This window comes from Momordica charantia (genome assembly GCF_013281855.1).
Source record: "Momordica charantia cultivar OHB3-1 chromosome 7 unlocalized genomic scaffold, Mcharantia_2.0 BLBB01000007.1, whole genome shotgun sequence".
NCBI classification, from domain to species: Eukaryota; Viridiplantae; Streptophyta; class Magnoliopsida; order Cucurbitales; family Cucurbitaceae; genus Momordica; species Momordica charantia.
Genome location: NW_028275165.1, coordinates 17224663 through 17277163, shown reverse-complemented (window position 1 = coordinate 17277163; position 52501 = coordinate 17224663). Strand labels below are relative to the sequence as shown.

General features: G+C 32.8%; 5 protein-coding genes and 1 long non-coding RNA gene across 7 annotated transcripts; 3 read left to right on the top strand and 3 right to left on the bottom strand.

Moving 5' to 3' along the window:
- Nucleotides 1-722: 722 nt before the first annotated feature.
- LOC148210472 (uncharacterized) lies at nucleotides 723-3568 on the bottom strand. Its single transcript, XR_015792147.1, has 2 exons — nucleotides 2022-3568; nucleotides 723-1879 (listed from the first exon to the last, which is right to left on the bottom strand). It is a non-coding gene; the product is annotated as an uncharacterized LOC148210472 (long non-coding RNA).
- Nucleotides 3569-5836: 2268 nt separating this feature from the next.
- LOC111022765 (RING-H2 finger protein ATL51) lies at nucleotides 5837-7700 on the bottom strand. Its single transcript, XM_022300009.2, has one exon. The coding sequence runs from the start codon at nucleotides 7366-7368 to the stop codon at nucleotides 6244-6246; it is 1125 nt and encodes a 374-aa protein (XP_022155701.1). The 5' UTR covers nucleotides 7369-7700; the 3' UTR covers nucleotides 5837-6243.
- Nucleotides 7701-12342: 4642 nt separating this feature from the next.
- LOC111022810 (signal transducer, putative (DUF3550/UPF0682)) lies at nucleotides 12343-17822 on the top strand. Its single transcript, XM_022300073.2, has 10 exons — nucleotides 12343-12746; nucleotides 13072-13459; nucleotides 14153-14359; nucleotides 14510-14731; nucleotides 14908-14974; nucleotides 15063-15230; nucleotides 16334-16425; nucleotides 16583-16765; nucleotides 16846-16982; nucleotides 17477-17822. Exons 1-10 carry the CDS (start codon nucleotides 12607-12609, stop codon nucleotides 17679-17681), a joined length of 1809 nt encoding a protein of 602 aa, XP_022155765.1. The 5' UTR covers nucleotides 12343-12606; the 3' UTR covers nucleotides 17682-17822.
- An 11042-nt stretch (nucleotides 17823-28864) lies between these two features.
- LOC111022770 (mechanosensitive ion channel protein 10) lies at nucleotides 28865-37935 on the top strand. The gene is made up of 5 exons (XM_022300014.2): nucleotides 28865-30202; nucleotides 35112-35235; nucleotides 35323-35616; nucleotides 36340-36542; nucleotides 37252-37935. Exons 1-5 carry the CDS (start codon nucleotides 28938-28940, stop codon nucleotides 37523-37525), a joined length of 2160 nt encoding a protein of 719 aa, XP_022155706.2. The 5' UTR covers nucleotides 28865-28937; the 3' UTR covers nucleotides 37526-37935.
- A 1317-nt stretch (nucleotides 37936-39252) lies between these two features.
- Nucleotides 39253-41773, top strand: LOC111022769 (Prefoldin chaperone subunit family protein). Its single transcript, XM_022300013.2, has 3 exons — nucleotides 39253-39436; nucleotides 40795-40864; nucleotides 41320-41773. Exons 1-3 carry the CDS (start codon nucleotides 39293-39295, stop codon nucleotides 41364-41366), a joined length of 261 nt encoding a protein of 86 aa, XP_022155705.1. The 5' UTR covers nucleotides 39253-39292; the 3' UTR covers nucleotides 41367-41773.
- Nucleotides 41774-43294: 1521 nt separating this feature from the next.
- On the bottom strand, nucleotides 43295-52024 carry EIF4G (eukaryotic translation initiation factor 4G). 2 transcript variants are annotated; one of them, XM_022300038.2, is made up of 10 exons: nucleotides 51843-52024; nucleotides 51462-51699; nucleotides 51147-51280; nucleotides 50790-50939; nucleotides 50621-50694; nucleotides 50446-50502; nucleotides 48578-50044; nucleotides 45345-48472; nucleotides 44080-44274; nucleotides 43295-43991 (listed from the first exon to the last, which is right to left on the bottom strand). In XM_022300038.2, the coding sequence occupies exons 2-10, from the start codon at nucleotides 51626-51628 to the stop codon at nucleotides 43661-43663; spliced, it is 5703 nt and encodes a 1900-aa protein (XP_022155730.1). In that variant the 5' UTR covers nucleotides 51629-51699; nucleotides 51843-52024; the 3' UTR covers nucleotides 43295-43660. The 2 variants fall into 2 exon arrangements, with proteins under 2 accessions (XP_022155730.1, XP_022155731.1); XM_022300039.2 differs by having other exon boundaries at nucleotides 50790-50909.
- Between the last annotated feature and the right edge of the window lie 477 nt (nucleotides 52025-52501).

The window sequence follows — 52501 nt, the reverse complement described above, 5'->3', positions numbered from 1 at the left end:
ATCAAGTGAAGAGAAAAATAGGATAGTAGAAGTAGCAAAATTTTAATTTAAAATAAGTAATTTCGTGTAATAAATATAGACTTACTTCTTAATTTTTAGTTAAAAAATTTTTCACCTATAGTATTATGAAATTGAAATTGTTTTTTGGAATTTAATTAAATTTGTAAAAAATTAATTAACTGTTCCCACCAACAAAGTTACTAAATTTATAAATTAGGTCAAGTTTTAAAATTTTAAGATTGAATTAACCTTATTCAAATTATCACAGTTATCTAATTATTATAAACTTTTCTTTTTATTATTTTGAATATGCTAAATATCATCTTTAGTGCGTGTATTCTTTTTATAATATTGATTGCAATTCCTGTCTTGTTAGATTCGCACTTTATTTTCAGTTTTTATCTTTTTAGATTCTTTTTTTTTTCCATTGTTTATTTATTTTATTTTTAGATTCTCTCCCTCTTTGTTATACATTATTTTAAAGTACATGATATATAAATATAAAAATTTATAAAATATAAATAAAGAAATTTAGGTCAAATTGCTTTAAACCCTCGTTGTACTTTCAACTTTATTCGGTTTGAGTGGTCAGATTTTCAAACGTTTTTATTTAGTCCCTCATTCTATTAAAGTTTTATGATGAAGAGACCTATTTTTCAACCACATCATTGTTAATTATTATTTTTTTATTACAAACAGAAAAAGACGGAACAAAAAAAATTAAAGGAAAATTGTATCCATTGGAGCATCAATAATTCATAGTGGGGGTCTTCCAATCATATCTGTGAATGTCTGTTTCTTCAAGTCTGACACGCTAGCTTATAAGTAGTAGATTACAAACACGTGGAGTGAAGAGAAAGCTAACGACAAAACTTCGCCTCTAATGGTGATCTTTGAGTTCACCACGATGTCGAACCCCTTGTCAGCAAGGTGTCGCACCAGGTCATCGAAGTCAGGAAGCTTCTTCATCACTGATTCCAAGAACTCGAAGTTCTTCATCTTCGCCTGATGATCAGCCTTTTCTACAGCACACTCAACCGCTTTTCTGTCAGCACGTTCCTCAGCAGCCTTGGCTCTTGACTCCATCGTTTGGATGTCGACCCGAGCCTGACTCAGAAGGTGCTCCTGGGAAGTGATTGTCTTGTTCAGCTCGTCCATCTCCTTACAAAGCTTCATCATTTCTGCCTTCAACTCCTGTCTGGTCACCTTGCCTGGTTTTCCTGAGTAAAGTTGGTCTTCTTAACAGTAAGCTCTTGGCTAACGATCTTGCCAGTGTGGGAGGCTGTGAAGTGAAGCCGAGCCAGGTCGTCGATGAGACATTGCGCTCGATTTCTCCAGGAAGGCTTCATAGCTCGTCTGCAACATCTGAGCTGAACTAGCTTTATACACTGTCAGAGCGGCGTCACGAACAGTTTCCCCAGCGAAGCTACTCTTGAAGGGGTACGAGAAGTCCATCACTGACAAAGACTGAGATCTGATCTCATCCTCCAAGTGAATGCTGATCGGCCTCGGAGGAGAGCGAGACGAGGCTTCATAAGAGCGCTTCCCCTTCGAGTCAGAAGACTGACCCTTCCGTCCAAACGACTAGAAGGGTAGCACAGTCTGTAGTGGATCAGCTCGGATGGCGTGAGAAGAACCCTCTAACACTAATGCAGTCCCTTCCGACCTCCAGCGGTTCTGAGGGGCATCGCCTACAGCAGGTCGGTTAGTGGAACGCTTGCGGTTCATTGAGTTGCACAGCTTAGACACCATTCGAGACGATTTGATCGGTCAGGTTTGAGCTGAGCAAGTGCACACTGATGAAGGTTCACGTCGTCAAGAAGGCCCTTGTACTAGATCTTGTCGCACACGATTCGACTCTTGATTTCCTCTGAGTGCTCTTTAATCCGAGGTGCGAGTTGAGGTACAGTTATACAAATAGAGTGTTAGATCACTATATATATATATAAGAAAGCACGATGCAAAACATCAACAACGCATGAGCTGAACTCCCTATGATGATCGACTCGACATATACGTACCTAACTCTCCGAACTCACTAGGGACCTGACAGAATGGCTCTTCGTCCCTGGTGATGAGCCTTCACCCGAGACGAGGAACCACTTATCCCGCTAGTGATTATTGGCTGAGGGAGAGTCCACTATCTTGCTGAAGCTATTCCGAGCCGATATGTAATACCGACCCGGATACTCTTTGTAGGGTTTGATGATGTGGGTGGGGAAGAATTATCGTACATCTAAGAGTAAACCATCCTCGCCTGCACTAAAGCTCCACCAAGTGAACCACAGACCGAGCAGAGTGGCCCACCCGTTCGGTGCTAGCTGAGCTAGGGTTAGGTTGGTGGCCGAGAGGAATTTTTGGATAAAAGGGTGCAGGGGGAAACGAAGCCCACGGTCGAATATTTGAGGATAAAGACCTACCCACCTTGACCGAGGGTCATCTAAACTCTCGTCAACCCGAGATAATCACATATTTTTACTGTCAGGGATCCTATAAGCTTCCGTAAGTTTGGATAGGCCTGCCTCGGTATAGATTGAGGGAGGAAGTTCGGGACAAGGCTCGACTCGACCAGAGGTTGAAGCACCTATATTCCCCTCCATAGTTTGGTTCGGCTCTATCCTAAATGCTGGCTCTACCATAAGCCGTGAGGTACCCTCACCTAGATTACTACAGATCTTGAAGATTATTCTACTTGATTCCGAGGAAGAGTCACTCATAAAGAAATAAATGAGAAGATTGACCAAAATGGATTTTTGAAGCTGAAGAAAGCTTGGGAATGAGAGAAAAGTTGAGAGAATTCACGGATTAAAGTGTGGACAAATGAAGAAGTGAATCTCCCTATTTATAGAAAATTGGAACTTCATCTCAGCCGTCCGTCGATTTCGAAATCAATGGCCAGGATTCAATCCCGTCAAAAGACAGTTGGTAGTGACATCACCCTACATCAGCTCAACCCTTCATATTACATCTGATTGGTCAGATGCCTCGCGGATCATCTTCTCTAACAGTAACACTAAACTGACCTGAGCGCCTCAGTATAGTGGGGGCCAATGTTGGAAGGCATTCTCACCCTTACACGTGACCTACGTTGGTTGGATCACGAACAGTACGCATGACAGATGTTATTAATCTCCAAGTTTCATCAACTTCGATCACATGAATGTGCCCAAACGGACGCCTTGCGTGGCCGAGCCAATCTAAGCTCATTCAGGTTCACTCTGATCAATTTAGCTGAACGATCTAGGTTCACCTCGACTCAGCCCCAGACTCCGACAGACTCCACGACAACACTCCGTGATTCACGACAACCTTAAAAAATCGTTGAGGCGCTGTCGGGATGGTTGTTGGGGAAGTCGCCTATAAACAAAATCATTTCGCTTCATTTCGAGGTACGCGAACAACTCAATTCTCTCTCCTGAGTTGATTTGGAAATTTGGTGACTTTATAGCATCGGAGTGCTTACTCTGTTTTGTAGAAAACGACAACTAAAATTAATCTAATAACCATTAAATCAACTATCTTAGAATATATTGGGAATTAAATATTACAAAGCCTATGTCTCTTTACTACTCTCCCTCTCAGGTTAATATTCACTTGTTTTTTTCTTTTGTCTTATTCCTTTTTAAAACTTTGACAAAGACTTATTTATTTATTTATTTCTATGTATTTATCTTTTTTGGATTCTTTTTATTTAACTTTATTTGATTGTTTGTTGAGATTCTCTTCTTTTATTTTTAAAACTTTACTTTTTCTTGTTCCAATCTACGTGTATTCTTTTTGCTTTTTGTTTGAGTTTTATTTCTATTCTAAATTTATTCCTTATAAGAAAAAAAAAAGAGAAAATCCTTAGCCTTTTTTTTCTTTGACGATGTCTTTTTACTTTACCTAATATTACACTATTATACAAAGGGCTTACGCTGACTCAGAATATACACAGAACTCCCTTTTCTGAAAATTATTTCATATCACAAAAAAATAATAAAATTAAGAAATTAAATGGTAACAAATTTAATTTTATCCCCAAGTATATTGAATTTTTTCCAATTAAGTTCTTGTATCACAAAAGTAATAAGTTTATAGTTCAAAAATTCCAAAATTTAGAGATGGAATTCTTATCGTTTGAGATGGTATTAAATGTCTTATTCTTTCAACTTGATTCATTTTAAACTATATCAAAATTGATTTTTAGTTCATATGAGATAAATTATCAATTTTATAGGTGGACATGTCTACTTCATCAAACCAAAAACATAGGTTTTTTTCTCTAGTTCGATAAATTGTGGAGGTGGCAAATTGAACTGTTGACCTTTGAAATGATAATAAGTATCTTATCAATGAAATTTGTTCGAATTGACAACTAAAAACATAGAGTTAACAACCAATCATCTCATCTGGTGGATTGATAATATTTCGCAGCAACAACAAGAACTTGTTTTAAAAAAATCAATACAAGTAAACAATAACCTAAAGTTGAAAAATAACACAAACATTTAACCTTAAATTATAAATATTTAGCCTATAATTTGAATTAAAAAATTGCAAATTATTTTAGTCTAATTTTAAAATTAGAAATATAATGAGGTAAATGATTCTATTGAGTTTATTTATTAGCTAAGAAGCAAGGCCAATGATGTGGGTTTAGTAAAGCTTACATAAAGTACCAAGGTCACACACACCAACCAATCCAAATCCCCAATAATGGGGAAACTTTTTTTCTATTTTTTATTTTTATTATTATTATTTTTTTTAGCAAAAGTAATGTGACCTACCAACTACTTGGAGCAATTATCTTCTTTTTTAAGGGCAAACCTTGCAAATATCAAATTTTATTTATTTCTATTATTATAATTCAAGAATTTCTACTTTTTAACCTTTGGGATTCTTCTAGTTTTATTTGTAACATTGCTACAAAATGGTTAAAATGTTATACCCCACTACTAAGTTTTTAATTACTAAAAAATTCTACTTAAAAAATTACTAATAAATTCTACTATTTATATGAGGGATAACATCCTCATTAGTATAAAACTTTTTGGGTGAAACCAAAAGCAAAGTCGTAAGGATTATGTCTAAATGAGACAATATCATATCATTGTGAGGACGTAAATAATCTCTGGTCTGAATGGACTCACAACAATTATATGTAACTTTATATATACTTTCATTTAATTAAATTATTAACTTGCATTTCATCAACAAATATTTAGTGTTATATTTTATATACTAGTATTGAACATTAAAAAGTTATTATTCATACAATGATCAATATAGCATTCATTTATTCGCCTGATAAGATATATATCTCGACTAAAAAGTCAATTATGTTTAAATATTTGTATCTCATTCGTAGGCCATAAATTCGAACTTTTACTCTTTATCCATGATGCAATAATCTAATTTGATTTATATAAAATATTAGGAACACTAGACTAGATATTACTTATGGAACTTTGTTTCCGTAATAATTGAAATGAGAGTTCTTTATTGAAAAATGTCACATTCCAAATAAAGATTAAAATGTTTGACCCATTGTTTACCTTGACAAAAATAACTTTATAGTAAGCATAAGAGTAAACTCGTTGACAAATATTTGACCACTAAAAACTATAAAAAAAAGTTTAAATTATATTTTGTCGATGTATTTTCAAATTTTGCTATTTTCTTCCCCATAATTTTTTGGTTATCTGTTTTGATTTTGGTACTTTTTTAAAAATGATCATTTTAGTTCTTGCTTGCAAAATTTAGACACAATTTCGATACACATCAAAAATTGTCGTGCTAAAATTTTAAGAAATTAAAAAATATAATAAATAGTAAAAAATATCCATGTTAAGAGTATAAAAATCAAAATAAACACTTTAAAAGTATATATTAACTAGAACGAACAAAAACTACAAATATATGGATAAAATAAACATTTTGATGGTACAGAGATCACCTGACAAGTAGAGAAGTGATCAAAATAGTTGTTATACCAAAAATGATATATATATAATTGATCAATTTTAAAATTTATAGAATTGATCAAAAGGGCCTTAATTACAAATAGGCTCTAAGTTTGGGACCTGATTTATCAATAACTATAAGTTTGGAAATTACCAGAAAGGCCAAAAATCAGAACCGTCCAAACCGACAATCTTGACTGTGGAAATTTTGTTGCAGTTTTTGCAGTCTGATCTGAACAGATTCAATAAGGCTTTCAGATGATTTTTCTTCAAGCTTTGATTCTGAAAATTTCGGACGTCAATTCGGTAAATTCGAGCTCTTCCCTTTCGCATGCTTTGCAAACGAAAAAATTCCAGACGGAATCGACATTCTCATGGCGGAATTCAAAACGCCGTTTCTGATTCTGGATTTTCCGGTTTCTTTCCCGTCGTCGTTCGATGGACCAATTCCAGCCGCCATGGATGAATCCACAGCTTCGACCTCTTCGTCTTCGTCATGGCTGATGCTCAATATGTCTGCAACAGAGAGATTTCGGCCTAGACATGGAGAATCAGAAGACTGTTGATCCTCTGAAACTGACCTAATCGACCGGACGGTTTCTTCTCTTCTCTCTGTTCCGCCGTCTCCTTGCTCTGAACTCGGCGGATTGGAATTCGAACCTCCTTGATCTTGATTCGATGGATTTGAAATTGAATGGCCGATGATTTCGACTACGACGGCCTCCTGGCTTACGTTTTCGGACGGATCTTGAACCACCACAACGGCCGCGTCGCTGCGGTGGCGGTACCCTAGCGCCGTCACGGACGGCGGCGGAGTCTCCGGAGGATTAGGATTCGTGGAGGCGATATTGCAGCGGCAGAGAGGGCAACTGGAGTTGGATTTCAACCAAGTATCAATACAAACAAGATGAAAAGCGTGGCTACATTTAGGCAACAATCGCAAACTCTCGTTCTCCTGAAATTCGCTCAAACAAACAGAGCAATCGCTTCCTTCGATCAACCCTTCGTTCTTCTTGAACTTGAAAACCGAGATCGACTTAATCAGCGCCTCGTCCAATCCCGGTCCCGCACCGGACGGCCGCCGCGCATCGTTCATCGCTCGATCCGTCTCGAAATAATCTCCCGGTCCACCGCCCGCACCGCCGCCGCCGCTGTCGACTCTCCGCCGGCAATATTTCGAGACGATCGCGTAGTAAGTGACTAGAACAAAGGCGCTAGCCAAGATCCCGATCACCGCCACTATAAGAGGCGAGAAGAAGGTTCCGGAATCGTCGCTGTCGTCGAGGCCGAAAAACGGCGGCGGCGGGGGGAACACGTACCGGCACCACTGCGGGCAGAACGCGGTGCAGATTCCTTGAGAGCAGTCCTTGAGATTGAACGGATTGAAGGGCGGAGAGGGATCGGGGATTCCGACGGAGTCCATGAGGCGGAATCTGCCGAGGAAGCAGATCTTGCCAAGTCTCGAGCCTCCGGAGAAGTTGCTCTGGTTCAAACTTCAAGCAGAGTGGAGCGGAGGACGGCGGCGGAGGAAAAGTTTTGCAGGGTTTATATTTCAGAGGAAATAAAAAAGAAATAAAGCAGTGGCTCAGCTTCGGGAAACAGACAAGTCTCCTGCCTTTTGCCTCCCGTGCTTTTTTTCCCCCTTCTTTTTTCCTATTCTTTTTACATTCTCTTATAGATTTTGTTTTTGAAATTTAATAATAAACATAAGTAATAAGTTCTTACTTTAATTTCTGAATTTAAATATTTATGTTTGGTATATATGTTTGGTTGTTGGGTCAACTCAAAACTTAGGTAGTCGTTAAAATTTAAATTCAAACTTCAAAAATTTAGAATAAAATATACTTTTTGGTATGTATCTATTGGATCCTACCCTTTGAAAAATAGTTCTAGTCTCTGGAGTTAAACTTTCGATATGAGTTGTATATTTATTTCTTTTATATTATTTTAAATATAATTTTTTCTCATCTCTCTCTTGCTCTCAAGAACAGAACGTCGAGTCCAAACTGTTATGGGATTGAAATTATCTGTTGTCTCAAAATAAGTACACCAAAAAGGAAAAGGAGTTTATTTTTGTACAAATTCATTGATCCAGAGTGTGACAGAAAGATGAATTAAAAGGAAAAGTAAGAATGGAGATGGGAGAAACCTTGTTTATTGTGGGGTGAGAAGACAACGGTGAATCAATGTGGGTTGGTTTTTGTTGTTTTCCTAATTTTAAAATAATATAAAATAAACAAATATAAAACTCGTCATCCCAGTCAACGTTCTATTAGAGTGACTAACTGGACCTCAGACTATTTTCAAATGTTCGGTAAACAAATTGTCACTTTTTGAAACAATGTCCGAGAAACAAATTGTCACTTCTTGAAACATACCCACCCTAAAAATTTAAATATAAATCAAATAAGACAAAATGTAGTTTGTATAATATTAATCATTACAACCAATATTTTTGAGATTGTAAATTAAAATAGAAATTCAAACAGATAACTTGGAAGTTTATGGATTAATTCTTAAAAAAAAAAAAGGGAAGTTGATTAAAAATTTTTAAAATTCAGACTCAAATTCTTTCTAACAAATTCATACGAGAGTTATACTTTTATTTTATTTTAAAATTATTAAACATTTTTGTGTTTATCAACTTTGTTTCGTTTTTTTTTTTTATAGTAAATAGAAATTTTATATCATCAGTTTTTAAAATATTGGATACATGGCACACTCAAGTTATAAATTATGAAATTAAAAGAAGTTATAAATTATGAAATTTATATGATGGAACATAAGATTTTCTTCAGGGCAATATTAAATTTTAATGTCAAAGACTAAGATATATCTTTTTTGTAAAAGTTAGAGTCAATTTATAAAGATCAAAATGAATTAAGTGCAACAATTTGTAGACCTGAATAAAACTTGCATTTTAAAATATAAATATAAGTGGATAAAAAGAAATGTGTTGTTGTGTTGTTTTTAATTATCTAATTAAGAATATGTTTTAATATTTGGTCCTATAATTGAAAGGATTTTCAACTAATCTTCATAAATTAACTTAAAATTCATTTAATTATAATTTAATTCTTTTTAAAGGGCGTTTTGAAATTCTGTATAGATTAAAAATATTTGAGTCAACATGAACTTAACTCAACAATAATTGACATTTATCTCTCATTAATGAGGCATGAGTTCTAATATTCTTAGTCTATCTATTGTACTTAAAAAAAATTCGATATAATATAGGACTTGTGTTTGATGATTGTTTTATTTTAATTTTTAAGTTTTCTGTTTTTACTCACAAATTTGTTGGTATATGTCTTTTATGTTTACTGGAAACACTTACTTCTTAGCTAAATTTAAAAAATAAAAAACAGGTTTTAATTAAAAATCTTGTTTCTTGTAAACACTTTCTAGTTACTTCTTAGCTAAATTTCAATAATAAAAAAAAATAGTTTTTAATTAAAAATCTTTGAGCCTGTTTGACATTCTCTTGTTTTTGCTCCCTTATTTTTAATAATAAAAAACTAGAATGAGATAGCTCCACTCTTACACTTACGAATCTTTTTTGTTTTTTTTTTCTTTTGTTGAAAAGAACACTCATGAATTTAACGATGATAAAATTATATATATATATATATATATATATATATGGAACAAATTGGAAACATGAACCATAAAAAAATATTTTATTTATTGTCTCCAAAATTTTTATACAATTTTAAGAACGTCTTTGTAAAATGGAAACAAGAAACATAAATAGTTGTCAGATGCTTCCAAGAAATAAAAAACAAAAACGTTAGTAAACGAGTCATTTGTTTTTTAAACTCTGTTCAGTAACCATTTTGTTTTTCTTTTTTAAAATTAAGCTTGTAAACCATATTCCTACATATATGTTTATATGTTTTGTTGTCTAATTTTTCATAACAATTTCAAAATCTAAGTCAAAAGTTAAAAAACAAAAACGAAAAACAATATTTTCTTAGTTTCAAAATTGGATTCAGAATTAGAAAATATATTTTTAAATAAATTAAAAAAAGAAAGAAACATACAAGTGTATATATAGTGTTTGTAAGTTTAATTTTCCAACCATAAGACAAGAAGAAAAAAAAGGAAAAAAAAAAAACCTAACAGGCTTTTAATTTTGAAAAAATTTTGCCAATTTTGAAAACTAGACAACGAACGAAAGAACAAAGTAGTACTTATCATCTTAATTTTCAAAGTAAAAAAAAAAAGTTAAAAAAATAATAGTTATCAAATGGTCCTAAGCTTTTTTATTTTTCTAATTTATTATTATTATTATATTTTATTATTGGTTTGAAAGTGACATTACCAAACCCCAAAAGCTAATAATTGATCACACACATCAAAAATCTTGGTGAACCATTTTTGTGCATGTCATCTAATCTATATTTTTTAATTTATTTGTTCATATTTATTAATTTATTACATGGGGGACAATTAAACTAATATTGTTGAAAATATAATTGAATTATTAATCAACAGCTGGCTAAGTTAGAGTTAGAGACAAAGGATATCACTTTTGGAAGCCTGAAATATGGATGAGATATTAAATCCTTTCATTAATATTTAAATTTCATTTTAGTTCATAAATTTTGAGATTATTTTATTTTGTCATTGAATTTTCAAAAGAGTGTGTTTTGAGTCAGTAAAAACTCTCAAATTTATTCAATTATAGTTTTTAACTTTTAATATATTTATTTTTATCCTTAATTAAAAAATAATAATCATTTTAGTTTCTACCGTTATTTTGTTAACAATTGTTTGACATATGCAGTGGCGGATCTAGAAATTTTGTTGAAGAAGGCTTCATACTAGTTTGCAAATAAGTCATTCCTAAATATGCTATACAAACTTGGTATTGAATATTACATCATTCTAGTTTTTATACTATTGTAGATAATTTTTCTAAATTTATTTAGGTAATTTTTTCACGATGATGACTTCATCGATTTTTTTTTTCTTTTATAGTATCACTATTTAGATCTAAAATAAAAAGTTAAACACATAAAAGATGAATGATAATAATTCTATTGTACACACGACAATTTTATATTATAGTCTAAACTTTTAAAAGTAGTTGAAACATGACAATTTTATATTTTAGTCCACACTTTTACTAACTATTACATTTAAAATAACGTCAAACAGTAAAATTCATAATATATAAGATGTAAAGTTATATACTATGAATTTTAATTTTAAGATGTAAAGTTAATAAAAATTTACCTTAGATAATGAATCTCCAAATTTTCGACTTCTTTAGATTATGCAAAATTGAAATTAAAAACTATACAAAATAAGAACAATTGAATATGAAAATTATGATTTTAAAGAAGAAAAAAAAATCAATACAATAATTTAATTTTGAAAAATACCTAACGATAATGTATAAATTGAAAATGAGTCTTACCAACCTATACATTCTCTTCTTTTTCAATTTTTTTTAAAAAAATCATACATATTTGATTGTAAAATTAAAAAAAATGATATATTTGTATAAAAAAATTTTAATTTCTTTTTTTAAAATGAACCTAATCTATAACCTATTTTTCTTTTATAAAAGTAAAATTGACTTTTTTTAATCTATTTTGATTGTAATATATACAGGCATGGAGTGAAGTGACGGAGTGAAGTGACGGTCGTTGTGCCAAAAGTAGATATTAAAATTGAATTTGAATTTTTACATACATATTCTTATTTTACAAAGTTCGGGGGCTGAGCCCTACGTACATCCACCCCTGGACATATGGATAATATGAATTTGAAATATTCATTAAAGTATTCGCCTTTTCTTGTTTTCTTCTTATTCTACGCTCGACAAATGATAGAGAATTGAAACTTTCAACATTTAGAGAGATAAGTAATATCATGACTAATTAAATTATGCTCGAATTGATAACGTGTGTATGTATTAATTAAAGATACGTTAGGTTGATTGAGATTTAAGTAGTAAATGTTAGGTAACACAATAATAATAATTATCAAAATAAAAATTGTTTTTACTCACCTTTAATATTTGACTTGTTAAGTTTTAACTTTTAAAAAATTTAAATACCTAAAGTTAACCAATCATATAGTGTGATCTAATAAATAATAAATTACAATTATAAATCTAATACATCAATATGAAATATAATATTACGATACTAATTCACATCGTTACTGAGTTTGATAATTGTGTAGGAAGATCACATAACTTAACGACATGATCATAAACCCTAACACATCCATACTACTGTTTATAAAAAAATGCATGAATTAAACTTAGAAATTTAACATTAAACATTTAAACAAGTACTAAAATAAAATTGATATTTAAAAAAAAAAAAAATATATATATATATATATATACATAAGTTGGACTTTTCTTACAATAATCGTAGATAAAATAAACCGGGAACATATTCTGCCACCGGTCGTTCCGGTTTCCGGTAAATGCGTCAGTGCTCTGAATCCGGAAATTCCATTAAGCCGGAATTTGCCGGTTTGAAGTCGTCCGTTCACTCGCTCCACCACCTCCGACCACCGCCGGAGGCACAGCTCAAGATCGCGGAACTCATCGATTCTTCAAAAACTAATCGTTTTGGTTTGAGAACAGACAGAATTTCAGGTGAAACTATACAGCGAAACTCCGAGCTCGGCGAAGATGTCGCAGCCGGGAAATCCGGCGAATAGCAGTAGCAGCAACATTAGCATTCCAGTGAGCGAAGCGTACTGGTCTCTGGTTGACAAAGCTGACCGGAAGTTCTCCAAGATCAGGGACCTGCCTTGTTACGAGCGCAATAGGTTTTTTTTCCGCTCTTCAATTTGATATTTTCGAAGTCGATTGTTTGGTTTACGGGAGAAGTCGATCAAATATGATGAACGGAATGATAACTCTTATCTGGATGTTTTGATTCATTTACGTGCTGCTGTAATTTTCTGAAAATATGCTAGGCAGAGGTTGTAATTTGGTCCATTTTTCATCAATTGAAGAATTGAACAATCTCAATTCTGATCGATATTGGTTTTCCCGTTGTATCGTTCGATAATATTTTGCGATTCCTACGACTTTTAATTTCGTGAAGATTGGATAGTGAATTTTGGGCAATTTGGCTCTGAACGTTTGCAGGTATGATGCGTATTTTCACAAGGCGTTCAAAGTGTACACACAGTTGTGGAAATTTCAGCAAGAGAATCGTCAGAAATTGGTAGAGGCAGGGCTGAAGAGATGGGAGATTGGCGAGATTGCGTCACGGATTGCTCAGCTTTACTTTGGGCAATACATGAGGACCAGTGAGGCGAGCTACTTGTCCGAGTCTTACGTATTTTATGAAGCAATATTGACTCGAGAGTACTTCAAGGAGGGATTGTTTCAAGACGTCAGTCTTGCGAACAAGCAGTTGAGATTTCTGTCCAGATTTCTAATGGTGTGCCTCGTTTTGAACCGAAGAGAAATGGTGCATCAATTGGTTAATCAGCTTAAAATGTTGCTCGATGAGTGCAAGAGGACATTCCAGGTGTTTTTCTTACTTATCTCGCTCTAAGTTCTTGGTTATGACTTGTGGGCAAGGTGATAGTGCTGAAGGAATGGATTAGAATATAGAGTTGAGTTGCTTGTGATTGTATTAGCTTCACCAATTGGGCTTTATGGTCTGAATTTTCTATTTCACCTTACATAGTCTAAACTAACCCAGACGTAAGAAATTCTACTGGAACTGCATCTTCTATATGGCAGTATCCGAATTTCGGTTATAGTTTGAAATTGATCACATTCTTGCATATCTGACATAATTAGTTCATTTTTATGGCAAAGGGCAATGTTTTTATCTGTGGAGTGCTGGAGTTAATTGTTTAAAGTGATAGTTTCTTGTAATGTATCATTCTACAATTTTAAGCCGATGCCTGTTTTATTTTTTCGATGCATTTTTCTACGTTCCTGGTGTTTTCTTTTCTTCCTCTTCCCGTTCTATTCTTGCATATTCAACTTTTTCATGTTCTGGTGTTTGCTTTTTTTTTTTCTTTTTACCTGATGAATATGCATATATTTCATTCAAGGTGTAAAGAAAAGATATCGTTTAAATGTGATTGGGATTGCTTACTATCTCTTTCTATTGTTTTTGTAAATTTATTTAGCTCAAATTCATCAATGGCTGCTGACTTATCATTTGGATCTGATATGAACGAATAATGAATCTGGGCTGCTGTTCTAGGAAACGGACTTTAGAGAATGGAAGCTGGTAGTTCAGGAAATAATGAAATTTTTTAAAGCAGATGCCGCCTTTATGAATATCAGGCCTTTCAGATATAGTGTTGTGTTAGAGCCTCATCCAGATTCTCTGACGCCTGTTTCTCCACCACTTACTAAGAGATACTTGAGGTTACAGGATGCTATTCTGAGTAGCTACCATCATAATGAGGTTAGGTATTGAAACCTTCTTATTACCTTGCTTTAAAGAGAAAATATGTTTTTTCTTGAAGTGCTTTAATGGTGTTATTTCAGAAAAATCCAACATAATCCATGTAATATTTTGTGATTATTCATCTTTCCTTCTTTGGTTCTTGATCAGGTCAAGTTTACAGAGCTCACGCTAGACACTTTCAGGATGATTCAAAGCCTGGAATGGGAACCTAGTGGTTCATTTTATCGGCCAAATGTTAATAGAAGTGGGCAGAATGGTGGCTCTGGGCCAAGTCGCAGTAACTTCACACAGGATATTGTGGATCCTACTCTCCCTTCTAATCCTCGGAAGTCTATTTTATACCGTCCTTCAGTGACACATTTTTTAGCAGTTAGTATGATAAGCATACTTTCTATACACCTACTACTTTGTTAAATGGTTCTATTTGTTATATTGACTTACTGAGTATTGACTGTCCACTAGGGCATATTACTGAACATATTTAATTGAAAATACTAGTTGGGTAAGGGTTTTATATTCTCAAGTATGTGTGATTTATTTTTCAGGTTCTAGCTACAATTTGTGAGGAGATGCCAAGTGATGGGGTTCTCTTGATATATTTGTCAGCTTCAGGTTGAGTGGTTTCTTCTAAATTATGTAGTTTATTCTTTGTACTACTCACTGAGAACTGCAATATTTCCCTCAATGTCAAACTACTCAGGTGGTGCAAAGAATGTTTTATCTTCCCCAGCTAGCACAGAAATAGGCTGTGAGTCTATCAACAATGCAGAGGACATTGATAAAACCAGGTCTCCTTGTAGACAAGTTGAAGGAGGCTGCATAGGTCCCCAAGCTGGTTGCTTATCATTCAGTACTCGTGGAAAAGGAGGTACTTTACTATCTGCAAGTTGGAGGGCAGTGTCCTATTTATAACTGTTTCAAAATGAAGATGCAGCAGAAATTTTATTTTGTTTAGAAGTGGCCAACTAGCTTTTATGGATCTTACTTTCCTTCTCCTGTAAGGAAAAAATCTCATCTACTTTACTAGATGTGCCTAACTTAGTTGAAGATCTTTTCATTGGTTCATGGATTGAATTTAGAATCAATATGGGTAAAGTTATTTGGGAGTGATTATCTTTTGCTCTTGTGAAGCATGCTACATGTTCGACAGTAACAAGGCATGGTTGGCTGACACAGTGATGTGGATTTCATTTATTTCTTTTACAGATAGTTGTTGCTATTATTTTTAGAAAAACGCATCAGGTTTATTTGGAAGGAGAGGCATACACGTATTTGAGGATTGCATAGTCTGCAGTGTACATGAAATTTCTTTATGCTTTTTTGGTATTTTAGGACATCTAGTCTTTTTGCACCTTTCTCCCCACATCAATTATTTTCATTTTTTGTCGGCTATATTATTTATAAGTATGCTAGTAAACGGAAGGAACTTGTATGCAGTCTAGGGGTTGGAATTATCTAAAATAGTTGAAAGATATCCTTTTTCATTAAAAAGAAGGCTATAGTAACAGAGACAAAGCATCTTGTTTATAGAGTTTATCAACTAACTTAGCAGTTAGCTAACTTTAGCTTAGAAAAGTACAAACTATATCAATAAGCCTATCTGTTAACAATTATGTGTCAACTAATGACATTAAAACACGAGAAAGTTACACGATTAGCCCTCTAACGTCAAGTTTATTTCTTAGCTTATCTTTTCATCTAATACCTCAATTTATATAACTACTCTGATTGATAATGAATTGCTTGCTTCGAGCCTTTGATCCCTTATAATCCTTAACAGGATTAAGCTGCATAAATCTCATTCACTTAATATTAGTTACAAAAAGGCTGTTTTCCTTTAGTTATTGACTGCGAATCTGAAAAATATATTAAAAAACTAATTTTTTCCTTCCATTTAACAACTCAACTTTCACATTAAATACTCTCATTGGTGAAGAGTTGCTTTTGCTGATCACTTATAGTCCTCTCCAGGTCTAAGCTGCATTTATCCAAGCGACTTAGTTCCATTTACCAGAAGGCCTTTTCTTTTAGTTATTGATAGTGATGCCAGTGAAGCATTTGAGGTTAGTATATTAACCTTGAAGTGATTCATATTTACTATTTTATGCATTGGCTCCAGAAGTTAGTCTTCAATTTTATTGACTAGTCCCATTATACAATGATACACATAATGCTATCATCTTTTATACCAAAGGAATTCACTTTTCTAAATGTGCGCAGGCTATCCATGGAGCAGAAAAGGGAGAGCCAGCTGCAATGCTGTTGTCTTCCAGCACTACTAGTCATACTGTTGCTACCGAATATTCTCGACATGCAAATGGAAGCCTTTTCACCCTTTTTCTCACAGCTCCATTGCATGCTTTCTGTCTATTGCTTGGTATCTCGGGCTCTGAAGTTGAAATGGTATGGTAAAATCTCCTCTCATGTCATGCTTGATAATTGGCACTTCATTTCAAAAAATTTACAAAAAACAAAATGTTTAGGATACATTTAGTAAAGCTGAGAGCATGCTGTCCTCGTCATTAAATGAGTGGGGGCAGTCTTTGGCGACATCAGAGAACCTTAATCAAGTTTGGGCACAGGTTTTGAATGATCCATTCATAAGGCGGCTTCTCCTGAGGTAAGATCTACCACTTTATTATTGCCTTATGCCAGTAAATATTTTGAATTCTTGGCATGCAATTACTGCTATCTTAGATGACCACAATGGTGGTGGAGACTTATGGTTAACTGCGTGACTGAAACTGATGTATGCAGAGTAAAAAAAATCGATGAGCTCTGGGGTTAAAGGTGCTTGCAATTTACTTAATAGAGAGAAAAATTCTGAAGTTGGAAAATGGAGTAGCAGGGTAAAATAGGCTGAGCAAGAAGATGACAGGATTAAATACTTAGAATAAGTTGACTGAAAAGATGTTCAATCTATACACACAATTTGAACATTCATTCTAACTAACTACTATGTGAAACAATCTGGCAAGTTAACTTTTGATATGATGTGAAAGTGATCTTGGTAGTTTGATCTCGTAGAAACTGAAAGAGGAGATGTGTGATTCTTGCCTTACTTGAGACGCTTTTTAAATCATTGTTTTTTTTACACTAAATTCCTCTTTCCAGATTTATATTCTGTCGTACCGTGCTAGCACTTTACGCACCAACCTTCAATAAGAAGGAATTCGTCCCCAAGTGCGTGCCAACCTTGCCCTCATTTATCGATCCGACATCTGCAACATCGCAATCTGTCGTTATGAAGATAGCAAACGTCTTTGGTGTAAGCCAAAGTTTCATCTTCTCCAAAAATCTGGTACTTCCTGAAAGCTAGCAAAGAAATTTGTCCTCATAATTAGTAAGTCTGTACCTCCTACTGCTATTTTGTTTTCTGCTTTTGTGTAAATGAATCAGTTTCTTTGGTTGTGATGAAACATCTTAAAATTCTATTGAAAGTGATTGAATGTTTCTGATATTAACTTTTTCTAGGTAGGAAAATAGGACCCAAATGAACCATTTCAATCATTGATGGTGATATATGTAGAGTGTTTAGAATCCTTTACCAGTTAGCAAAAATGGATCAAATTTCTAAGTTTGTTTTTATAGGAGTGACTACTCAGGATTTGTTCTTTTCTAGTGCTTGCTCTCCGCCAAATGGATTAAAATTTTCTTTTGTTTTTAGTTTCCCCCATGCTTTAATCTCGATTTTAACATAGCTTTTTATATTTTTAAAAGTTTTACTGTTATCTTCAATGAAATATCTTTTTTGTTCGTGAGAAGCAAGAAGAAGAAATCGATGTGACAAGTTATTGGTATTGAACTCCAAAAAGTTGATTATTGTTCGATGCACCATAAGACCAAACTTCTTTTATTTGAATTCAACAAAATATGAGTGGGATTCGAACCTTTGACTTTTTGATTGATGATATATGCTTTAACTAGTTGAGCTATACTCAGGTCGGCATCATCAGACCAAATTTATATTCATTTTCTTCAACTTGACTCGCTTATGCCTTTATGCCATACATACAAAACGTCACCGTATGAAGTTTATATCCTGCATCACCTTGGATTCCTATTGTCTCTTACCAACATAGGAATGTTTAATATGCTTTTAAAGATAGAATTAATTTAAATAGCCATCATTAGTCAACTAAGTTATGATTAGGCCAATGAAAAAAAGTAAAAGGGTAGGAAATGAAATGTTTTATTATTATCTGCTTAATAGTCTCGTGCAATTAATAAAGATGTGTGTAAACTAGCTTAGTCAATCACAGGTATAAAAAGTAAAATTACAAGAGAGAGGGATATTTTACTTAGGGAATAATTTTTTTTTTTAGTTCAACGAGGGGTGGAGTCGACCTTTTGGAACATAAATAATATTTTGACCGATCGAGTTAGTGAATGAAAAAGCTATTTAATATATTTGAATGTTTTTTTTTTCTAATAATGATAGTTTTGCCTATAATAAATCAGACGAGCTTATTTTAGAAGTCTAGACAAAGGTTTCCCACAAGAAAATATCCGACAAAAGAAAATCTTTGTTGTTTTACTTTTTCTTTTTCCTTTGATGAGTGTATCCAAAGCTATCGATACCCATTAAAAATATTTATGTGAGCTGTAGATATTTTGTATCTATTAATCAATAACAGTGGTAATATGTGTCATAATTACAACTAGTTATTGATATGTGTTGAATAACTTTGATGCACCACAAATATTTGTCAGCCAATTTGAACATAGTTCAATTGGTTAAGAGATCTATCTTAGACTAAAAGTTTATGAATTCAAGCCTTCATCTCACATATTGTATTAAAAAAATATTCTTGATTGTGTCATCTTAAAAAGAGATAATATAATCTCGGAAAGAAAAAAATGTTAGGAAATGAAAATTAAAATTTCCCTCACATGACCCAAAATAGTGTTAAGATTATTTACAACAGAACAAAGAGTGAGAGAAAAAAAAAAAGAAAAAAAAAGGCTAATTATATATATATATATATATATATATATATATAATTTTTTTTTTTTTGAAAAGTAATTACAAATATATTTAAAACCGTCAAAATGGCCGCTAGAAGAAATAATTGTGTATATAGGAAAAAGTAGAATAAATGTGAACTGGTGGTTGTTAGATTAGGATTTACTAACGTTGTTGTAAATATTGAAATCACTATAACAAAATCAATTTTGAAAGGAATAAAAACTTTTTTTTTTCTTTTTTTAAAAATAGATCAGTTATGAGAACCGGTATATTAAACTTTGGTCAACATATTGGTATTTCCATCGATATTTTCATGTGTCCATGAGTTAGCATCATGAGGGTTAGATCGACATTTCCATTGTGCTGCAAAAAATATATATATATATATATATATATATATATATATATATATATATATATCAATAAATTATGAAAAATATCACCAATATAGATATAATAATATTACTAATCGTTTTAAATTTATCTAGAAATGGTGAAATACTTATTTGTTAATATAAATATTTTTGACATTTTATTTTTAATTCTATAACCTTTCTAAAAATACTCATCGACATGTATATTTCCATGAAATTGAGACTTCGACATTTTCATCAATATTAATATTTAAAACCTTGATTAGAACACACTAACAAATCGGGAAAAAAAATAAAACACAGTTATCTAAACACTTTTCTAATAGAATTTTGTTATAAAAAGCTTAAAGCTATTTTTTTATCTTTATTTTATTAATTATATCATATAGTCCTCACATTGCTTTTTTTTTATTTTAATTAAATTATAAGTTTAGAATTCTAACTTTATGATTTAAATTGTCCCCCTTTCCTTTGCAATTTGCATCTATCTAAATAAATAAATAAACTTTAACCAAAGTACTTATTCATTCAATGCCCGATTTAACCCTCAGCTTAAAAGACTCATAACATTGGTCCTCACATTGAAACTTTATTAACCTTTTTTTTTTCTTTTGAAATTTGAATGCTTTTTTTTTTAATTGAAAACTTCATATGGGGCAACACAAATGTGAATGTCATGTGTTGGAAGGCGCTTTTACCGTAACACTTGATTGGATCTTGAAGTGCACAGGTGCCGTAAGGTATTAGTTTCCAAGTTTCATCATCTCCGACACTCCCATGCGTCCGAGCCGACGTCTTAGGTGGTCGAGCCGACTTTGGTATTTTACAAGTTTATAACTCATCTCTCATGATGAACTGTCTGTTCTAACCTCGATTCAACCCCAGACTCCGACAAATTCCACGACAACACGCCGTAATTCACGGCAACCTTAAAGAGCCATTGAGGCACTGTCGGGAAGGATGTCGGAGAGGTCGCCTATAAATAGACCAATTCGCTTCACTTTAAGGTACGCGAACAACTCAATTCTCTCTCTTGAGTTGATTTGGACATTCACTAACTTCAGCATCAGAGTGCTAGTCTGTTTTGCAGGTCTTCTACATTGCATCAATGACTTTCTATCTAGTTCATCCAAGCCGATCCAAAGCTAACTGAGTTGATCAGATCAAACATCATGTGTTGTGCTAGCTAGATAAACTAAATTTAAATCTAATTAGGAGTAAACTTGACATACAATAAAGTAATTATGACATTTAAAAGACTAGTGTATTACCACGTGCAATGCACGTATAAATTTTTTTTAATTATAAGGTAACTTAAATTTTATATAATTTCACGTAAAATATTTTAAGTATAATTATTTTAAAAAATAATTAAGATTAATTTTTATATATATTTATTATTATTGACAGCTAATTACTAATAATAAAATGTACTATTTATAATTATTTTTAAAATATATTATTTATAGTTAATTATTAATGATATATTTTGTAAATAAATAAATTAAAAGTAAAGGAAAAAATTATATATTAATAAAAAAGTAAATAGGCATTTTAATATTTTTATTTTTAAATTATTTCAACCTAATATGGGTCCTTTATTTTATTTTTTTAATATTTTGTTTGTTTATTAAATATTTGTTTAGGGCTGAGATTTTGTTGTATATGTTGAATTTTGTAACTAAAACTAAATTATTTTATTGATTTAATTTTATATTATAATTAAAATTATTAAAGAAAAATTCTTCAAATTATAATATTAGAAAATAAAATGACCAAAAGTTTTATATTCCACCTTTTACGATTCTATACAAATTATTGTTTATAATTAATTTATTAATTAAACATTTTTTTAAGTATTGACTTCTATGATTGTTTTTTTTTTCAACAATAAGAACATGAGCTTGTAATTATCTATATTTTAAACAAATATTCTAAATAAAATTGCTCAAAAAAGAAACATTCCAAATAAAAAAAGTACACTTAAACAATAAAAAACATTAGTAACAAAAAGAAAAATCCAAATCCTAAACTAAATAAAATTGCTAAAAAAAGAAACATTCCAAATAAAAAACACACTAATTAGAAAAATAACAATAGTAACAAAAAAAATCCAAGTACTTACTATACACTCATCTTTTAGAGTAAATATGTTCATTCTTGAAGATTGCTTGACAGATACTATTATTCAACTTTGTAAAATTGTGGAATGGTAATGTTACAAACCTAGTATTCGAGATATGTAGATTCAACATATGTCTCTCTTGCAACTTGATGAATATGTCACAAATATCTCGAGATGTTTTCAAGATTGAATCATCTTTGAGAGATGTTTCAAGGAATTAAGAATAAAAAAATATTGAAACTTGTGAAAAACATGTAGAAGAAAACCTATTTTTATAGTAGTAGAGGATAAAACGTTACAAAAGCTTCTCAAATTCTAAAACTCTTGAAATTCTAGTATGAATTTTAATTAAAGAAAAAATTAATTTTATGTTGTTGGAAAACTTTTTGCATTCTAACCTTTTATATTCCATGCATTTATAGTATTGATAATTAATAATTAATAATTAATTTAATATTTGTAATAATATATTAATGGCATAATTTGTAAATTTGTAAATTTAGTGAAGGGCAAAAGTGTCTAAAAATGTTTTTTCTACATCCTACCTTTTTAATATAGTATAGATATATATTTAAATATCATTTAAAATTTCTAATCTCATGTGAAACTTAATTTATAATTAGAAAAATTAAATATAAATTATCCTTTTCGTTGTATTCAATATTACATCTGTCTTAAATTTTAAAAATAGTTCATAATATACTATATTGTTTATCATTTCTTTTCAATTTTCACACTAACATATTTTAAAAAATGTAGTATAAGAATGTTAAATAAATGATACAATTTAACCTTCAAATATCTACTTTGTCATAAAGTTTTAGAAAATAATACTTTTCCTATTGGTTTTGGGAGAACTCACCAAAAAAAAAAAGAAAAGAAAAGAAATATCATTCAATTATTAATAAAAAGATTCAAAAAAAAAAGGTATATCAAATCATCTCTTTTTCTGAGTCTATGACAAATATGTGTCGATAGCCTTTTATAATCTTGTCATGTGCCAAATGAATCCATTTTTACCATTTTAAGAAAATTCTCTAATTATTTAAAAAGAATAATAATTTTTTTTAATTCAAGGTTCGTGGAGTGGATCGAGATGAAAATTTCAATAATTGATGCCTTATCAACTGAGTTGTGTGAAAATTGACAAAAATATAATGTCAATAAGGTGTCATTTGATAACAATTTCATTTTTTTGTTTTTTGTTTTTAAAAATTAAATCTGTTTATGTACCATTCCATGGGTAAGTTTTCGCTTTTTTTAAAAATATGTTTGAATTCTAAGTCTTTTTTTTTGTTTTTTTTAATTTGACATAAATTTTGAAAATATTTATAAAAAGTACTATATAATAAAACGTAGGAACATATATGATTAAGGTGAAACTTCATCTTAGATATACGTCATCGGTACTACGTCTAAAAGACACATGTATGAATATCACAAAGCGCAAGTTCGAGAACCAGTCGAACTGAGGGGTGAGCATACGAACTCGAACCCAACGTTCCAATAGTTAACCGCATAACTATATTTCTCTTCTGATGCGTACGATTCGCCTAAAATTTCGAAGATAACCATGAATTCAAATTCAAATCTTTTACACCAACGGTTATCACGAGGCATTATAAATATCCTTAGGTAAAAGGTATAAGTTACACGAAATTTGTGATTTTGAGTAATACAAAACTTTTTTCGATCCTCTACTGGCTAAGGCTTCAGAGTGCTAACTCCTTTTTGCAGGATTCTTTCTTCGAGTGATCTTGAAACTAATATTTCTGTAAAAATAAGGTGAAACTAATATTTCTAAGCTTTTGAAAAAAAATGTAAAATAAAGAATCAAATGGTTATTCGAATAAATAAAAGTGAGGAAATAAATAAGCTTTTAAATGGTTTAAAATCGGTAACAATTTAGTTTTTGAGCTTTAATATGTAACAATTTAGTCATTGTAATTTAAAGTTTGTAATGATTTAGTCTTTATCGTGAAATATTTTAGTTGAGTTTCTTATATATGTAGATTGATAAATTAAAGAGAGACCAAATATATTTATAAATTAGAAATATTAAATTGTTATATGATAAAATTTGATAATTAATTATAATTAACTTTTTCACGGTATGGACTAAATTGTTAGAAATTTTAAATCATAGGGACAGGGACCAATTCGTTACAAACTAAAGTTCAGGAACTAAATCGTTATTTTAGTGAAAGTACATGGACTAAAACGTTACAAACTAAAATTTATCGTTATTTTAGTGAAAGTACAAGGACAAAATGTGTTTTTTAACCTATATAAAGTTTTGTTGATCCTTTTGAAAATTTTTGGCTTTGTATGCAAATGATTTTTTAGTACAATAAATGAAGTGAAAAAATTCGAACTCATAAACTCTTGATTAAAGATGCATACTAATTATCATTAAACTAAATCCACAGTGACCTATTGTTCGGGAGTGAAAAGAATCCAACAACTCTTACAAATTTATTAGAGAGAGAGAGGAAATAACATTGTCTATTATGACATACCATTCACGTGCTTTAATCTTTATTTTTAGACTATGGTCAACCATAATGATTTATGTCGACATACACTATAATTTTAGAAAAAGTATAATATATTGTCTTTCTTGATTAATTGCTCCTATTTTTATGTAAAAGTGAACATAGTTGAGCGATAATTTGAAATGATAAATAAAAAAAAAAAAGAGAAAGAGGTTAATTTTTGTTTTTCGTCTCAATACTCTTCACTTTAGTTTCAATTTTATAGTCCATTTGTATGTTTGAAAAATTTAGGTTGCGTTTAGTTGGTGATCTCAAAACAAGATATTCAAAAAAAAAAAAAAAAATTGTTGTATTTAATGTTTTTAGCATTTTCAAATAGGAAGATACTTGCCTCTTTATGTGTGAGAACTAATTTTTTTGCCTTTATTATCATTAAATGTTTGACAACGACAATTAAAAGGGAGAAACGTACGCATAAACATAAATTTTTTTTTAAATAATGAGTTTTCAATTGAAAGGTAGTGAGGACACGATTTTGTGCGGGACCTAAGTATTTTCTTTGAAATATGTGTTTGGGGTAGATTCGTAAACTGGATCTCAATTTAAAAATTGTTTTTAGTAATATATTTTAAAATTAGTGGTAACTACCGACTAAATATTTAATTCAATCTAAAATATTATTAATATATATATATATATATATTATTTACATATTTGAAAATATTGGAAACTCATTTTTAGAATTTTTTTTTATCACAGAATCTAAAAATAGTTTTAAAAAATAAATATGTGAAATAAATATTCGTTGAATCCATTTAATTAAAAAGGGAAAATTATCAGATTCATCTTTCATTTTAGATGGATAACAAAATCTGGTAGAGGACAAATTATTTGTACTTGTACTCCATAAAACGCAGTAAAATTCAATTATGTATCATTAATTTTAACTCTATAACTTCAATTCAACAAATAATATCTCAAAACTCAATTGTCGACTCACGTGACATTACTAGGCCTCTCAACAATATAGAGCTAGAAGTTTTTTTTATAAAGAATGACAAAGATAAATATGTATCACATCCTGAAATTTATTCCATTATTAGTAAATAATTTGTTATATATTAAATTTGTATTACTTCCCACTAACACCAACGACATCCACCACACATATTGTACTGAAAAAAATAATGATATCAAGAAAGTTTTGATGAAGGATTAGAACACTAATATTTTATCATATTTAATGTGAATGTAATTATTTGAGGAGGGTTAATATTCTTAATTAATTAATAAAACAGTTGGGAAAATTATTAAAAAAAAAATTAATGAAGGTGTCATAGAAGAAAAAGAGGCTAAGATAAGGTGCTTTTAATTCATATTTGACAAGATTTTACAACCAATCAAATGCTGCTGATTGGTTGAGAGGAGGAGACATATCAGCCGTTGGATGTTTAATTAAACCCTAATGGGAAAAACAGTTGCCTTTGGGGAACAAATCGTTGAGTGCCTCCTCAACTCCTAATTAAAGTTGCCCTTTAAATTAATCACACCCAATGCTCTTTTTCTTCGTTACATTTTTCCCGTCTTATTCACGTTCCATTTTCAATTTAATGTTTGATTTAAATATTAGCTGTACTTGATCAGCCATTTGTACGTTCCGTAATAATTCTTTTTTTTTTATTATTATTATTTTTCATTTTCAAGAAACGTTTCTCAAATTATATAACTAATATGTTATTTCTGAAAAATATATTTAACTAGTTTCTAAGCATTCTTAAAAAGAAAAAAAAAAAAGCTAAAAGTATTTTTGTTTCAATGAAAAGAGGGGACAAATAATATATGAAAGTACAATTCGTTTAGAAGAAAAAAAAAAGTACAATAATTATATTTTTATAATAATGTTTCAAATTTGGTTAATATTTCGGACCTAAAGTTAAATCCGTACAATTATTTTACTAGCTAAATGCCAAATATACCCCTAGTATATTGTGAATTCACTTTTGTTCTTTGGAAATATATTATTTGTGATCATGCCTGTGTATTATAGTAATGTGATTTAATAATTTGCAAAATTATAGTAAGATATTTACTATTGTGTTAAATAATGTAAGTGCGAATTTTAAAAGAAAAGTAACATAATTGGATGTGTCACGTTTAGCATGATGGTGACTAAAAAAAGGATATTGTAAATTGTTTTTAAATTATGAAAGATTGTTTATTTTTCTAGATTCATGATGTCAGAAATCAAACATCGATGTGTTTAGCTCAACAATAATTAGCAATCTCTGGTTAAGAGATTATAAATTCGGATCTCCCACTCCTACTTGTTGTACTAAAAAAAACTGTTGAGAAATCACAATTAGTCTACTAATTTATCCCATTAGCTTATCATATCAATGTTGTTAAGGGTATCAACTAAAACATGTGGTTTTAATATAAAGTTTAAGAATGTTATTGAATTTTTTTAAAGATTAGAGACTAAAAGGATATGACGTTTAAAGTTATGAACATATTTGATTAACCATTTTTTAGAGTTATTTTCTTAGGAAAAATACAATTTGGTCCTTGAGTTTTGAACTAGGTGTCAATTTGGTTTGTAAGGTTTCAAGATGAACATTTTTAGTCATGAAGTTTGAAATAGTTGTCTATTTGGTTCATGAAATTTAAAAACAGACATTTTTTGTCCTGAAGTTTGAAAAATCCTTCTACCTCAAATGTTTAATACCTAGTTGGAAATGTCCAGTCACATATCAATTGTCACGTCATTTTTCCACAAATTTTCAAAGTTTAGAGATTAAAAATGTGTATTTTTAAACTTCAGATATCAAATAAACACATGCTCCAGACTTCAAGGATAAAAAATGTTAATTTTGATACTTTAAGGAACAAATTAATACCTATTCAAAATTTCGTGGACTAAAAGTGTATTTTCTCTCATATCCTTTTGAGTATTTGTTTGCAAAAGAAAAACATTTAGTCTCAAATAATTTGAAGTGAGTTACAATTTGGATCATATGACTTAACTAAATATCTCAAATTAGGCCTTTCATTGTCAATTGTTTAATGTAGCACAAAGATAAAACATTCTATGAAATTCACTTCAATTTTTGTATTAACATCTAGTTTTAGACGAACATGAACTTAGCTTACTAGTAATCTCTCGCTTGTTGTAAAAAAAAATTAGGAGGTATGAGATTTAAATTTCCGATTTTATGGGGATGAATAGATGTTAATTATCGTTGAGTTATGCTCATATTAACCAATCAATTTTATTTTTGACATACTATTTACTTAAAAGCTAGTTAATCAACTCTCTACTATATTTAAAGGAAAACTATCAACAAGAATTTATGATATATAATTGAAACTTTTAAAACAACGCGGACCCGATTTGAGACCAAATTAATATTATATAACTAAAACAAAAATTTAATTCTTTTTCTCTATGGTTAAATAATTGTATATATAATAGGTGTGTGAATAATTGCCATCTAAATCACAGCATACCAATCAACCTTATGGTCCATTATGGTAAATTGGAGAGGGTGTACTTCACATTAAAAAAGAAAAGAAAAAACTATATGACAAAAAAAAGCACCAAGGTCATATAATTTGATTTGCCTTGGTGTCACATTGATTCATACAACGTGTAAATAAACAAATACAATATAAATATTAAAAAGAAGTCACAAGGAGAAAGATAATAAAATAAAATAGATTAAATACAAATCTAGTCACTCACCTTTTAATTTTTATTTTAATGAATTTAAGATATCCTTAGAATTTAAAAGATGTCTAACAAATCTCTAGACTTTTAATTTTATGTCTAATAAACTTAAAAAATCGTTAATAAATTCCTAAATTTTTAGTATTGTATCAATAAGTCATTGAACTTTACAAAATATCTAATATATTATAAACTAACTTTAAGTATTACTAATAGGTTATTTAACTTTAAATTTTACATTTAATAGATCTACCATCCCATAAAATATTTTTTTAATTGGTAGATTCATATACAAAATTGAAAATTTAGGATGCTATTTTTTTCTAATAGATCTTTCTAGAAACTATTAAATACAAAACATTTTTAAAGTACACAAAGTGAAACTAAAAGTGTAGCAGGAGACCCTCTCGTCTTGGATGTCTAAGCCTCACCCAAAATGGGTCAAAGGATAGGGACGAACAAACCAAACGTGCCGAAGGTACAAATAAGTTCAATATTGACGGGTAGAAGATCCATTGAATGACAAAGGCACACAATTTTACACTTTATTAAGCTCGGCTAGCTAAAATTAAGTACTAATTAAGCATCGTAGAATAATACATCATGCAAAGGTTCACTTTGCATGTTCGACTCAAATTTTACCGTACTTCCTATCGTGTCACCTCGTCCAAAATTTTAGATCTGATTAGATACAAAATTTAAAATTTAATTATTAAAAATACTGTTTGTTTCGTCAATGGTGGCTCTCGTCTTCATTTTCAATCATTTCGTTTTCGCTTTTTAAACACATTTTACAGATGTTCCTCAAGCAATGGCGTTTCACGTTTCTCTCCTCGTGGATTGAGCTATAAATTTCCTCTGCCTGTGCTTCAGAGCTCATCGACCATGGAGGTTCTCCGAAAACCAGATCACGACCATCTGGTGCTCACCATCGACCCGCCGCCCGCCAATTCCCCAAAACCCAAACAATCGCCGGAGAAGGAACACATAACCCCCCGCTCTCCGGCCAGAACCAACACCACTCTCCGCCGTCTTACCTTCTCCAAGCCTAGATCTCGCTTCGAGGAGCCTAATTTCCCCCTTTCCACACCAAGAACAATCCCCGAATCCGCAGAGCTCCTCCAACCCCATGCGGAACGGGAAGACTCCACTTCCTCATCTTCCTCCTGTTCTTCCTCATCGGAGTCCGAGGACGACGATGAGAACGGACCGGAAAACGAAGGCGAAGACAGAATCAAAGACGAAGGCAAAAGCCGGAGGCGGAGGAGGAAACAGAGGAGGAAGATCAACAAGAGAGCATTAATCGAATGGATCATGTTTCTCACCATCAGTACTTGCCTAATTTGTTCTCTGACAGTCGAATCGCTCCAGGAGAAGCAGATTTGGAGCTTAGTGATCTGGAAATGGTGCTTAATCGTAATGGTGATTTTCTGCGGCCGCCTCGTCTCCGGATGGCTCGTCAGCCTCCTCGTCTTCATAATCGAGAGAAATTTCATGCTGCGAGAAAGAGTTCTGTATTTCGTTTACGGCCTCCGCAAGAGCTTCCAGAACTGCGCCTGGCTTGGGCTGGTTCTAATCGCGTGGATGATAATGTTCCCGGACGTTCACCACAACAACAAGGTTCTACTGAAGGTGTTCCGATTCCTGATCGCCGTCCTAATCGGCGCCACGGTGTGGCTGCTCAAGATCCTCCTCGTGAAGGTCCTCGCCTCGTCGTTCCACGTCGCGACTTTCTTCGATCGGATGAAGGAGAGCGTGTTCAACCACTACATACTGGAGACGCTGTCCGGACCGGCGCTGGAGGAGGGCGAGAGAGAGAAGCCGCGGAGCCAGCGGCGGAGGATGCAGACGGCGAAGTCGCTGCCAGCGCGGTGGAGAGAGGGCGGCGGAGAGCAGATTCTGTCGAGATCGAAGAGGCAGGGATCTTGCAAGAAGATCGATATGGAGAGGCTGAGGAAGCTGAGTATGCAGGGGAGAGCGTCGGCGTGGAGCGTGAAGAGATTGGTGAGCTATGTGAGATCGTCGGGACTGTCGACGATCTCGAGGACGGTGGATGATTTTGCGAACGCGGAATCGGAGATCACCAGCGAATCGGAAGCCAGAAACTGCGCTCACAGAGTCTTCAAGAACGTCGCCAAGCCTGCTGCCAGGTTCATCTCTCTCTACAAATTAAATTCATATTTACAGAACCGTTATTTCGTTTTTGTTATTCTTTAGTTTTTCCTTTTCTAAAAGTTCTTTGAAATCTTATGATTATTTTGGCAAAATTTTAAATAACTAAGCTTCATTAGCCACGTTTGTTTCTTATTTATTTATTTATTAAAATTCTATTTTAATCTCACTACTTTAAACCTTTATTTATTTTAGATTTTTACTCTAAAAATATTAATTTTGGCTGGGTGCTTTAAATTTTGAATATTTGAATTCTTGTACTGAAAATATTCATTTTGGTCCTCGTATTTCTAAAAAAATATCATTTTAGTTAGTTTCTCCTCATAAAATTTCAACACAAATTTTACCTATAATGGAAATTATTTAGTATAAAATAATTGTTACATTTTAAAAAATATATTAATTTTAGTGTTATGTTGAAATTATGGTAAAAAAAAATAAGATTAAAAATAAAATTAAGTAACCAAAATGGTCATTTTGAAAAAATTCAAGGACTTATGTGAACCAAAATCGAAAGTACATAAATCATAACAAATATTTTAAAAGTATAGGAAAAAAATGAACCAAATCGATAATATCTAATATTTTAACATTTTTTATTTAATTTTTATTTAAAGTATGTATTTACTAATAATTTTAATTTTATTGATTTATTTATTTTAAAATATAACATTATAATTTGGGGAGAGATTTGAAATTTCGGAAAATGTTTTGGGTCCAACTTAGCTATGTTTAAGTTGTGAATTAATTTTTTAAAAAGTCATAATGTTCCTAAGAAAAATTTTGATTATTTAATTAATTAATAAGAAATGATAAATGGTAATAAGAATGTTGGGATTGAAAGGATTGTGAGTATTAATCAAAGCATTAACTGTGTTAATCCCAATTGATAACATTTTTGTGTCCCAATAAATAATTTTGATTAGAATTCCGTTTTAAGAACAAAATATTATTAAATGAATTTTGGGTGTATCTAGGCGCTCTGTTAGATTATATCTCATTTTCTTTGAAATTTGTTAATCTAAAGATAAAAAAGTTTGAAATGACATTGCATCAATTATTTTGTATCCGCCGCCATACTTTATTTTACGATGAATAATGCTCATCTTCGCACTTTTTTATTTTCATCTCTAACCAAAATTTGACATTTTTTTATTTTTTTTAAATAAAAAATATATTTTTATTTTTTATTTATTATTTTTAATGTTAGTTTGATACTTAATGCAAGTACCAAAATGTTCCATTGTTAGTCGATTGTTTTAATTAATAAATCAGAAAACTTTAAAATAAGTTTCTATTTATGTCATTTTAAATGACTTTAAAAGATATCTCATTCTTTTCTTTTTCTCTCTTTTCTTTTTCCTTAAAGTTTTTTTTGGTTGTGCCCACAAATGAAAAATAAAAAATGTCTGATTATGAAAGTTAGTTGCTATACTTGATCATTATCCTAAATTATTCAATCAATGAAAATATCTTTCACCTACAATACTAGCTTTTAATTCCTTCCATATATTATATGGACTATTTTTCAATATTTTGAATACTTGTTTGACAATAATTTATTTCTCATTTTCTATTTATTTAGTATAAAATTCCTTTTATGAGTAAAAAAAATATTTAAAATTTATTTTTATTTTCAAAGTTTAGCCAGAATTTGAATAACTAGATATAGTTATATTAAGAAGAATAAAAAATCTCTACCAAATAAAGATCTTAAATAATTTAAGATTACATTTTTTATTTTCTTTTTATTTCCAATGATCTAACTAAATTTATTTCTATTTTAGATATAAGATACCTCAAAAATTAAATGGGCTGGCAGCATTTAATTTTGACAAGTAAAAAAAGAAGATAGAAAAATATTTTTTTTGTTTTAAAAAAAATAAAAACTATTAAACTTTTAGTGATGGTAAAGGAAGATTAAAATTGTCCCACACTGTTGCATGACGAAAAACATGTAGCTCTCTTTTATTTTGTTTGTTTTGTAAGGAAAGGATTAGTGTGGGTTTTGATAACTTTGAGAGAGAGAGAGAGAGAGAGAGAGAGAGAGAGAGAGAGAGAGAGAGAGAGAGAAAAATCAATAATTCCATGCCCCACCAAATTATTTTAATTAAAAACATAATCTGGCACAACTCAAATAGAATATTGTTTTTTTCTTTTTCCTTTTAGAATAGTTTAACTGAATTACAATGATCCTGTCTTTCCTAAAATATTTATTTTGATCAAATTAAAATTCTAAAAAAAATTAGAAAAAATATTAACTACGTATTTTGTAATTTTAAAGAAAAGACCTAGAAAAATTTGTTTAAGAAATGTGAGTTTATAGAATAAAAATACGAGAATTATCAAACAAACTCCAACATAAAAGTATTTGAAAATGTGGATAGGAGCAACTGTCCTTGTTTAGGACAGCCAAGTTACTCTTTTCTGTAGGCCCCACCCTACATCCATTGATTTTTATATGGAAACTTTTTCAAAAATAGTTTATTTTGTTTTAAAATTTTAAATAAATCTAATAATGGAATAAACAACCCCACAACAAAATGGTAGGATTTTCTGTTGTGGTGGATCTAAAATTTAAAAATATATATATATATCTCCACTGAGGATTTGAATGATGAATTTTTTAGTTCAATTATTTATTGTTTCTACTGTTTTTAGAATAAGTATTGAAATTTTAACAAACTTTTATAATAGAAAAATATTTTTGAAAACAATTGTCTAAAAATGTTTTTATAGTATACAAGATAAATTAGAATCAAACAAATTCACTCTAAAAAATAAAAAGAAAAAATATATATATACCCCAAATATTCTGAATCCAAGTTCTCTGCGTCATCATTTGTTTAGGAAAGACATCTTAGCAGCTTTAAAACAGCATCCATGTAGATGATGTCCTTGTCCTTTGACAGTACAATAAATTATGATTTTTTCTGACCAAAAAATAAAATAAAATTAAGTGCATTCAAGACTGTGCAAATGTTAAATGTTTGTGTCCATTGGTCCTTAAATTCATTTATTTTATTTTATTTTATTTTCGTTTTTAGGTATTTTGTTTAAATTTTTTTGGAGTATTTTAGTTTAATAAATAATAAGTTTACATATTATTTTGATTCTGCACTCAATAAAAAAAATAGATTTATATATTTTCAATTTTTTCTTTTTAATTTTTGTACTTTCAAACATTTATTTTAATTTACTTACTTAAATATAGATTCAAATTTTCAATTTTTTAAGTTACAAAATATTATTTAAATTAGTAAACTAATATGTTTTTAATTTAAAATTGTAAGTATTTTTTAAGTAATTTTATTACATATTAATTTATTCAAGATTAGGGTTTCCATCTCTTACCTAGTCTCTTTCCTAGCTTTAATTCAAGATTAGATGCAAGACCACTTCATTAAAACATCCCATGGCAACTTTTTGACAATTGCGTAAACTATTTCCTTTTCTTTTCAATTCTTTTATTTTTTGTTCTTTTCTAATTATGACCCTCTAGGGATATGCATGACATTTTGCTTTTTCTCTATTTTCTTTACCCTTCTCCATCTAAAATTGACTCCATGTTATTTAATGAGAAAGAATAAACATCAAGTATATATTTTTGCTTTCCATAGTAGATCGATATATTACTGATAAATTTATTCTCTAAATTTTTTAAAATATAGTCATAAATTCGTATTAACAGTATCTATCGAGTATAAAATACAAAAATAAAAATTAAATTAGTCACTTTTAGGAGTATATGAACTAAAATTAATATTTTGAAAGTATAAAAACTTAAATGAATACAAAAATGGAAATGAGTAAGGGACCAAAATATTATTCAAATCTTTATTTTTACTAATTTACCCTAAGATTAGTAATACATATATAAGTTTTATTAATAATGAGTCGTTTTTGTTGTTGGTGTGGAGCCAAAAATTATTTTTTCCTAATTTTATTGTTATTTATTTTAGTTACCAGCTTCAACTGAATGGGTCCACATAGCATTTACGATCCAATTTATTTGATGGAAGGATTTTCAAAGCAACAGTAGAATAGAATTCTTCTGTACTACTTTATTGTTATTTTTATTTTGAAAAGACCTACAAAAACCACGATGATATGACATATGATATGACTAAATAGAAATATAAATGATAGTTTGATGAAATTATATTATAACATTAGAGAATTATTATAGACTTGCCATGAATTATAGTGAAATTTACTAAATAAAATGGTCAATTAAATAAAGTTATAGTTAAGTTGTCTCTTTAGTTGTTCAAGTTTCTCTGTAAATTGTGACGTGTCTGGTTGTCTTTTTTTTTTTAGTTTAAATTTATTTTGATCACGTATTTTCTGATTCATTTTGATCCTATATTTTTAAAATGTCTATTTTTTTTAGTTCTTATATTTTTAAAACGCGTATTTTGATTTCAATATTTTTAAGAAGTTATCATTTTGGTCTACTCATTTTCATTTTTTATCTTATTTCTTTCCATCATAATTTTAGTACGATTTTTTCCTCACTAAATTTTTTTAAAATATAACCAGAGATTTGTATGAAAGAATTTTCATTGGACACAAAATTTGTGTTAACATTTTACAATGAGGAATCAAATTAGTCATTTTAAAAAAAGAGCTGAGGAACCAAAATGGATTTTATAAAAGTACGAAAATTAAAATAAACAAAATTTGATAGTACATGAACCAAAATGAACGTTTTGAAAAGTATAGTGATCAGACTAAAATAGTATTTAAACTTTTATTTTATTCACAATCTCATCAAATCATCATTTTGTAAATATATATATATATATATATATATATATATATAAAAGCAAATTTTAAGTATATGAAAAAATGCATTGAAATTGTTTTGTTTTGATGTTCATACAGATACATTGAAGAGGAAGATCTACTAAGATTCTTAAAGGTAGAAGAAGTGAATACCATTTTCCCTCTGTTTGAGGGCGCCATTGAAACAGGAAAAATTTCCAAATCCGCCTTCAGAAACTGGGTGGTTCGTAACTCATATTCTTTCAATCTCTCCAACAATTTCAATTTTCCCCCTTTTTCCAAATCATTCCACTTCCGACATGTCGTGCAGGTCCATGCCTACATCGAGCGGAAGGCACTAGCGCACTCTCTGAACGACACCAAGACCGCCGTCCAGCAGCTCCACAAGCTGGCCAGCGCTGTCATCATCGTCGTCATCATTGTCATCTCTCTTCTCGTCCTCGGCGTCGCCACCACCAAGGTCATTGTCGTTGTCACCTCGCAGCTACTCCTTGTTGGATTCATGTTCCAAAACACCTGCAAAACGATCTTCGAGTCGATCATTTTCGTCTTCGTTATGCATCCCTTCGACGTTGGCGATCGGTGCGTCATCGATGGAGTCCATGTAAGTGCTACTTCTTGTTAAGAATTTGAATAAATGATTAAACTAGTCAATATGAACAGAACACTTGCATTCTTAACAATGAGGAAAAATCTTATCTTTACTAGACAACTAAGAGAAAGAAATACTAAAACATAGATTTTTTATAAAAATTAATGAGTTGTCAATTTTTTCAACTATGTTGTGAACCAGATTTGATTCTCTCAGTTAGAAACCAAGAATTTTTCAACACTTCCGTTTGGTAAGGCTCTGTTTCTCAGGGCCCTAAAAGCAAACAACATTTTTATTTATGTTTTATAACAAATAGGGATGGGAGCAGGAGAAACTTGTTTTTGTTATTTCCAAAATTTCTATACAATTCCGAGAATATTTTCAAAAGAGAAATAAAAAACATAGTGGCAATGAGAAGAGTAGCCCTATCTATAACATGCCCTTCAAGATCGTGGCTCTTTTGACTCATCGATCTTGTATGGATCTGATTTTTAGATCGGTTGTTCGTTCGAGCGTTTTGGGCTCCATATTAATATTCATGGTTCCATCTCAAAATCAATTGGCAAGGAATAGCCTATGTCTATTATAAACTAGTTCATTCTCTTTTCAATATGGATCCTTTACCTGCCCCTCAAGATCATTACCAAAGGAGCTCTATTATCCTAATATTTGAACTTTTGGAATATTTGAGTGCTAAATATACTAATACTACTGCTGGATTTTATTTTTGTTAAGATGTTTGTTGAAGAGATGAACATTTTGTCGACGGTGTTCTTGCGATTCGACAATGAGAAGATTTACTATCCAAACTCTGTTCTGCTGACGAAGCCAATCAGCAATTTCAGAAGAAGTCCCGACATGTCGGATACGGTGGATTTCGCCATTGACGTTTCCACTTCTTTTGACAGCATCACTGCCCTCAGGAAGGCCATTCAAATGTAAGCAATGCCATTTTTCTTCATCAAAATACAAATTTCTCTTTCTCAGTATCATTACATTTTAGGTTTAGAATTAATTGCAAATTTTAGTTCTTTCTAAAAGTGGTTTGGAAGGCTGAAAATTTTACATGATCTTCCAACAATAACTTCAATACTATAGTTAATGTAAAATTTTCGTGGTTATAAATATATCATTTTTAATATTTAAGCCCCATTTGATAACCAAAAGTAAAAAACTAAGTTTAGAAATACTACTTATATCCTTGCCTTCTTTGTTTTGCTAAATAGTTACATTTTCAAAATTTAGGTGAAATTTTGAAAACTAAAAGAAAGTTTTTAAAAAATTGTTTTTTTTTTAAAATCGGGGTGAGTTATTTCAACCTAACAACTTTACTAATGCTTTATACCTAGTTGAACTCAAGTGGGTAATTTACTCTTCTTCTTACTAGTGTTATTATTATTATTTAGTACAACAGATATAGGGATGAGACTTAAATTGAATGTCCGACCTCAAAAAGAAAAGCAAGATACTACTGTTGAACTTAATAGTTGGTTAATGAGTTTATATGGTGCTTTTTTTTCGTTATATCATGTTGCGGCTCATATAAACATCCAAACTCAAGTCTAAGAAGGTAATTTAACCATTTGTTTTATCATAGTTTGCATTGGTACAATTTATTAACCAAGATTTTGATGAAATATTTGGCAGATACATAGAGAGCAAACCAAAGCATTGGAGCCCAAAGCACTCATTGGTAGTGAAGGAGATTGAGAATGTGGACAGGATGAAGATGAGTCTGTGTGTGCAGCACACCATGAACCATCAAAACTTCCCGGAAAGAAACAACAGAAGATCAGACCTCATTTTCGAGCTCAAAAGGGTTTTCGAGAATCTCGGCATCAAATACCATCTCCTCCCTCAAGAAGTCGTTGTTACTCACTTCAATTTCACTAACGGGAGAGTGGCGATCCCATCCCCGTGAAATTACTTTTCGCAGCCTAAGAGAGAGATTACGAAATGGGCATTTCGACATTCATGCATCTGAAAGTTCTCGATGTGACAATCACGTCGCGGCAGTCACATTGAATAATGAAGATATCTTCGTGTCGTCCACAAATCATTGGGTTAGATTTTACATGGTATGTGAAAAGCGGGTATTTGGAGTGCTATTAATATTGTTGTTATAATTATTAATTTTTGTTAGCTGTATCTCCTCGCTCTTTCTTCTAGTTATTATTGTTATTATTATGCACACATTTTAGGATTTGATTAAAAATAGGAAGAAGAAAAAATGAAAATATGTAAAATTCCACTCCAGAAAGTGGATTCAATATCAAGGAAATTGCTCCGGAGGTGTTGGGATTAGAATGTCTTGCACATCTCTATTTCTTATTCCAGCGTAACAATTTAGGTCTAATTTTATTAATTTTTTTTCCTATACACCCGGTAGGGATTTAAACTCTCACGACCTTTTTTTTAGTGACGTGTTTTCAATTTAGTCGGAGATAAGTGTCATAATCAGTTAAACTAAGCTTAAATCGACTGCCTTTATCTTTTTTATTTTTAATATTTTGAGTCAAAAGATTAGATTACATACCTAAAATAAATAAACAAATAAATAAACAACGAAATGTTTTCTTTACCTTTGTGATGCTTATGAGTCAATTCAATTGGTGCAAGAAACAGCACGAAAGTAATTGAAAAAATTTTATCTTGGCATTTTCCCCTAAAAAAACATTGTGGTTGTAAATCAATTTAAAATTCATGCAGAGAAATCATTTTCATCATTAAAAGATAAAGAGAATTGCTATCATTAACAAAAACAACATGATTGGATTAAAGAAGTTTGTTTGTACTTTTATAGTAGGCCATAAAAAGCGTAAATTTGTATAAAACATTATCAAACATGATCTTAAATATTTACGGATTTGTTTAATTAAAAAATATATATATATAGTTCATTTTTATTTATGTTAATTTTAATCGACAAATATTTCTTTTTTATTTTATCATCCAATTAAATCCAATGCTAGATTATTTTAATGTGAAATAACATTTGTTTATGCAAGAAGTTGTACAATGTCAGACTTCGGTCAAGCTCAAACTCTATCCTCACTCCGACCCGAGACTCTAAGAGAAGGCCTGCACAAAAGGGTAAAATCTCCGACGCTCAAGTCTCGGACTCAATATTAAGTTCAAGGAGAAATTTCGTACCTGATGGTGAAATGAGGTCCTCTATTTATAGGTTTAGATTCCAATAGGGGTTACGAGAGGCGATTGCGTTAGTAGGGGTTAAGATAGGAACTGTCAGGTTCGAGCAGATCGAACTCGGACGTATTGATAGCTTAATGCTGGAGACAATGGCGAGGTCATCCACCTCGGAGGGTTCCGAGGTGGAGCTGCACGAAACTTCATTTAGGGGCGTCTCGTTACCGCGAATCGCTGTCCACCACGTAGCAATCTGGTTTGTACCCCAAACAATATTCTTGTGTTTTTCTGCCAAACTTTATGAAACTTTTCCACATAATAACATGTTAATATTTGGAATACTTTTAGCTTTAAAAAAAGAAAAACCTAAATTCCTTTAAAATATAAAATATTGGATAAAAACAATTGGGCTGGTCTTGTTAAATTAGAAAATATGGGCCGAAATTTTGGGCCTAGTTTGAATGGCCCAGAATGCGCTCCCTTTTAAGATCACTTTTCAGACCCGAAAGAAAGAAAGAAGTCGAGTGGAGAACCGCCGGGAATGGCTGGCGGTGGTGGTTTTGTCACGGTGGCGGCGACGGCGTCGCCTTCGAGAACGATTGAAGAGCAGAAACTGGAAATCGCAAAAGCGATGAGAAGTCATGAGGTCGCCATTGCAGAGCTCAATCATCTTTCCTCTTTCAGAGTAAGCCCTACCCTGCTCTTTCTCAATTTCCTTTCGCTCTTTTGTCAAATTCAAACTCGAAGTAGAATAATGCAATAGAAATTGGACTGTTCGAATTGCGCGAAATCTGCTCGCTTATCACTCGCCATGATTAACATTTCGGAGGAAGCTTTCTATCTTATTCACTAATATCTAGGGTGCAGTGGAATCCAAATATTCGAGTAATTGGTGAATTCTTTCATGCTGAACTGAAGTCGACTTCTTTTGAATTCAATTTTAGGTATTTTTGAAACACACGATGGAGTTATGGTCTATTTTATACATGAAAACTGCTTGATTTATTTACTGTTTTACTGTTTAGAAGAATGTTAGTATAGTAGTAACATTTTTTATCCTTTGACAGCTCTATTTGTCCTGAGCCCCAATGAAGAATTAAAATGTCTCAACTGAGGACAATGATGTGAACTGATATTCTTACAGAAATCATGTGGAAAGAGAGCTATTAAACTTTCAAGTTGTCCTTATTAGTCTTTGAAGATCTCAATTTTTTGTCTAGTAGGTTGATAAACTTTTAAAATTGTATAACAGCCTCTCGGATTTTAATTTTGTGTTCAATAATTTCTTAATTTATTAGACATTTTTTCAAATTTACGTACAATACAAAATTGAAAGTTTAGTGACCTATTTTTCTTTTTTGATAATCAGGAGTTAGAGCTTTACTCCCCGTACCTAGGGGTATCCATGCCCACTTCAAAGCTTGAATTCCATGAAATATGAAAGGTTTTTTAATTTTTTTTTTTTTTTTTTGTATTAAAATCACCCATAGTTTGAACTTGAAACCTCTAAATCAACCGCCACTTAAGGACAAATTTCGTGACCTATTTCAAATCTATTCCATCCAAAATGATATTGAATAGAATTTCTCTCCAAAATCATTGGAGGAAAGCAAGTATTTGAGCGAGAACACTCTGCCCTGCCCATATTATGAACAATGATTAAGTTGTCAGTAGATGAGTTCACTCAACAAGTTCATTCCTTATAAATAACAGTTCTTTATCCATAAGTCTTGACTCGGGGAGGGTGATTGCAGCATTCAGCAATCTAGTCAAAGAAATGCGTCCGATAGACACAAAACTAGAAGTCGTGACCTATTAGACACCACCTCCAAAATTTAGGGACTAAATTTGTAATTTAACCTAGTTTTATATATGGATGGATTCTGAAAGTTGATATGAAATCTTTCTATATATGAAGTTATTACTGGAAATGTTGATATGTGGATGAGTAAACTTATAACCAAATGGTTTAAGATGAACAGCCACTGCCTCTCTCCTAGTAACCTTACTAATACAGATTCTTAATCTTGTTATAATTTGCAGGCTGTCTTTCAGAAAAATGGAAACTTATTTTTTCGCACAACTGTTCAAAAGGCAACAACTTCCGAACAGAGTAAGAAATTTTCTTTCATATAGCCTCTATACCAATGTTCCATGTCTTCCCTCTTAATCCCATCCATGGATTTAAATTTACACCCACATTGTAGGTATTTAACTGTCAGTATTTCTGTTAGTAAAATGTTTTGATATCCATATGAGGAGGAAAAATCTTCTTTTCTGAACTGTAGTATGAATGTGTCATGAAAGTAGAGAATACATATCCAGGAACTTGAGAAATATCGACAAAGATGACATATGAATTATTTGAAAGATGTTAAATTTTATTTACGAATTCAAATCATCTTTATGAGTTACTGAAAGTGGGGTGATTTTTTCTATATTATATGCTTGACATTAGCATTTTCTTCAACATTTATGAAATTTGAGACTTCTTATATTTGTTGATATCTATGTTCAACTCCTTGGTCCCATCTTCATGGTCCTGATTGGGTGTTTTACTCTTTCCAGAGAAGCTTGATATGGCTAGAGCAAAGCTTGAAAAACTGAACTCTTGATATGATGGGATGAAATTGGGTAAATGGCCGATACTACTGAAAGGATTTAGGATATCGAACGGAAACCGCTTACAAACTCTCATGAGGATAGATTGTATGAAGAAGGCAATGTAGCATCTTGCCTTGCACATGTTATGATGCAACTTTTCACATGTTAGTCTAATATATCTATAGTGTTGAGTGAAAGGACAATACACGTAACATTCCATTTCCATAGGAATTTGGTTCGTGTCTTAGTTCCTATGTCAGATCATCCTCTCGAACCAGTTACTGATCATTTGAGAAAACTTAAATGATGAGTCCAAAACAAGTTGAGTAAACTTTATGGTTCGTAATATCAGCCAATTTGATGTTATGTATTTTTAAACAAAATAATTTTATATCTACTCATTTTGATTATGAACAAATCCGTTTTGTTTATTGTTGATTTACCTTTTTTAAAAAAAAAACTTAAACGAGGCTTGGTAATGACATAATAATGATGGTAAATGATGTAGGAATCTGAACATTGAGGGTTACGGTTTGTTTGGCAACGTTCTCAATTTTTGTTTATAATTTTATTAAGAAATATAAGCGTTTGACAATTATTTATGTTTTTTGTTTTTCTTTTTTTTAAAACATTCTCAAAATTATATAGATATTTGGAAACAACAAAAATAAAAATGTCGTTTTATCTTTATTGAATCTATAGTATTAGAAGCTATGTAAAATCTATTTTTCTTTATTAAAAATCAACGAAAACGCAGAGCCATCAAAATAAAAGTTGAAGCATTTGACTTGTTGAAAAAAGAAAGAATTATGGTCAACAAGAAAGAGATGTTGAAAAGGAACTCAAAAAAGAAACTTTGTGAACCCAAATTTCACTTTCTTTAGAGGGAATTTTGGAATATTTGAATGTTTGTTTCCACCCCCATGCCTTAGCATCCCATTATAGAGCTCCACCCATACCTTTACTTTTCACTTAAAAGGATGGCCATCATTATCTTCAAAGAATAAAATCTTAAAATATAATACATATATCTAGTTGGGTTGGTCAATTTTTTGCCAAATCTAAATTTTGGTTTGGTTTGCATGTTGGGGAAAATATGATTGATTCAATCTAGACCAACTCATATGTATGCTATCATATTTCTAGTTTGGAATGTTTTTTCTTCAATTTAGTCCATTAAAAAATTTATATTTAATTCTTTCCATTGGTAAAGGTTAAAATTGATTGATAATAAACTCATATGACATAATACCCAATGAACTAGCAGAAATTTAGAAGAGAAAATTATTTGTAATTTCTTTTTTTTTCTAAATTTCTAAGAAATTAATAAAAATTTCAAGTTTTTTTCTCTTAATAATTATTTCATCTCTAAATTTTCACCAATTCACTAAAAACACAAGTTTATCATCAACCAACTGTGTAACATTCATTACCATTGAGAAACTAAATACAAACAGGTAAAAAAAACGACTAAATCTTTAAAAAGAAGCACTCAAATATTAGGAACCAAAACATGTATTCAACCGAGAATATATAACTAACTATTTTTACTACTAGGCCAACTCAATCACATTTACACAACATAAGTACATCTCTTCACTTAGGTCTTAGATTTACAGTAATCTCTCATCTTCATGCTGCACCAGCAAATCAATCAATTTAATCTAAGACTCAGACAACAGTTTCTAAAAAAAAAAACTTTCACAATACCTCAGAACTCTGAAGCAAACCCGCAACAAAAGAGATCGAGTTTTCGCCAGTTCGGGAAAGAGACCATATGAAGGTTCCATGACATCTGCTGTAACAAGACCTTCTGCTGCAAACTCCGAATCAGAAATCAAAATAAAGGGCGGCGGCGGTAGCAGTAGCAGTACAATTTATAAGTTTTCAAGAGTTGAAGCAAACGGAGAAAAACTTGAGGCATTATAATACAAAAAAATGGATAAATGAATCGTGATAGCTCGTGGCTTTTATTGACTTTGCTATACATCATAAAGAAAAGAACTAAACTAACGCTCCACAAGATTGAAAAAGCAGAAAGGAAGCATAAAAACATCCAAGTTTTTTGGAGCTCAACTGAACCTATTCTATAATAATTTCAGAAGAGACATGGTTGAATTTAATTACGTTAAAGATGGTGAGATGATGGATGAACCCCAATATATGAGAAATTTCCACCCAACCCACAAAGGAAAAATATATAAATTTCTTTTCTGCAAATTAATTAAGTAGCAGCCTAAAACAGCATTGGGATCACGATTTCAACTAACAAAATTACAGCAGCAGCAATTTTGATTGACTACTCCTAAATAAAATCTTCTAAGACTCTTGATTTCATGGGATCGGGGGGCCGGAACGTCTCCAAACGCAAATTCGAATTTGTCCGCATCTCGTTTAGGAAGCCTTCTCCTTTCTCTGACCTGATTGCTTTCAAGATGTTGCCAAGAACATCGGCTGCAAGCCCAGCTTGGCGAAGGGCTCCAGGTTCCTCTCCACCTTGATAGATTAGATCTCCGACTTCTCTCAAAGAAACCAAGCTTTCTGCGATGATCTTGGCAAGAATGCGGCCCAAATATTCTGGAGCTCTTGGAGCATCATTTACAGTGTCTTCTAAAGCGTTAATAACTGCTTCAAAGCTGCACGGGGGGAGAAAAATTAATGTTATGTTGAAAACTTCTATAAATGGCCCAGTTTTATCCAACAAATTGTTGGTGTTTATCGTACCCTTTAACGAGATGGGTTTGATTCACTGCGCCATCATTAGACCTGGAGAGGTTAACAAGAAGTTTGGCCAAAAGATCCCTTTCCATATCTGTTCGCTCGAAAGCGTCCGTGACCCAGAGGTTGATCATGTTCGGATGGAAGCTTGGGGAATTCAAGTCCTTAATGCACAGGGCTACTTCCTTCTCATCTCTGGCACTGAAAGCAAAAGCAAACAAAAGATACAGCAACGCAGGGTATTATATCCTTTCTAATAATCCAGAGACAAGATATTATGTTAGGTAAAATCGAGTTTTGTTTTTCAGAAGAATAGCAACATGGATAAATTTCTATAATGTTCCACGACACGTCAAATTCGTATGATTGAACATCAAACAACATCCCAGATATTTTAAATCACACAATGCACGTTAGAACTTGTCTGGTAAAAAAGTCCAGTGCACTAATAAAAATCGTTGTCATGATAAAACATAAAGCACTTGAAGCATTCAATTAGATGTAATCTCTATCTCAAAAAAATTAAACCAACAGAGATCAGAAGATAAAAAATCAGCCTAAGTTTTAGAGTTCCTTCTAAGGTTCTTAACTCCATTTCGAAGCCGGGATATGATGAGTTGTGGTATGTGAGTCCCCAAAACAAAATCAACAATGACTGACTTATATTAAGTACAAAACTAAGGAGGATCAGCAGTCGGGTCTGGGTGTGTTCCAGACTCTAGAACTGCATTATGTTAATAGGAGCAACTTTTTGACAGATTCTAGATTTTTTAAGTCCCTTTTTTATGAGATTTTTTTAAGCCCATTCAGTTTGCCCTACTTTAAGGTTATCACTTGGCAACACCCAAGATGATATTTTCCTTCATTTCCTTATAAAAAAAAAAACTTAACTACCTAGTGTAACATAAGCAGAAGAAGCACTTATACTCTTACACGGCCAGTAAAGAAGCATCAGATTTCTCTAAATAATTGGGAAGGTCTTATCGAGAATCTCAGGGTCTCACAAAATACGACGTCACAACTACACTATTCTTTATTCATAGAAGCTAACCAACTGGTTTAGGAATTACATAAGAACCTAAGATAAAATGATCTTTAGGAACTAATGACATCATCAGATTAACTAAATTTATATGATTTTGAAAGACAGTAGTTCAGTCATATAACCAATAGTTGTAGCAAAATCCAGAAAACTTCAACCTAAAAGTATCACCCAAACCCATAAGTATTTTTATTATGCAAGCCAATAAAGTATTCAAGAAACTGCATACCTGTAAAATTCCTTGATTGCTGTCAACGACAATCCTTCCAACTTTTCTTCAGACAACAATACCTTTTCCGAAGAAAGACTTGGAGACGAAGTTGGTGACGGTGTGGCAGGTGAAATCGGACGAGATCTATCAAAACTCCGTCCTGAATGTCTCAAATCCTTGTTCCCGTAATTCGAATAACGATCTTGGCCACTTGTATGGTCGAATGAAGTTGGACCAGCAAATCTCTCTGGCATATGTCTTGGAATTAGATCCTCTTTGGAAGTTAAGGTTGCACGCTCTGCTGGAGAGCTATATCCATTCAAAGAAGCTGTTGGTGCACTTCTCAATTCTCCTGGAAGAAGGGATATATCGGCAGGAGCAGCAGAACTTGGTTGTGGTCCTCTAATGGACATTCCTCGGGCCAGGCCACCCTGCGGTCCCAATGTAATAGAGTCATCACCACTTGCTCTTTGAGGCAATGTAACGGACAATGTCCTAGTTTCATAAGACTGCCTTTCTTCTTGGCGAGCATCCTGACTGCTACCATATCCACGGGCCTGATGCGGAAATCCACGGAAACCCCCCAGCTGAGTATTTGGAGATGACAATGCTGATCCCCGGGGACCATAATCCATAGGTGGGCCACCCCTCCTTGCCGAAGGATTAATGCTTGGACCACGACCAAACCTACCAGTTTGAGCCTGCCGCTCTTGAGCAGCATCTCTGTGTACTTCCTCAATCTTTTTTGGGCCTTCAACTTTTCTCCTCTGCTGCCATTTGTTCTTCCTCAGATCAATTGCATCTTTAAGCATGAACCGAACCCTAGATGATAATTTCATGTTGTTTGATAACATTGTCATGATCTCAAAATATGAATCCATATAGTCTTTCGCTCTGGGATGATCTATCATCTCTCCAATTGTGCTCATCAACTTGCACAAAGATTCAACATCTTCCTCATCTGGATTCTGATATTCACCCAGCAACTTTTTGATGCACTCATGCATTATTCTTTCAGTCAACATTTTCTTCTTGTATAACTCCCCTATTAATCTAATGTTACCTAGCATTCGTCTTCGTGCCTTAATCCGTTTTTCTTCCCTTTCCTCTTCAGACTGCTTTACCTCACCTTCCTCTTCCACTTTGTTGGCTTCTTCCTGTTCTCTTTCACCTCTCTCAAATTCCTCCTGACACTTGTTCAGTAACAATCTCTTAAAAGTAATCTTCTCATTGTCTTCACTTAAATCAGGCAGTTCTCCAGCAAGATGAAAACAGAAGTTGGCATACATTTCACAGAAAGTAGGCTCCATTAAAGCCTTGTCAAAAATCTGTGATATTACACCACTCAGCGTTTTACCATTATCAATGTTAACTGCTTTTACTTGCTCAAAGAGTTTTTCAAAGTTCTGGGGAGTTAGCTTGTTTAGTATAGCCTTCAACTGCCTTTGCTTGGCATCTTCCTCATCTGACACCTTACCCACCTCATACTTCTTCTTCGCTCTGTGCATAGTCTGCAATGGGGTCAGAGGTGAAGGAATCAAACCCTTCTGCTGAAAATTGGTAGCTCGTTGCCACCTATCTGCATCAGAACTACCTCTTTGCATCCCTCCCTGTGAACCCATAGACTGCATAGGCCCAGCAAGTATTCCTCCAGCATATTGAACAGGAGTCTGTGCTCGGGGGTTCCTTAGAACACCAAAATTGGCTCCTTGACCAGGTCGAAAACCTGTAGTTCCATAAGCTAGATCTAAGCGAGGATCCTGTCCTGAAGCAAAAGCACCAGGATGTTTACTCCATCTATCATCATCAATCAAATTACTACCACGGCGATCCAATCGTGATCCCCCACTTGATGGTCTATCTACTCGTCCTGGACTTGGATATGAATCACGATCAGGATGATGAGATGCATTCGCATGAGAACTCATCAAGGACTCTATTTCAGATGTAACTTCAAAGTTGTGGGGAAGGTCCATAAACTGCTCTGCGAACTTAAGAAGAAAATCCCTAGAATACTTCTTTGCCATATCTCCAATTCTGTCTCCATCATTAAGCATTGATGCATCTACACTATCTCCATGTGCTGTTTCCAGTTTAGGCGTCGCAATGTCAGCAGCATCTTCCCAGTCATCAGGCTCAGCTTTAAACTGTACATCAGCATCTTCTTTAGAAGCCTCGATGGATTGCTCTGTGTCAACACTGGAAGATCTACTTTCTCTGTTCTCAATGCTCTCAGGATGCATTACTGTTTCTTTCTTCTCTTCAGGTCGCTTATATGCCATGTAAAGGTCAGAAGTTGTTCCTGCAGCATCTGCCAACTGAAGGATTGCTTTAAGCTTCTTCTTCCCTTTTCCAGTAGTACTCTTCACCCTGCTCGTCTCTACAACAGATCTATCCTTGGTGCCAGAAACTGTATGTGAAATATTGCCACCACTGCCAACAGCATCCAACACGTCCCCATCATGTTTACCTTCTGAAAGTGCCGGATTCTGGGCTGATTCAGATGGCTGGTCTGACCTGACACCTTTTTTTAGAACAACTTCATTGCTACTCACATTGTCATCTCTACCAGAAGAATCAACCATTGACTTATCACCTTGAGAGTTTTCAGAAACAGTTGAACTAGAACTCACGGAAGCAGACACATCAACTCCTGCATGACAACTCACAGGTTCATCCACAGCCCTTTGGGCAGTTTCAGAGGTAGAGACCTCGTTGCTAACAGTTGTTGAGCTCACAATGGATTCCTTTTCTGTTTCCTCGGCAATCTCCACAGGTTTTGCAACATCATGTTCTGAAAGATTCTCGAAGTTCTTAACATCTATAGGAAGTTCAGAATATGTTGCTGGCACAGGTTCTGAATGCTTTTCTTTAGAAGAATAATCCTGCTTATTATCAGAAATGAGATCAGAGTTCTCAACATTCCCCAGACCAGAATTTTCAGATGAAGAATGAACAGAAGCCAAAATGGCATCCTTAGATTCTAAAGAATCAGAAGTAACAGCACTGACTGATCCTGACATGCCTTCCACAACTACTGGAGTGATCGATGTCTTAGCTTCTACACCTTCAGAAACTATAGAATGAGAAGTTACATCCTGCTCTTGACCAGGCAGTCCCAATGTTGATGTAGCTTGTCCGCTAATCTGAAAATAATGATAAAAAACATTCCAAAATAATATAACAAGCAAAGTTAAAAAAAAAAAAGCCATGACTACTAAGGGGTCATCAGAATAGTAGCATAACAGTACCTGATGCTGTGATTGGGTGTATCCTTTCTTGCCTGTTTTCTTTTGTGAGTCAGACCTGGACAGGTTTTCCCTTCTTCCTTCATTATGAGTTCCAACTGACTCAGTCTCCTCAGAGGAAGCAGCCAATGAAGATTGCACAGAGCTGGAATCTTGGACATCCAGTGAAACTGCAGGAGGTGCTTCCGAAAACTGTTTAGATACTATAGGTGAAGACTTCATCAACAACGGTTCTCTTCCAACTTTTGAATCGTGTAGAGAACTTTCAGAGGACATATCTAATGCCCTTTGAGAAGAAGGCGGGATCAGTTCTACAGATGAGCTCAAGGGTTTCTGTGATTTGCCTTCTTCAGTAGCAGATAATCTATTGGGCAATGAGTCAGAGCCCTTGCCACTTAAAGGATCAGTAGGCATTTTGATAGTAACATGAACTGTTCCTGATGGAGCAGGGGGTTGCAAACTGTGAGAATCACGAGTATGCTCTCTATTAGGTGGATCTGAAATACCATGCAATGGGCCTCCACCAGGCTTCTTAACATGCAGGGGACCAATACTTGATGGATCAATGTATGGCACATTTTGGGAGCCCTGACTGACTGGATAATTAAATCTGTGAGGCTGAGAATTAGGTGCAGTTTGACCACTCGGTAATGGAAGGGAACTGGGGCTTGCAAAATATAAAGGATTATGATTGTAAGAATTGGGATAGTAGTTCATTGCATGACTTGGTGCAAATGGAAGAGGCTGTGTTTGAGAAGGAATATTATATTGAGGCCTAGGGCCTGAAGAACCAGTATCAGTATATGCACTTGTTTGCTTGTTATCAAATATTAACTCTTCATGCGTCTTTGGATCAGTAATTCTAACAGCAGACTTACGAGGGCCACCAAATTTCCCTCCTTGCTGTTGAGGGTACTGCGAAGTTACATTTATTCCTAAGTTGCTTAATTGAGGAGGCAACTGAGAACCTATTTGAGTTGCAAAACCCAAGTTCTGTCCCTGATGAATGATTCCCTGTGGCTGCATTGGATGGGGATGTAGACCAGGAACAAACATTTGCTGTTGCACTTGAGGAGAGCTTCCAATCTGCAATGGCACAGGAATGGACATGTGCAATGAACTGGGGGTTATGCCCTGTGATTGCATCTGCTGGTTGGGGCCTCCAAATGGCACTGGTACTTGTGACTGGTGGTAAGGCAATGTCATAGAGATTCCAGACATTGGAGTGGTAGGCTTTTGAGTTTGGTTTGTTGGAGGGTTTGGTGATGCGTGCACATCCTTTTTAGTCTTTTGAACTGTATGAGAATCCCCACCAGTGTTAGGTTGGCTGATAATACCAGCATCCTTATGTTGTAACTGCTGTCCGGTATTTGGTTGATCCCCAGCTCCAGCATCCTTCCTTTGTGTCTGTGGCTTAGGAACTAATGGTATGGGCATTGGAGGACCTGGTCTAAAAGATTCATGGCGTGCCTGATATACAACGATAACATACAGCTTTAGCAAACTAAACCTGAAGCTAATGGAAGAAAAGTAAGGCACATCGAATCATAATAACCAATTTAGATAATCATACATGCAGTCATCTCAGATCCAGACAAGACAAAAATCTAGACGGTCAACTGGCTTTTCCAATACGTAAAATATCACATTGAGACATGAAAAAAGATGGCATGTGATTTTACATGCTGCATTGCCTTGAGTGAGAACAATAGACAACACAACAATACTTTTTTGGTTCAACCCAATCTACCAAATGATAAATACATTTTTGGTTCAACCCAATCTACCAAATGATTCTTGCGGCAACGTCCATCAAGCAGAGGAATTGACAGTCCTGGAAACAATACAATCCAGAAGAAAATAATACAAACCTGGTCGCGTTTCTGTTCATCTAAATTTGGAGGAGCTGAGCTAGTCCTAACTGGAAGCTATATAAAAAATAGGAATCTCCATTATTAAAAAATAAAAGTATCAAATAATTTAGAGCAAAAGCACCTGCATAAAATTTGAAGTTTGCATTTAGTGTATTGGTTTGTGGAATTATACCTGCATACCATTCATGAATCCAGGACTTATTGACCCAAATTGGAAAGAGAACTCCTTAGTCTGCTCTCCAGTACCTAAGATATTAAAGGCATCATGACATAGCTAAGGGAGGGAAAATGTTGATTCACATTGCTCAGAAAAACGAACATTCAAAGTGAAAACTACTTACTCTTCGCCGGAGTAGTGGGTGTGGCCGGGTCAGAGTTCAAGGGGGAAGGTTGAGAAGTTGGAGCCTTAGGAACATCTCTGGTGCTTCTCTGGGTAGGTGGTGTTTCGGTAGGCTTGGTAACTGCATTTGTAACCCGTGCATCAGATGTTGCTGCAACAATACAGTAAGAAGTACACACACCAAAAAGAAAATCTCCAAACAAAACGAACAAAAAGTAAAAACTTGATGAATATGGAAACTTGTCCTAGACGATTTGCCCTCTAAAATCAGATACTACCCAAAATTCCTTCGGGAGAATAGAGGAATAGAATCAAATAACAAGCCAATCGAGAAAGGTACATGATTTAGAAACAATACCACGCGATTGAATCGGCGCGGAGTCGCCATTCTGCACACCTCGCAGGTTAGGAGCGTTACTCGAATCCGTAGAATTTACAGTAGGAAGACCTCCTCTAGATTGCCCAACTTGAGCATTATTAGTCTTCTTAAAGCTAAACAAAACCGCACACAAAAAAAAAAAAAACGAACCCAAAAAGAAAAAACATGTGAGAGAATCAAAGAAATCGAGATACACGAATTAAAACAACAAAAGGGCAGAAAGAATAATTCAACAATTGGGGTAAAACTGATCCCAAAAAAACAGAAAAAAGAAAACCCTAGATCATTCATTACCTACGATTAGAAGCGATCGACGGGGAAGGGGCGGACCCACCGGCGCCGCCGGGCTTAGGGTGAGTGCCTGATGAGCCTCGCTGCTGATTGAAGCTCGTGGATCGCCCGGATTTGCGATACTGAGTGAAGCTCTCGTTCTTATCGGACCTTGATTGATTGAAGGACATATATTCCAACCCTTAATCTCTCCGAGAGAAAAAAATAAATAAAGATTATAATTTATTCTCCAGACAATCCCCTGCAAAAACAAAGCAAACCCAACAAAGAACAGCAAAATCGAAATCAACCCAAAAGCAGAAACAGCCCAAAAAGAAACCCCAAAAGAAAAAATCACACGAATGGAGCAAGCAAGAGAGAAAGCAAGAGTGAGAATGAAGGAACCTGTGGAGTGAGAGTGAGGGGAGAAACAGAAAGGGGGCAGATATTAGGGTTTTTAATGGGAAACCATTAGAGGAGAGAAGAAGAAGGAGAAGATGGAGAGGCAAAGAAGAGAAGAAGAGTATTGGTATTGTTGTGGAGTTTTAGAGAGAGAGAGAGAGAGAGAGAGAGAGAGAGTAACAAACTGACTGGTAAGATGGGTCAAAAGAGGTAGATTTTTTAGGAGATCGCAGATCGAACGAGTCTTACTTTTCATTCTCTCTCTCTTCCAATTCCTAATATTTTCCTAATCTCTAAATATTTTCTTTTCCATATTTATTTCTTTATATATATATATATGTGTGTGAAAATTGCAAAGGTTGAGTAGTTTATACTTATCTCGACTAATCTCTAACCATATTACTCTAATCCAATTCTTCCATTCGTTTCAAAAATATCTCTTTCCTTTCAAAAATTTCGATTTATTACTATTATTTCATAAATATCGTGAGATAACCTTTAAGGAAAGTATGCTAATATTTTGAACAAAATATTCATATGGTTGGATTTGGAATTAATGTGGACGCTTATTCTACCTTTGCTTTATTTTCAGATTTAATTTTGCCATAATTCCCTCTATAAAAATAAAATAAAATAAGCTTATTTCATATTTACTATTTTTG

Coding starts and splice junctions, on each gene's coding strand:
- LOC111022769 (XM_022300013.2), top strand. CDS start 39,293: ATGGCTGGCGGTGGTGGTTTTGTCACGGTGGCGGCGACGGCGTCGCCT. Junction 39,437..40,794: donor ATCATCTTTCCTCTTTCAGA/GTAAGCCCTACC, acceptor TATAATTTGCAG/GCTGTCTTTCAGAAAAATGG. Junction 40,865..41,319: donor GGCAACAACTTCCGAACAGA/GTAAGAAATTTT, acceptor TACTCTTTCCAG/AGAAGCTTGATATGGCTAGA.
- LOC111022810 (XM_022300073.2), top strand. CDS start 12,607: ATGTCGCAGCCGGGAAATCCGGCGAATAGCAGTAGCAGCAACATTAGC. Junction 14,360..14,509: donor GTAGCTACCATCATAATGAG/GTTAGGTATTGA, acceptor GTTCTTGATCAG/GTCAAGTTTACAGAGCTCAC. Junction 16,426..16,582: donor ATGCCAGTGAAGCATTTGAG/GTTAGTATATTA, acceptor AAATGTGCGCAG/GCTATCCATGGAGCAGAAAA.
- EIF4G (XM_022300038.2), bottom strand. CDS start 51,628: ATGTCCTTCAATCAATCAAGGTCCGATAAGAACGAGAGCTTCACTCAG. Junction 44,275..45,344: donor GCAATCAAGGAATTTTACAG/GTATGCAGTTTC, acceptor TTTTGCTTTCAG/TGCCAGAGATGAGAAGGAAG. Junction 43,992..44,079: donor CAAACCCATCTCGTTAAAGG/GTACGATAAACA, acceptor CCCCCCGTGCAG/CTTTGAAGCAGTTATTAACG.
- LOC111022765 (XM_022300009.2), bottom strand. CDS start 7,368: ATGGACTCCGTCGGAATCCCCGATCCCTCTCCGCCCTTCAATCCGTTC.
- LOC111022770 (XM_022300014.2), top strand. CDS start 28,938: ATGGAGGTTCTCCGAAAACCAGATCACGACCATCTGGTGCTCACCATC. Junction 30,203..35,111: donor GTCGCCAAGCCTGCTGCCAG/GTTCATCTCTCT, acceptor ATGTTCATACAG/ATACATTGAAGAGGAAGATC. Junction 36,543..37,251: donor CTCAGGAAGGCCATTCAAAT/GTAAGCAATGCC, acceptor AATATTTGGCAG/ATACATAGAGAGCAAACCAA.